This window comes from Podarcis bocagei (assembly GCF_964188305.1).
Source record: "Podarcis bocagei genome assembly, chromosome: 1".
NCBI classification, from domain to species: domain Eukaryota; kingdom Metazoa; phylum Chordata; class Lepidosauria; order Squamata; family Lacertidae; genus Podarcis; species Podarcis bocagei.
In genome coordinates, this window is record NC_138125.1 from 6,885,277 (window position 1) to 6,956,457 (window position 71,181).

Below are 71,181 nucleotides of genomic sequence, written 5' to 3' on the forward strand. Positions count from 1 at the left end.
AAAACCTTATGTATTTTGCTAGCCGTTTCAAAGCAGACATTCAGAGATTTTTTTTGGGGGGGGGGGAATTAATGACCTAATAATTTGCATTTTTGCAAAACTACTGCTCCTTGGGTTAAGGAACCGAAGGAAGTTATGCTAAACTGGAATAAGAGACTATACATTCCTAAACTGGTAAAAATGTGAATTCCGATTGGCGGCTTTCACTGTTGGGTTGATGACAAGCCTTCACCGTTGGTGTCCGACTTCAAGAATGTCCCACTTCCTTCATCTTTTGGCTGTCTGGAACCATGCTAGGCTATGTGGCAGATGTCTGATTCCCTAATCGTAATTTTTGACACTAAACGGAATTTGCCCATTGCTGTCTCTAGAAGATGGCTCAGGCTCCCAAGACTCCCTTATGCTAGCAGTTCATATTTGCCACCAACGCAGTGTGTGCGTGTATCTCTGCAAAGAATGGCTATCAAAGAAAATGAATAAAATCCATATTGAGATAATTTTTTAGAAAATGATTGAAGTTTTAACCCAAGAAAGGACTCTTACGAGTTTCTTATAGCTTAGAATAAGAACGTGTCAATCACGATTTAGCTTCTGGAATTGGAATCTCTTTGAAATGCAGCTGTTTCTTCTTTAATTGTGGCAGCAGACTCGGAAGAAAAGAGAGGTTCAGCCTTCAAGATGAGTCAGGAATACAAAATAGCTCCGGATTAGTTGGGGAGTTCAAAGGTCCCTAATTACACCAAGGAGTTCCCAGACACAGAGAAAACATTAAACAGGTCACCTACCAAATGGGAAACAGACTTTTGTCTTCCACCCCAACCCCCCCCCTTACTTTTTTTGTTTTGTGAAAGAAATTATCTTGAAAAGATAGGTTTCTAGACTGAATCAAAAGCAGCGCTGGGATGTCCAGCTGATCTCCTTGGAATGCACACAGGGGTGCTGCCTTTGTCCTGCGGCGGGAGGAGAGTTTACCGCAGAGAGCAATGGACTTTCCCCTCCCAGCAGGCGTCTCAGTCTGCTTGGCGCCAACCCACGGGGAGTCTCCTCCTTCCTTCTGCGCACCCCTGATTTCTCCTCCCGGGGAATCAGCTGCTCATTCCCAGACTTCTTTTGCCTCTGCGTTACTTCGGTCAATTGCCTTCGAAGCCAGTGCGGCAAAGCCGAGGAAGGGCGTCGGAGCCAAGAGACAGGGAAGATTTGTCGCTTGGTGGCCTGTCACCTGCTTGGCTTGCAGAAGGTCCAAGTTCAGTCTCTGGGCAGGGATGGGAGAGAAGCATGCCTTGCCTCCGGGATAGCCACTGCCAGCCAGCGCAGGCAATATTGCGCTAGGTGGACTAAGGGTCTGACTCAGTAGAAGGCAGCTTCTGGTGTTCCTATGGCAGCACCTGGAACAGAATGATACATCGGCCACCTGCAGTGGCCCAGTCCAGGAGCCATTTTGCAACTGATCTGCACCTTGTACGGTGGAACCTTGGTTTTCGAGCGTCTTGGAAGCCGAACAATTCGGAACCCGAATGCTGGAAAACCGGAAGTAATTACTTCCGTTTTCAAATGTGCCTCGGAATTCTAACAGCTTTTGAGGTGTGTTTTTCTTCCCCCCTGACTTTGCAGCCACCTCATTGATCCTTAGTTTTTGAACATTGAACGGTCTTCCGGAATGGAATACGTTCGAAAACTTGGTTCCACTGTATGTGGAGAAAGTGGGTCAGGTTTTTCTCCCTCTCTCGTAACACTAGGGACATCTGATGGAGTTGAATGATGGATGATTCGGGACAGATAACAGAAAGTTCTTCTTCACAGAACTCTCTTCCCCGGAAGGCAGTGAGGCCAGGCTCTTCTGTCCTGTACATAGTCTTATACACACATATTCTAACTACCAAGAAGCAAACTAATGTCTGCATACAGGTGGTATCTCCTAGATGGTATCTTTGAGAAACAGGGGGTTTTAATTTCAGCACACCCTGGCTGTCCTTTCAGAAGTTTTGCCAGGCAGTCTTTTTTTGGCTGAGCATCATGGCTTGCGCTAATCAATCTCCTCTTTATGATGCTGAACCAGCCGTCAGATTGGTATCTCAACCTGAGCAGTTTTTCAAATTATAGTTTTTGAAACTTCTCCCCATACACAATCACTGATCTTATTTATCACACAGCAACACAGTTAAACAAAAGTCAGGCCATTGTGCCTGGTGATGAAAGGTGCTGTTTGTCTCTCCTTTTGTGCTACTCTCCAGGGTCCCAAAGTTTCCCCCCACCTTTCGCAATTTTGCCCATTTATCCCAACAGCCTGCTGAAACCGTTTCCTGTATTCCTGAAGATACCAGTGAATAATTTTTTTTAAATGCAGAATTAGCATGCAGCTTTTGTGACTTCTCTGTTCCACTAAATTTGGAATAGTTTGTTCTTCTGCTTTCTGGGTTTATATAGAAGAGGAGCTTGGAAGCTGTTAAAGCTGGTCAGAATGTTTTGCGGCAGAATCTGACAATCTATGGCCTTTTAAATGGGGGGCGGGGGGCGGCAAATGTTTCTCATTACAGTGGTGCCCCGCAAGACGAATGCCTCGCAAGATGGAAAACTCGCTAGACGAAAGAGTTTTCCGTTTTGGAGGTGCTTCGCAAAACGAATTTCCTATGGGCTTGCTTCGCAAGACGACAATGTCTTGCAAGTTCCTGCTGGTTTTTCCCCCTCCCCCCTTTTTCTAAGCCGCTTATCAGCTGATCCAATCAGCAGATAAGCCGCTAAAAGCAGCTAAAAGCCACTAAAAGCCGCTAATAGCGCTAATCCGCTAATACGTCAATGGCCTTGCTTCGCAAGACGAAAAAACCGCTAGACGAAGAGAATCACAGAACGGATTCTTTTCGCCTTGCGAGGCACTACTGTATGCTATGCATTTTGTGTTTTTATGCTGTAAGCCACACTGTGACCTTTGGAAAAGGATTTCACCCCTTGTCAACTTGCACTGGCTAACGTAATAGGCTTGTAGTGTTACCTTTAGGTTTGCAGATTTAAAGATCCATTTCCAGAAGCACGAATTGAGTCGTGAATCAAATACTTTGCTCTGTCTTTCCTAATGGATGAACAGCCCTGGAAGGAAGTCCATCTCTAGAATTCCAGTGGTACAGTTGCTCAGTGGTGAGTGAAAGGCACTCTGCACATGCACGGAGTTACTTTAAAAACAGTATTACTTCATACAGGTTTCTTTACAAATGGGCTTGGCCAAAGAGGAGAGATGGTTGTGCTCAACAGGAGGTTAAAAAGGCTATTACACTAAGATCCACAGCACCTGCAAGAGCCTGCCCCCCCCCATAAAGATCCCACTCCACAACATTCCTATATCTAGATTTCTAGAAAGGCAGGAGGACCAGTTGCAGACCATTGATGATGAAAGAAAGCCTACAATATCATTGGCTACAGCTAGCTACGAAAGGGGTGTGTGGGCTCACAAAACAATAAACAACAGTTAAGCGAAATAAGGATGTTTGTTGTCGTCCCCCCCAAAATACGGTCTTAAATAATGAACAGATCAGTTAAAACATTTCAGTACTTTTTTCCCATTTCAAGTACAAAATTGAGGGGAAATTAGAAAAGTAAAGTTCTATACACTACAGGTGCTGGGGCTTTGGAATTCCAGATGTAGTAATCTGAAGAAAGCAACTCTCGAGCTGAAATTGAAATAAACACAGAGAGAGAGAGAGAGAGAGAGAAAGAGAGAGAGAAATAAGCTACTATACAATATATCAAAACACACAAAGGCACAAATGATTAAAATACATTTGAGATTGTAATTTCATAATTTTAAAAAACATGTTTATACTAGACATAATAAATATATCATATAGTTGAAAGCTACATTTTGGAGCATGTTGGCAGCAATATGCTGATGGCACACAGCTCTGTTTCTCCTTCACATCTGCAGGTGAGGCAGTGGAAGCGCTGGACCAATGTCTTCGCTCGGTAATGGACTGGATGAGAGCCAACAAACTGAAGCTCAATCCAGGTAAGGCTGCGGCTCTGTTAGTGGGCAGTTCCCTAGACCAGATGGATGAGAGGTGCCCAATTCAAAGTGCTGGCTTTGTCCTATAAAGCCTTAAATGGCCCAGGACCGCAATACCTAAGGACTGCCTTTCCCCATATGAACTGACCCAGACCCAGACCCTTCTTTGTGTGGCCCCTCCCCGAGAGGTCTGGAGGGTGGAAACACAAGAACGGGGCCTTCTCTGCAGTGGCTCCCTGCTTGTGGAATGCTCTCCCCAGGGAGGTTTGCCTGGTGCCTTCGTTATATATCTTTAAGCGATGGGCAAAAACCTCCCTTTTCTCCCAGGCTTTTGGCTAATTAAATCTATGGCCTTTTAATCTCTCTCTGTGTTATTGTTTCTGTTGCATTTTTGTGTTTTTATATGGCAAACTGCACCATGATCATCGCATGATGGGTGGTGTAGAAATTTAATTAATAACAATAATGATAAATTCTGCAGAAGGTAATTTTGAAATGGAGGCCCCACTGCAAGTTCACCTAGTTACACCTTGCTAAAGGTGTCCTTCTGTTTTAATGTAAAACCAGCGGCAGATGTTACCCTGCTCACCTGTACTGATCTTTGGTTTTCCTGAGGAAAAGACCTGGATGGAATGCTGGTCTGTGTAACATCCGGTCAGTGTGAAATCCAGGATTCTAAAATAAAGCTAAGCGCAGCCAAGCAGAAAACAGTAAGATGTACAGATCCTCATTTCTGTTCAAACACCTCCCTGTCCCCATAGACTAGGTAGCATATACCATATTTTTCTGTCTATATGACGCCCCCATGTATAAGTCCTCTCTATTTTTGGGGACTCAATTTTAAGAAAATGAGGGGAGGTGGTCCAAAGTTGTTGAGCTTCTCCCCCCACGCAGCTGCGGGCAGGAAACACTCCCTAGATCGTTTCTCGCGCGCAGCGACATCGGAGGAAGTTGCGCTCCCAATCGGCTGGCTGGCGCGCTGCTTCTCCCCCCTCCCATGCCACTATCTGTGTATTGGACGACCCTAGTTTTTTTGACATGATTTTTGAGTCAAAAAACCTCATCTAATACACGGGAAAATATGGTGGATCTAATCTTTGTACGGGGACGCAGGTGGCGCTGTGGGTTAAACCACAGAGCCTAGGATTTGCCGATCAGAAGGTCGGCGGTTCAAATCCCCACGACGGGGTGAGCTCCCGTTGCTGAGTCCTGCTCCTGCCAACCTAGAAGTTCGAAAGCACGTCAAAGTGTAAGTAGATAAATAGGGACCGCTCCGGCGGGAAGGTAAACAGCGTTTCTGTGCGCTGCTCTGGTTTGCCATGCTGGCCACATGACCTGGAAGCTGTCTGCAGACAAACTCCGGCTCCCTCGGCCTATAGAGCGAGATGAGCGCGCAACTGCAGAGTCGGTCATGACTGGACCTAATGGTCAGGGGCCCCTTTACCTTTACTTAATCTTTGCACAAGGAGGTAACTTCCTACAGCTAGTGAAGGCTCTCACACCCCTTTAACTGTTTTGGTATTCCTGCACATAAGTGAGTAGAATTGGATGACAGGAACGGACAATGCCCATGTCCCTTATGTTTCCTAACATCCACCCATATCCAGGTTGAAGGCCCTTACAAAGTTTCTTGATGAAAAGTGCACAAGTCCGTCCATTTTTTTGGGGGGGGGGGAGGGTGACGACACACAACTGCACAATTAAGACCCAGCTTCTCTTGAAGCTGACGACTTACTTTGATGTAAGTGGTGTTTCCAGTACACACAGGGTCAATCTGCTGCTCCTGATTCAAGGCGCCAAAAGCGACAGTCCCAGAAAGGGAAATTTCCAATGACTTGGGGAATTTTTGTCCTTTAAAAGAAAAAGAAAGGTTTCAGAGTTGTAACAATAGCAATAGCATTTATGTAAGACTTCTAAGAAGGGACGCGGGTGGCGCTGTGGGTTAAACCACAGAGCCTAAGACTTGCTGATCAGAAGGTCGGCGGTTTGAATCCCCGCGATGGGGTGAGCTCCCGTTGCTCGGTCCCAGCTCCTGCCAACCTAGCAGTTCGAAAGCACATCAAGTGCAAGTAGATAAATAGGTACTGCTCTGGTGGGAAGGTAAACGGCGTTTCCGTGCGCTGCTCTGGTTCGCCAGAAGCAGCTTAGTCATGCTGGCCACATGACCTGGAAGTTGTATGCCGGCTCCCTCGGCTAATAAAGTGAGATGAGTGCTGCAACCCCAGAGTCGGTCATGACTGGACTTAATGGTCAGGGGTCCCTTTACCTTTACGACTTCTAAGAAGGGGGGGGGGGTGAAGCCCAGCATTTGGAGCCCATGAGAACCAGCTCCTAAAGGGACCACTCGTAACTCGAAAGAACTGTTGGGGCAGCCCCACCTGCGGTACTTTAAGTCCTGAACGAAGGCTGAAAGAAGCCCAGCCCATCGATCTTTAAATCAGTCACCCTCCCAACTTCCTGTCTGGTTTAAACACATGGATCTGGCCACACCTGCACCTCTGCTTTGGACCTAAATCCAGTTTACAGGCAAATACTGCCCCAATGCTGTGAAGAAGAAGAAGAGGAAGAAGAAGAAATTTTAGGAGTAACTGTTAGTGGTTCCCCCTGGCTTGAATGCACAGCTCATAACCAGCAGGAGCTCTGTGGAACTCCCTTCCAGTTGAGGTCAGACGGAACCCACTCCCTGTTTATTTATTTTATTTCGTAAAATTTATACACTGCTTGATTGTAAAAAAGAACCACACACACACACACACACAACCTCAAAGTGGTTTCAAAAAGAGAAAACAATAAAACCAAGAAAAAGGTGCAGCCATACTTTAAAACGTACAAAAATTAAAATACTGAAACAGATTAAAATTTCCTCAACTTTCCAAGCTTGTTTCTAATAATGTTTTTAGCAGGTGCTGAAAAGAGCATGGGGAAGGTCTCACCAGGCAGGGAGGTCCAAAGTTTAGGCACCGCAGCACTAAATGACCGAGTTCTTACAAATGCGGCACCTTCAAAACTTACTTTTTTTAAAAAAATTGCAGGCATTTTAACTGAATTCTGATTTTAACACATTTTTGTCATATTGTATTGGCTCACCAGTACGCTACTCCGAGACAACTGTGAGTAAGTGGTATACAAATTGTTGAAATAAATACATTGCATCATTTAGAAGTGACACCTCACATTGGAATATTCCAGGCGCTTCACATTGTTAAGGTTCATTTCAGTCCCCCTTTCAGCAAGCTTCATAATGTAGGTCAGTATTTTTTATCCCCATACTGCAGATGGAGGCAAGAAGGACTGAGGCGGATAGAATTGTTTGTGGTTTGCCTGAAGGCAACATAGGAAGGGGCTGCAGGGCATAGAAGGAATTCGACAACCAAGAGGAAAATATCCTCAGGTGCCATTTAAGATTTTCCGAGGCTGAGCCAAGGTTTTAAATTTTGGCTAACCCAATTATCAGAATAAGCAGTTCCAAGAATTAAGTGTCCCGTATCTGACAAATGCAGCTTGGGAACTTGTTCACAAAGTGAGGCACCAGTGATGCTAATAAAGGACAATCCAGCTCTTTTCGTGGGAATCAGAGTAAATGGGAACTACAATAGGCCTGTGAAATAAATCAGACTGAGTGCTGAGAATTATTTGCTCAAGTCTATTCAAGGAGTCGCTGGCTGCACATGACATCATGGGCTGTCCTCGGAGTTCGCTAGATGACATCGCGGGAGACCGCTGCCTCAGGAGAGCGAGGAAAATTCTTAGGGACGACTCACACCCTGGCCAGCACTTCTTTAATCTCCTACCTTCGGGCAGGAGATACAGAAGTATAGTCAGCCGCACCAACAGGTTAAAGAACAGTTTTTATCTCTGGGCTGTTAGGCTGCTGAATGGAAAAAAATAGTGGCGTAATTGGCTTCTGACAAGCACACAGAGCGCGAACAAGACTGCGTGTATGTGGGGGGGGGAAGGGTTCGTTTAATTTCACTGCACACAGGTGGTGTAGTGACAATAAAGGTATTATTATTATTATTATTATTATTATTATTATTATTATTATTATTATCATCATACCTCGGGTTACAGACGATTCAGGTTGCGTTTTTTTGGGTTACGGACTGCCGAAACCCGTAAGTACCGGAACGGGTTACTTCCGGGTTTTGGCGGTCGTGCATGCACAGAAGTGCTAAATGGCGCTTTGTGAATGCACAGAAGCGCCGAATTGCAGACGTGCAACGGTGCGGGTTGCAAATGTGCATCCCGCACGGATAACGTTCGCAACCCGAGCACCCACTGTATTATGATGATGATGTCTCCATGGGGGCCTCTCACCCCAAATCCAGCTTTCTGGCTGGTTTTTCTTTAGATGTGGTGATAGAAGCTCTTGCCACCCCCACCCCCCGAAACTGTGTTGCCTCCTGTCTACCTGCAAGACGCGTGTGCTTTAGGCTCAGTGGCAGAGCATATCTAGGGTCGCTGGTTGAACCTTTGGCATCACGGATAACAGGGACCCAACTGAACTCCCTAGACAGCCGCCGCTACTCTGCAGGATAGGGCTTTTTACAGGCACAATCTCACTAGAGGGTCCATTCCGCAGGATGTCCATTCCACATCTTGGCTGTGAGTCCTGGAACACCCTGCTCCCTGCCTTGCAGGCCTTTTCCCACCTGGCCTGGGAGGGCCCGGCCCGGACTGACTCCAGCTACAAAAGCCGAGGCTGCTGAAATGACTCTTGGGCTGATTGCTTAGGGAGTTTTGATATTGATTTTTTTTGTACCTTCATTAGGATTTATGTGGAAATTTGGTTGTGTACTTTATTGGTGTTTTCTTTATTGCTTGTGACTCCTTCTCTTGTGTTTTGAATTCTGCAACATTTCCTCCCCGCACCCACCCACCTTGAGCATGGTTTTAACTACGGAAAGGCAGCATAAAAAGAAAATGTTGCATGTATGTAGAAACTGGACCTTTACAGTAGTCACACTTATACTTTAAAACTCCTTCCACTTACAGGCACCTATTGTCTACTGCCCTTTTGGTGCCTAATGAAGACCATCAAGGGGATATTCTTATCCCAGTCTGAATCTGTATTGGCTCTGGTATTGCTTCTATATGTGAAATTATTTTTACACATGATGTTACTGTTGATGTTTTTCTCGCTGAACTGCTTTGAGATGCTTCATAGGAAGCAACTCTTAAATGAAAGGTAATAAACAAAATCCGTGGCCGGGGCAACCCAGCCGGGTGGGCAGGATATAAATAATAAAATTATTATTATTATAAATTTAAAATGTCCCAAGGCTATTCCTTAGGAACATAGGAACCAAATAGAGGAGGAGAAAGGCTAGTTAAGGAGAAAGCAGGAAGGCAGAGCAGAGAATATGGAGGAGAGGGGCTGTGATGGCCGAGAGGAGGGATAGTGACAGTAATTTATGAGGGCGCCCTTCAAATACACTAGCTAAATAACCCTAATGATATCTCTGTGGGGAAGGTCAGAATTATCATTGCCCCCCACATTACAGCAGGGGAAACTGAGGGCCAGTTGGCTGCCTAAAATGGGATGTACGGAGTTTTTGCCTGAGATGAGAGCATGCCTGGCCTGAGTTCAGAGCTCACACTCTTGGTCACCAACTCTGTGCTAGAGAAGTAAAAGAAGTCCTGGTTGGCAAAGCCCACCGGGAGGGAAAAGGCTTTAATGAGGACTTGGGTGATCTTCCCATGGCCCAAGAGTGGATGGAGCAGCCAGCAAGGTGGCTGTGATGCCTTTTCAAACAAGTTCAGTACGCAGCCATCCTTCAGTAGGAAAGGGGGAGGGGGTAGGTTTTATCTTACCTATGACCCAAACCAGCAAGCTTTTCTCTTTTGCCACCTCCAGCTGGCCGTAGCTGACTTTGTATTCCAGGTGTGTAATGGGTCCCCTGTCGCCAACAGAAGAACAAACCCCGTTACAACAACCTGGGGCTTACCTGGAACCCCTTCATTAAATACCGTATTTTTTGCTCTATAAGACTCACTTTTTCCCTCCTAAAAAGTAAGGGGAAATGTGTGTGCGTCTTATGGAGCGAGTGCAGGCTGCGCAGCTATCACAGAAGCCAGAACAGCAAGAGGGATTGCTGCTTTCACTGTGCAGCGATCCCTCTTGCTGTACTGGCTTCCGAGATTCATAATATTTTTTTCCTTGTTTTCCTCCTCCAAAAACTATGTGCGTCTTGTGGTCTGGTGCGTCTTATAGAGCGAAAAATACGGTAACCAGTAACAGTGCACTCTTTCTGTACGAGGTGAATTTGGTGCAAATTAAACATTTGCACTAGCAGACAAGTAAGCAGTAGCCTTTGTCACTCCTCTGTTATAAATGGTTTCAGCTGTAGGGCGAGTGGAGATACCTCTCCCATTTCCATCATACTGGTAAAAGGTGAAGTGCTGGTCCAGTCCTTACTCATTACCCATTGTGATGAGCAGCACTGAGCAACATCTGGAAGGTCAGTGGTTTCCCAACATTGGGCTAGATATGATCTGTCCTAAGCTTTATTTTGGGACGTGGGTGGCGCTGTGGGTTAAACCACAGAGCCTAGGACTTGCCGATCGGAAGGTCGGCGATTCAAATCCCCGCGACGGGGTGAGCTCCCATTGCTCGGTCCCAGCTCCTGCCAACCTAGCAGTTCAAAAGCATGTCAAAGTGCAAGTAGATAAATAGGTACCTCTGCGGCGGGAAGGTAAACGGCGTTTCTGTGTGCTGCTCTGGTTCGCCAGAAGCGGCTTAGTCATGCTGGCCACATGACTCAGAAGCTGTACGCCGGCTCCCTCGGCCAATAAAGTGAGATGAGCGCCGCAACCCCAGAGTCGGTCATGACTGGACCTAATGGTCAGGGGTCCCTTTACCTTTACCTTTATTTCAAATCTGGTTCCAACGACAACTTTTACCTGCGCCCAAGGAGGGAAACATGTTGGTTCTTGAAAATCCCACTCCCAGAAAAGAGGGGACAATTGCATGATTCTCACCTGTTGAGAAAGGGAATACGGGCCTCACAGTACTCAAAGGTGTTTTTCACACTTTCATGAAGCTTCAGGTGAACGGTGAACTTCCACTGTGATTCTTCCTCTTTTAGCTGATAAAACCCCAAAATTGGTGGAACAGGCACCTGAGCGGGAGGAGAGAGAGTTGAATTCCTTATATTCATATTTTAAAACCATTCTTATGCGTTTTATCAATTGATGGTTGTAGGCTTTTTTATGGTTGCGGGTTTTCAAGTTGCCCAGAGGCCTCTTTGGAGGCATGATAGAGTGCAAATTCTAGAATAAAGTAAAATAAATAAAATTAAAATGGGTTGACAGCTTCCAGATGTCAGATATAAACTCTCTGATTGCTAAACAGTAAGATAATTAGGCAGAAAGTGCTTAATTCTGATGGAAAACAGGAATTAACAACTCATTTGCAAGCTAGATTCTCTAAACCACCGATCAGCAGGGTGCTGGAAATATTTCTAGGATGGAGGCCAAAAACTTGCCCAATGCCACACTCAAAGCATGTAATGAGATGGAGGGCCATTGCTAACTTGCAGATTCCTTTCAGAGAGACAGAGATGAGAAGAGACCAGGCTTTGTTATGAGAGGCCATGTTATTATACAGGAAGGTGTGATTGTAACTTTGCCTTCCATAGATGTAAATCTCTGTACGTGCGGCTGCATTTAAAAACAGTCCGGAAACCACAGTCGGTCCGGGAAAGGGGCGCAAGATTATTAACCGGGACTGATAATTTGATGATATTGCACCTGTGCTGTGTCAGTCTGACAGCGCCCAGCTTAAAAGTGTTGCTTTTAACCCTTAAACTTCATATTACATGGTGCCATGCTGTAAATAAATGAACCAGAACAAGACGGGCACATTTGATAAGTATTTTTAAATGGATAACTGATCAGGCAGGCAGGCAGGCAGGCAGGCAGGCAGGTCTCTTGCTTCTGCAGCCTTCATAAATCTGGTAAGTGTGCCAGCCCAGATTCTTTCCTGCTCATAGAATCTTAGACTTGCAAAGGATCCCAAGGGTCACCCAGTTCACCCCTTGCAATGTAGGAATTACAGCTAAAGCATCCATGACAGATGGCCACCATCCTCCCTCTCCTCCCCCCACGTCTTCCTTCTCCGGATCAGGCCCCGATCACCAGTGGTGCCAGCTGCTCCTTATTCTCACTGCTGTTGCTGCTCACTTGGTCATCCTCACCAGGCCAGAGGGTGGGAGAACAGCGAGGAGGAGGAGGGCCAGGGGATCTTGGCGCTTCTTGCTGGGGTACCGACTCTGGCAAGTGCCTGACCCCGCTGCCGGATTAACATTGCAAATCGTGCAGCCTTACCTGGGAAGTATAAAAGCACAGGTCGAAGGGGTCTGCAGGAGGTATTAAAGGGAATTTGTAAGGCCCGCTGAAGGCAGAGTCGTCCATTACGTCAACGCTGCTGGAAGTCAGAACGGCGGAGTCGAGGGACGTGACGCAAGGGTGGGCCAAAATATCCTGGAGAGGAGAGCCGTTGGCAGGGAGGTTCAAGCTGATGGTCACGTTGGGAGCCATGCCTTCGATGTCGCACTTCAAAGACAAAAAAGAAGAAGTCTTCAAAGCATCCCTAGTTATCCATGAGAACGGAACAGACCTCCTTAGAGAATGGCCCACTTCACAACCTCCTAGAAAGGCTTCCTTTAAATAGTTAATAGCTATAATAGCAGGGGTGCGGGTGGTGCTGTGGGTTAAACCACAGAGCCTAGGACTTGCCGATCAGAAGGTCGGCGGTTCGAATCCCCACGATGGGGTGAGCTCCCGTTGCTCGGTCCCTGCTCCTGCCAACCTAGCAGTTCGAAAGCACGTCAAAGTGCAAGCAGATAAATAGGTACCACTCTGGCAGGAAGGTAAACAGCGTTTCCGTGCGCTGCTCTGGCTCGCCAGAAGCGGCTTAGTCATGCTGGCCACATGACCTGGAAGCTGTACGCCGGCTCCCTCGGCCAGTAAAGCGAGATGAGCGCCGCAACCCCAGAGTCAGTCACAACTGGACCTAATGGTCAGGGGTCCCTTTACCCTTTAAGAGGAACCTCCGACCTTCCAGATGTTGCTGACTGTAACTAGAATTGTATTGTTTTCATTACTATTCTTACTATTATAATTTATTACAAGTACAACCTACAATGTCTGAACTGAGTGTCTCTCAGCTCGCAGGGCTATTATGAGGATGAATAATGCAAGCGCCGCAGGATGAAATCTAAACACTGAAAAATGATATCAAAATTAGCAGTGGCATCTTTTAACTCTTTATTCAGCTAGCAAAACTAGGAGGGAGATACGCAAGAGCATATCTGTAAAGCGAGATTTTCTGTTTGGTATAGTTCACAAATCTAAAAAAAGAAGCATTTCCTCTGCGGCATGCTGAAGCATTAAAAATATTAGGTTCAGCTTCCCCATATGCCAAGATAAAAATGAGCTGAATTTTTGCTTTTCCAGGGGCATTCATGTGTCAAATAGGTTAGAGAGATTTGCGCCAGAAAGTGTCTCACCTTGCAAGTTACAGTTCCATAAACCTGCCACATGTCTGACACATCCCTTTTGTCATACTGCACAGACTTGACTTTTTCAGTAATGCAGACATTAACTTGAGGCTTTCCCTTGTACATGCTGGTTCTCCAAGCTGGTGGTTTCTGAGGATGGCTACTTGGAGTAACGTGATTGTTTTCCAGTGACGAGCCGTTCAAGTTCATATCCAGCGGGGTGCCAAGAGGACAGCTCTGCATAAGCAAGCCTGGGAGCTGGCCAATTTTGGAAGTCCTCTCTGCTTTGCTCTTCTGGCTGGAGTTCATGAAAGCCAGCAGCCCCGACAAGACCGCAAAAGCCTGAGAGACCCCGCTGATGCTGATGAGAGGTGGGCGTGGTGCCAAGGGCTGCTCTACCAATGGGAGGCCAACGTAAACCAACCCGCTCTTCTGGAAGGCCACCACAGGCCAAAGTTCTCCGCTTTCGGTCTGAAGGGCATAGACCGAAGTCTTGTTGATTCGGGAGCAGCCATCCCTACGCTCTATGAAGCTCTGGTCTTCATCGGCCAGTCTCAGTTCAAAAAGCAGCGCTTTAAGGAAAGGGCCGTCTTCAGGCATGGCCACATAACTTGCTCCGTTGAGGCATTTTGCTCGCTTTTCAACCGTGGGGTAACGCCTGCAATGTGGAAGCACACAGGTTGCAGGAAAGTTAACATTACGTTGCTTGAGACATTCAGCCCAAACACTGAGGCCCAGCTCTGAGGGCCTTCTGGCAGTTCCCTCACTGTGAAAAGTGAAGTTATAGGGAACCAGGCAGAGGGCCTTCTCGGTGGTGGTGCTCGCCCTCCCAGCAGTTGTCAAAGAGATAAATAACTATGTGACTTTTAGAAGACACTTGAAGTCAGCCCTGTATATGGAAGTTTTTAATGTTTGATGATTTATTGTGTTTCTTTATCTGCTAGAAGCCAGCCAGAGTGGCTGAGGCAACCCAGTCAGATGGGTGGGTTACAAATAATAATATTGTTGTTGCTGTTGTTGCATGCTCCAAATTGGTCTGAGCTGCATGGCACCAAACTGACCCAACTCCTAAGGGGTTGGTTCACCAAGCTGCTTTTGCAATTTACGTGTGAGGTGGAGGCTCCATGAAGACACCTATCTGCACAATGGCTGTTTTGGCACAATCCTTTTCTAGGGAGAAATCACAGCAGGAATCAGGCCATTGTACACACAGGCCTTCATCTGAAGTTCCACTTCACACAAGATGTTATCTATGCCCAGGGGAATGGGGCTTTGCAAGCACTCCAAGGCTTGAGTTGTGATCAATACTTTGGCAAACCTGGAGCCCTGCCTGTTTACGGTTCTATTACCAATAAAACAGACAATTCACTTGTTTCTGTGCTCATGTCCTTTTCCAGCCCCCTAAATTTGAGAAACCTTTACTGCTGTTTGTAGGCTCTGATTCATCAACTGATTGTCAACTGCTTCTGTATCTTCCTTTATTAACTACAGCTCCATGGTTAATTCTACCCTTATTCAGAGGAGTAAAAGAAATATCAAACCCTTGTAATATCCACGGGAGAACAGAAAAACCTTTTTGTTATATTAAACAATTGGATTTAACTACTACGTTGTACAGCAATTATTTTTAAAAGACGCCACCGTCAGAAGCTCAATTTCCCCCCATCAAAATTAATTTAATTCCAAATATCAAGTTGACAGTGTCACTTTAAAGTACAGTAGGAATGAACAAAAGGGGATAATTGGCATTATGTGGAATCGGTGTTTGAACCTGGCATGGTGGAAGGTTTTTATTTGTTGTCTCTAATTCCCATTTTGGCTGAAGGATGGCTGAAGTATTCCTGAGTCTACAATGCAGACTACAATTACTGCTGAACCTCAACAATCACAAGCACAGTTTGTGTAGAGATTTTACAGAACTGGCACATGCTCTTTATGTTTCTCTTTTTAACTCTCCCAATGCTCATGCGAAAGTAACAGAGAAATGCGAGTGGAAGTGCGTGCAATGTTCACATGCTCATCACGACTTTGTATACCGGGATAGACCCTTCTTCTCCCCACATCCATAACATGGGCACTCCAGGCAACCTCTTCCCCTCCTTTCTGAGGAAGCAAAATTAGGTACCTGCATGACGGCACATCCATGCGCCACATACAAATTTTATGCAATGTCACATGCACGACGATTGGAGAGGCGCTCGCCACTCCTCCACCATGCAAAAGCATGCCTGAAACCCTAGACAGCTGCTGCCAAACAGTGTAGACAATATTGAGCTATGTGAACTAATGGTCTGACTCAGAATAAGGCATTTGTTCCTATGTAAATGCAGGACAGAAGGGACGTGGGTGGCGCTGTGGGTTAAACCACAGAGCCTAGGACTTGCCAATCAGAAGGTTGGTGGTTCGAATCCCCGCGACGGGGTGAGCTCCCATTGCTCAGTCCCTGCTCCTGCCAACCTAGCAGTTCGAAGGCACGTCAAAGTGCAAGTAGATAAATAGGTACCACTCCGGCGGGAAGGTAAACGGCGTTTCCATGTGCTGCTCTGGTTCGCCAGAAGCGGCTTAGTCATGCTGGCCACATGACCCGGAAGCTGTACGCCGGCTCCCTCAGCCAATAAAGCGAGATGAGCGCCGCAACCCCAGAGTCATCCGTGACTGGACCTAATGGTCAGGGGTCCCTTTACCCTTTACCTTTAAAAGCAGGACCCAGGGCAAGTAGCCCATCCAAGGTTGCCAAGAATTTGGTCCCCGTGGGAAACAGGAGGAAAATGGTATAATATTGGAGGCAGAGTACACATTATGTTTAGGACACAATGTGGTTTCTGAGGTTTTTCTCTGCAATATGGAGGAACATGTCATGAACCTGTTTTATGCATTGTTCGGAGTGTTGCTATTCCAAATAGCCACTCCAGAAAAACGGGGAAGGGGTCCATGATTCTGCTTGCAACTGAGTGTGTTCCACTGTTTTCTGCTAAGCTCCATGAGCGCCAATCTTTTTTTTCCAGCCATGAAGCTGGAGAGGAGGCAGAGCTCATAGTCAATTACACTGGCCTTTGGAGCAGCTGAGACACAAACGCACAGAGCAAGTTGCCACTAGGGTTTTGTGACTGCAGCCTTGAACTGGTGACAACCACATTCTTGGTCCTGTTCAGGAAGACAATGCTGTACTAGAGAAATAATGCTAAATAATTGCCTCCTGTGGGCCCCACCAATGTACCTCACCACCCAAAATACAATGTTACTGTACTGTGCATCCGTCACACAGAGGAGCCACTATCAATACAGTGTGCCCGCAACGTATGCACATTTAACTTATGCACATTCACCTTTATGTGCAAATAATAAAAAGTGGATGTCCAGGGAAAAAAGTCTCTTGCAATCCTACCCACCATTGCACCCAATGTCTTTTGACTATATGCGATTTTGGCTTTAGGCGCAGTCCCCAGGATGCAACCTGTGCGCGGGTTGCAGGCTTACTGTATAGGAAGAATATAGGAAGCTGCCTTATTGCCCAGTATTGTCTTTCCCCCCAACACATTGACACTATAGAATTTTAACTGATATGACTTTCGAAAAGGATCTTGGTAATTGTAGCTCGGGTTTGTTAAGAACGCTATCCCATGCAGACGCTCCAAACTACAATTGCCTGGGATCTTTGGGGGAGAGGGAATGTAGTGTAAATACGCCCTTTGTTTTCAGATGCCTTGGCTCGCATGCTAGGAAACCAAAATCACAGTACGTCACAATGTCATTGGTGGGCTGGTTCCTCTAAGGGAGATCGCCCTCAAGCTGGCAATCCCAGGGGAAACTGGGCAGGAGAAAGGCTACGCAGGAACAGCAACCACAGAAGTTGTTTTGCATCAGTTCAGACTATTCGCCCATCCAGCCCAATACTGTCTACTCTGACTAGCAGCAGCTTTTCAAAATTTCAGGCGAAGGAGGAGGGTCTTTCTCATCGAATCTGCCCAATCTCTTTTGACTGCAGATGCCCAGGGTTGAACTTGGAAACTTCTGAATGCAAAGCATGGCGTTCCGTCATTGAGATATGACCCATTGCTTACAGAGATGCTCCTTACGCGATGGCTCAACTCACAAGAGGCCGTTCTGCTTCACAATGGCAGAGAGAGGGCAGGGAAACAGCCACTGGGTGGTGAAAGGAACATACAGTGGTGCCCCGCAAGACGAATGCCTCGCAAGACGGAAAACCCGCTAGACCAAAGGGTTTTCCGTTTTGGAGGTGCTTCGCAAAACGAATTTCCTATGGGCTTGCTTCGCAAGACGAAAATGTCTTGCGAGTTCCTGCAGGGTTTTTTTCCTCCCCCCCCTTTTCCCAAGCCGCTAAGCCGCTTAACAGCTGATCCGCTAAGCCCGCTAAGCCGCTAATAGCGCTAATCCGCTAATGGGCTTGCTTCGCAAGACGGAAAAAACCGCAAGACGAAGAGACTCGCGGAACGGATTCTTTTTGTCTTGCGAGGCACCACTGTACTGACCAGCTCTTACGTAGGTTCACTACAGCATATTACCTGGAAAACAGCACGGTGCCACAGGACCCTTGTTCGTGGCCGACGAGCCAGAGTCCCCTCAAGGCCATTGCGGGTGGCTTAATGGATCGCAAAAGATTGCAAAGGATCACCACGTCTAGGAACTTCTCCTTGCAGGCATCATTCGGGTGCCAAGGGAAATTTCGGATCCGGAAGCGCCCAGCTCCTCAACCCCAGAGCCACTGCTAGCTTCTCCCCTGGATGAGCACCGGCTCCCCTGTTCCTCAACCAGAATTTGGCCCACAGGTTAGGGCACCCCTCTCACCGGCCGTGCCCCAACCCCAAACCTACTTAAAAAACAACAACAACCCTCGCTTCCCCGGGGTAGCAGGCCTTCAAAAAGTCGCAGGCGCCCCAAACAACGCCCTAGCTTTGCAGATCAGCAAAGGCAACGCTCCAAAAGCGGAGACCCCCTACCAGTTCCAGGCTGAGGACCCCCAACCCCACTATCCCCTTGCAATGGGGAGCATGCACCCCAGTTGCACCCTTGCAATCAGGGGGAAAAAGCTGACATAAGGATCCAGATCTCTCTCTCCTTTTTCTGTCCCAGAAGCTCTTGCACAAACCAGTGCAGAGAGTAGGGGGTCGGGACACCCCTTCCCCTAGTCAGAGCTCCCCTATTTAGAGGGTCTTCCGACCCCTGGAGCAGATGCCTCCCCCCCCCCCCAAAAAGCCCTGCCTTAAACTCCCCAACAGTCTTTCCATATATATATTTATATGGAATATAAATATATGTATATTCTCACCTTCCTACCCGTTACCTGAAGGAGACCCCCCTCCCCACTTCGCTCCGTGGGACACCCCCGCGCCCCACTTTTCAAAAGCCCCCCCACTGACAGGCCTGCGCCCCTCCCCTCCGGAGCGGCCTCCGCCTCCTCAGCCCCCTCAGGCCGCCTTCCTCCGCCGGGCCTTCCCGCTTCCTCCGAGGCGCGGCTTTGGGGCCTAGCCGGCGGCGGCGGCGACAGCAGCAGCAGCAGCAGCTGACTGGGGCGCCTCTGCCTGGGCGGAGCCGCCTGGCAGGCCCCGAGGAGCCGGGGAAGCGCCCAGCCGCGGCCTGGTGAGGGGCGGTTTCCGGCGGAGGAGGAGCAGCGGCAGCAGCAGCGGGAGGAGGAGAGCTCGGGACTCGGCCGCCTCCGCCGAGAGAGGCCATGGAGGAGGCCTGGTCCGGGCGGCGGGTGGCGGGCCTGCGGGGGCGGCTGAGGGACGGCGACGGAGCAGGGACCGGCGCCATGGCGGCCGTCACGCCCGAGCTCTTCGAGGTGAGGGGTTTGGGGGGGGGCGGGAGTGAGGTGGGAGAGAGGGAGCTGTCACTGGGGCAAGATGGGGGGGGGCGAGAGAGAATGGGGTGTGTGGGGTGATGCCCGCTCCTCTCTCCTCCTCATGGGGTGGGGAGAGATGTCTCCCTCTCATGTGCGGGGATATTCCTCTTCTCATGTGGGGTGGCACCCCCTATCATGTGGGGGGATACCTCTTCTCATCATGGGGGTATCCCTCTCATGTGGGGGGCACAACCTTTCCTCATGTGGGGTGGCACTCCCTCTCCTCATGTGGGGGGGGTATCTATCTTCTCAGTGGGGTGGCACCCCCTATCATGGGGGGGATACCTCCTCTCGTCATGTGGGGGATATCCCTCTTATGTGGGGTGGCACCCCCTCTCCTCATGTGGGGGGGGGATATCCATCTCATGTGGGGTGGCACCCCCTATCATGGGGTATTCCTCATGTGGGGGGCACACCCTTTCTTCATGTGGGGTGACACCCCCTCTCATGTGGGGGGATACCCCTCTTCTCATGTGGGGTGGCACCCCTTGTCATGGGGGGATACCTCCTCTCGCCATGTGGGGGGATATCCCTCTTATGTGGGGTGGCACTCCCTCTCCTCATGTGAGGGGGATATCCATCTTCTCATGTGGGGTGGCACCCCCTATCATGTGGGGGGTATTCCTCTTCTCATGTGGGGGGCACACCCTTTCTTCATGTGGGGTGACACCCCCTCTCATGTGGGGGGATATCCCGCTTCACATGTGGGGTGGCACCCCCCTCCTTATTTGGGATGATACCATGTGGGGTGATACCCCCTTTCCTGCAGTGGGGCACCTCCTAGGGAGTGTTTTCTTTGAGGTGAGGAAATAGGCAGATTGTTTCTTTGGGGGGTGGGGTGGTCTTGTCCCTCCGGGAGTGAAGTATTGATTTAGTTACTGCATTTTCTATACTGCTTTTCGTTCACATGAATCCTGGAGTGGCTTAGGGACAATGAGCGATAGCAGCGTAGAATGTCACAAACGCAGCATAAATCATATAGAATAGTTAACAAATCACCGGAGAAGCAGTCGCAACCTGCAAAAAACGCTGTTGACAAAGCAACAGCTAAGAAATAAACAAAACACCAGAATTAAAGCAAATGTCATATGATTAACAAATCATATGATCTGTCTATAATCTATTAACAAGCATTTATAATCTATACAATATTAACAACATAGCAAGAATAGCAAGCAAATACTGTAATAATAATAATAGTAGCAAGCAAAACCCTATTAAGTTCATACATGGAGATGAGGGGAGAGGAAGATGGGTGGGCAAAGTCCCAGCCTCAGGCGGCAAAGGGGTGCAAATGGCATGCTCCTTTGTCTATAAACTTGCCTTTTTCTATGTCTGCTAAGGGAGGAAGAGGGTTTAGGTTGAGCTGATTTTGGGGAGGGGGGAAGTGTCACTGAAGGCGAGAGGGAAGGAAAAGCGGTGGTGGAAGGGAGCTGTCAGTGGGGCAGCGAGGGTTTCCAGGGAGAGCAAAATGGGTGTGTGTTTTGCAGGGAAAGGTGGGGAGGGGTAGCTGTTAGCAATGTAGTGGGGTAACATCTTGTGTCTGTTAGATCAGAAATAGGGAGGCATAAGGTTGGTCTTAGAGGGGAAAGGATTTTTTTGGGGGGGGGTAAAAGTGTCCAGTACCTGGACTTTCCCCTCACCCTTTACTTTGACAGCCACGTGAAATGGAGAAATGACCCCCCCCCCTTCCTGAGATGGAGATGCAGCGACAGGCAAAAGATTCTCCTGCTGGGTTATTTGCTTGTCATGCAGCTGTTGGTGTTGATGCTCTACTAGGATTAAATAATTATAACAAATTGGGAAGCCTTATGTGTGGCACAGGGTGAATGAGATGGGGAGTGAGAGATTGTGAACGGTGGGTGGAAATTGGGGAGCCACTGTTTTGGAGGTGTAGTAGGGTGGGTGAGATGCTTCATTGGGTTGTGTCTGCAATGATGATGAAGTTTAGCCAGAGAGACAAATTCAGAACAATAGTAGTAGTAGTCGCAGTAGTAATAATAATAATAATAATAATAATAATAATAATAATAATAATAATAATAATACAGTAATAGGCAATCCCCCCCCCCAGAACTGGTGGCATTGCTGCTGTTCCCCCCAAAATACTGTAGTAGAACTTCTAAGGTTATTTTTATTGGAGGGGAAAGGTCTTAAGAGTTTGTTTGATAAATGATGTCTTAGCCCACGTTCCTCCAATATTGAGGTAATCAGGGCATTGAACTATCCCTGGTCCAGTGCTGACGGGACTGAAAGGGCAGAAAGCAAGGAGGCCAGGGTCAGAAAGAACCAACAAATTCCAGTTTCATCTCTATCCTCTTTCCTGATGAGTTCTCCCAAGGCAGCAGACTAAGGAGGAGGAGGCTGACAGCCAGTGCTTGTAAGTAAGAAGGCAGGCAGGTGGGGGCTGGTGGGGCAGCTCCCCATCTGCCCTGTTGGAACAGCCTCCACTGCTCTGGCCTTGAGTATTCTTTGCAGCCCTAAGCTGCCGAAGAAGTCATATACTGATTTGTATTAAGAGAAGGTCTATGGTTGCCACTCCTTTTCTTGGCATGTCTTCGCCTTGGGCCCATAACACCTGCATTTCAGGCAGAAGTGCAGCTGGCATGGAGATGGGATTTCATTTGCTGCATTTCCTCCACTTCTGTAGCTGTTCAAGGACAGGAGCCCTGCTAGGAAAGAGACTGGCTAAACAAAGTGACCAGTCGCGCCTTAGGCCAGACACGTTTCTTTGAAATACCCTGCAAACGGATGCATGTGTTTATGTTTACAGGCTCCAAGAAGCAGCTGCCATATTTTATTAATTTATGTAAACACTTCTCCACCTTTCAGCCCATGAAGTGGCCCCAATCATCTTCCAACTTAAAGATAATATATACAATAAAAGCAAGGCACGTTAAATAGCCTCAGTTGGTCTGTTAAATTTATATCCCTTTGTTTCAGTTTGTACCAGAATCTGCGAGGTGGTTTTCGTTGTGAACAAGCGTGAAGATGCACAGGGGTATTTTGCCTTTGGAACAACTCCCAATTCCAGAGCCTGACTGTAACTGTGCCTGTAACTTGGCCTAAGCACATGCAACCAAAAGAACCTTGAACTCATTCCTTGTTTTACCCTGCCTCCATTTCCTTCCACTTCCTCTGTAGTTTCCTCTGAATTGATTCCTGCATAGCAGAGGGTTGGAATAGATGACCCTTGGGATCCCTTCCAACTCTACAGTTCTTTGATTCTGTGAACGCTGCAATATTTATCTGTAAATGGAAGGCGTGCTAAGGAAGCATAATCACCAGAAGAAGCAGCAGTGAAAGGAAGATTACATTCATTGTGTGATGGTTCAAATGGCAGTTCAAATGCCTAGGGACTGGCCTGCCAGGCAGTTTGAGTAACCCAGACATAATGTAACACTGGCATGCACTCATGACCGCTGTGATTAGTGGAAGAGAGGGGAAAACAGATGATTTCATCTGTGCAGATCTATCAGCCATCCTTAAAGACAAAGAGGTTTCCAGAGAATGTTAACCTTGGATCTCTAGGTCTGTGGCGCTCTGCGTACTTAGCTGGAGAGTGTGTCTCCTAAATTCAGTTGGGCTTAATTTCTGGGTAGTAGTTAGGGTTACACTGTAAATGTACCACTGTGGTAGACAATATGCCACTTGCCAAAAGTTTTAAAGAACTTTTGGCATGATTACTGGCTTTACAATTAAGTGTAGGCCATACAGAGTCTTCCAGTTTTGCAGGCAGCCCCATTAGCTAGCAATGCAATATGTATTGTTATTAGATTACAGAAAAAGTGGGCAGTGTAGAATGTTCTCACAGTTGGCAGGTATACAGAAGAAATTGACCTTCCATTGGAATAAACATTCCCCCTCTGCATTATATCATAAATGTTCCAGGTAGTGTTCAGTTTGGGCAACATAGGCCCTAATGATTCATTTTCACGACCACAATGGACCTTGCCCAGCACATTGACTCATTTGGTGGCCTGCTTCCCACTTCATTGTGCTTTGTTGTACTTACCTGGGAATAAGTCCTGGGCACTCAGTAATGTTTGGGTGCTTCTGTAGAGGTAAAGGGACCCCTGACCATTAGGTCCAGTTGTGACCGACTCTGGGGTTGTGGCGCTCATCTCGCTTTATTGGCCGAGGGAGCCGGCGTACAGCTTCCGGGTCATGTGGCCAGCATGACTAAGCCGCTTCTGGCGAACCAGAGCAGCGCACGGAAACGCCGTTTACCTTCCCGCCAGAGCGGTACCTATTTATCTACTTGCACTTTGGCATGCTTTCGAACTGCTAGGTTGGCAGGAGCAGGGACCGAGCAACGGGAGCTCACCCCGTCGCGGGGATTCGAACTGCTGACCTTCTGATCAGCAAGTCCTAGGCTCTGTGGTTTAATCCACAGTGCCACCTGCGTCCCTGGGTGTTTCTGAATGGGGACTTAATATTGTAAATGGGTATTTGGATATTGCAGATGGGTTGCTGGCAACAGGATTTTTTTTAGCATGTTGGGTTTTCTTCAGAAAGGGTAAATCTGGCTTAATTTTGGGGTGGAGGGAAGTTCAGGCTGGCGTTTGATGCTAATAATGTTGTTTGGACACTGTGAGCTTGCACACTTGAGGAGCACCAATCTCACAATAAACCCAGGTGTGGAAGCAACCTTTTTGCTTTGTTGACTCACATGTGATTGTAGTGCATGTCTCTCAGAGTGGCATGCTATGCAAACAATAAAACACTATGTTAAATCTGTTCAGATCTTAGAAGCAATAGCCAGGGGCCAGTGAAATCAGTAAATCCATAAAACTAAAACTGACTGATATAAAACATGCCGGTTGCCCCTAGGAAAACAAAAAGCATTTGCCTGCTGCTGAAAATACATCAAGGTTGGCACCAGGCAGGTGTCTCTGGGGCGGGCATGCTATCGACAGAGCTTCACAGCCAAGAGCACCCTCTCCCCAGTCATCACCTGCCTAACGTCACATAGCACAAGGACCAAGAGGAGGGTCTCAGAAGATGAACAAAGGCTCATGCTGAAATGGACTGACAGCTAGTGTTGTCTGTTTAAGAGACCTGCTGAGCTACCTTCCCTAAAGCTGTTCCCAGTTAGCAGCGTGGCAGCTGCACTTTGTGTTAACCAAAGTTTCCAAGAAGTCTTCAGAGGCAGTTCCATATAACAACACATTGCAGGAGTCCAGTCCATAGATTAGTAGAGTATTAATAATAGTGATCAGGCAATCTCTGTTGAGGAGGGAATTGCACATCATACTTGCATGTTGAAAGACTCTACGGGGTGCAGATGCCACTTAGGGAATACACATTGTTCAAGAGGCACGTTGCAACACTTTGCTTGTGAGCGTCTGGTTGGGAAACAGGATACAGGACTAGGTAGGCCTGTTGTCTGATCTTGCAGGTTATTTAAAACGGGTCCAGCAGGTACCTGAACTATAAACAGAAAATTTTGTAAATGTGATCAAAGAGCCTTGTGGCTCCTTAGAGACTAACAAATTTATTATGACGTACAGTCATACCTCGAGTTGAATGTGCTTCAGGTTGAGCGTGTTTGAGTTGCACTCCGCGGCAACCTGGAAGTAACGGAGCGCATTACTTCCGGGTTTCACCGCTTGCGCATGTGCAGACGCGCAAAATGACGTGAAAGTGGTGAAACGCGACACGTGCAGACGCGCCGTTGCATCTTGCGTTCCATTCAGGATGTGAATGGGGCTCCGGATCGGATCCCGTTCGCATCCCAAGGTACCACTGTAGTTTTTACGGTGCTACAAGACACTGATTGTTTTTGCTGCAAGAGCCTAACATGGTTACTCCTCTGGAAATGTTTGCAGACGTCCATACCAAATTTCACAGTGGTCTCATTCTTATGATCTGTATTGTCCCTTTGAATCAGATACGAAATTCGTAATGGGTTTCTGAACTTGTGATTTAAAACTGTGTGGTAACCACATCTACCATTTTTTTTAAAAAAAGTCTGTGCCACATGGAACAATTGCATTACAAACAAATGTAGCAATGGAATGCTAAAAAGACAAGTTAAACCAAGGGAGAAGCTTGGCTTTGCCACTAAACAGAACAAACTTGTGGTTTAACTTCAGTGCACTGTAGGTGTGGAATAACTTGTCTATCTAGTCAGGTATTGTTTTTCAAGGTGCTAACGCAGGAGAATTACCTCTACACTGAGCAACACACAATAGCTATATATCAGAAACAGTGAGGTTTGACTACAGGAAGCTCGCAAAGTACGTGAGGCTTACGTTCCAGGGATTGTGAGTAAAGCCAAAATCATGTATGGTCAAAACACACTGGGTGCAATGGCTGGTGGGCTTGGCAGAGTCTTCACTTGTCTATCTAGTCAGGTATTGTTTTTCAAGGTGCTAACGCTTGGCACTGATATTAAAAATGTCTGGAATAAAAAACTGCTTGTGGCCTCTGAGCACTTTGAATTTGGGAAAAAATGGCTTATTGCTATTGCCCTCAATATCATGTTTTTTAAACCTCATATCACTTTCCAGCAATCTAGGTTTTTAAATTAGCTCAAAGACATAAGATTACATTTTCTTTGCTTTTTTCATTTTATTCCTTTTTTGAAAAAAATATATTGCAATTATTTTTTTTAAAAACCCATAAGATCTATTCTTGATGAGCTTCTACAACTCTATGTAGGACTGATCTGTAATTTATTTTAAGCTGCTGTTTTTAATTCAGACTTTTGAATTGCTGCAACCTGCCCTTGGACCTTGTGGTGAAGGGTGGATTAGAAACCTGTTATTATTATTAATAATAATAATAATAATGATGATGATGATGATGTTGTAAATGTAAAAACCCTCTAAAAGTAAACAGAGTGTGTTCCTGGTGCCATACAGAAGGGATACAGTCTTCCTATGAAGTCTACAATCCACATGAAGATAGGAGTGTGCTCAGGGTTTGGGACAGATAAATGAATACAGTGGTGCCTCGCAAGACGAAAATAATCCGTTCCGCGAGTCTCTTCGTCTAGCGGTTTTTCGTCTTGCGAAGCAACCCTATTAGCGGATTAGCGGTTTAGCGGCTATTAAAGGCTTAGCGGCTTAGCGGCTAAAAGGCTATTAGCGGCTTAGAAAAAGGGGAAAAGCGAAAAAAATCGCAAGACTCGCAAGACTTTTTCGTTTTGCGAAGCAAGCCCATAGGGATATTCGTCTTGCAAAGCTCATCAAAAAACGGAAAACCCTTTCGTCTAGCGGGTTTTTAGTCTTGCGAGGCATTCGTCTTGCGGGGCACCACTGTAATGTGGGGTGGCAGATGAGATTCACAGCAGTGAAGGAACAGGCAAGGAAAGAGGCTTCCTGCTACCTGAGATCTTTGTAAATGGAAATGGTGGCACTGAGCCTGGCCCGTTGCGCATTCAGAGCATGTTCCCCTACAACTGAGATACGGCCTCTCCATCCATAAGGAGCTGCATAGCAGAAAGGCACATGATTAGAGTGTGGGAACTTGATAGCGGAGGCTGACGAACTTAAGGGAACAGCTTGCGACTCTCCTTGTCTAATCCAGCCTCTCTCTGAGCTGATGGATTGGAAGGTCCCTGTGTACAAATCGCTAGCGTCACCACTGAGTGAGCACACTCTTGAATGCATTGGGCGGGCCTAGATCCTGATTGGGCTTTGAAGTGAATGACAGGTCCTGGAGTGTAAAAGGCTGGGAGCTGCTCCTTATAGTGGGCCAGTTCTGCAAGCGCTGAACGAGATGTTCACTATATTCAAAATGCCTAATTTTTAGATTACGTGCACAAATGTGTAAAGTGCCACTGGCCCTATTATCTATGGTTTGTAAAGCATTCACTGCAGAAAAAGCTTTTAGCCGCTTTCACTCAGCGAGGTGTAAACAATATGTATCTTGTACTTCCTGCTGTGGCTTGCTGTAAAAAAGTGATTCTTTTCTTGTGTGGTTAGGAGCCCTTTGTGGCAGATGAGTACATTGAACGCCTGGCGTGGAGGACTCCTGGCGGAGGTTCCCGAAGTAGCGTGGAAGCTTTTGATCCCAAAAGGTAAAATCCAGCCGCATAATCCAGCCGCACAATGAACAGCACTGTGCGAATCATATAAGTACCCAATAAACACCAGCTGCGAAAGCCGCTGGATCACTATGACACCCCCTCCTCCATGCCCCCCCCCATGCAAACTCCTTAGGTGGTTTTCAGAATAGCGTGTTGAGGGTAGAAAGGGGGTTGAGAAAGTATAACGTAGAAAGAAAGAAGTAAACAAGGGAGAAAGGGAGAAGTTTTCTTCTGAAAGCCCATATTGGAGAAGGAATGGGTCTTACGTGGCTTATTGACATGGCCATTTTGGCTTCTACAAGTAACATTAAGAGCATGGTTAAGGAACTTGGAGGATTAATCCCTAAACTGCTATACTTGACCAATTCTTGCAAGTTGCTAGTTTAGTATAGAATTCAATATGACATAATTGCTAGGTGTTGGTGCAATGGAGTGAATAGGGGTATTTTGATAAGGTTAAGTGCCATTTCACAACATTCTTTTAATCCATTTTAATAAGCAGATCGATTTTCTCATGGCTGTCTTATTTTCCCAATTCCTCTAGAGTTTGTTTTTGCTGTTTTTAAGGTTGGCAGGGTAGCTTATTCAGGTGCATAGCTGGACATAAAGGCTGCCAGGCTTTAATGGCTTTGGACCTTGAACCTAGTTCTTCACTAGGTCCAGAGGCCTTTCTAAATCCTTTTGAAATCCTTTAACTGGGACGTGGGACTCTGTGTGTCTTTTGACCAGTTTGGGATTCCTGTTTTATACAACTGTGCACCCACATGTTTGCATGAAAGGTCTTTGGGTGTCCCAAGGTTGTTCCTGGTGTGGGGATGACCCGCTATGTGAAGCCTAGTTTTGTTTTTTTAATGGGGTAAACTTGTATGGTTGTCCTTATCTAAACTCATTCACGGCCAGAAGTGTGCTGTGAAAGTATCACTTTGGACAAATTAGGATCCTGCAAGAAGACTTCAATTAGACTAGGGACTGAAGTTTTTGGGATACAGGGGAAGAGTAGGACAGAAATGCATATAATAAAATGAAGATATGCTATAGAAGTTAGGTTGTGTGGTGTGTTTTTTTTAAGCATTTCAGTCTTAGTACTGATGTACCTTCACCAGTGCCTTCAGAACTATTTGGTACCACTAATCACACAATGTCATCACGATACTGCAATCTGCTTTCTCAAACCCTTTATACAACACCCTTCAGATTACAAGAAGAATTTGTGAATCATATCAACGAACTCAAGTTGCTAGATGAAAGAATCCAGAGACGAGTGGAGAAGTTAGAGCAGCAAGTCCAGAGAGAAGCCAAGGAATTTGCTAAGAAGGTTCAAGAGCTGCAGAAAAGCAACCAGGTAAGAAGTCAGGGCTCAGTTCACATCCTTGCAGGACTTGCTCATCGTTTCAGTTTATTTTGCATGGGAGAACTTGTGCTAGATTGTGTCTTAAGCTTATACACCAGGTTTTGATGTACCGTATTTTTCACCCTATAGGGCACACCAGCCCATAGGGTGCACTTATTATTATTTTTTGGGGGGGGGGGAAATAAAGGAAAAAAAATATCCCCCCCCCCGAGCCCCAAAGAGCAAAGAAGCCATAACAGTGAGCGGGATGGATCCCGCTAGCTGTCCTGGCTTCGTTTTTATCCTCGGGACTGGGGGTCCAGGAGCGAAGGCGAGGTTGCGCTCAACCTCGCCATCGCTCCCGGAGCTTGCTTGTGGGGCTGGGGAAGCCCGAGAGCGATGGCGAGGTTGTGCGCCCCATGCTTCGGGCTGCAGGCTGCTGCCCGCAAGCCTTGGGAGCCCGGCAGGCACTCCCGCCGGGCTCCCAAGGCTTGCGGATAGCTTCCTGAAGCCTGGAGAGCGAGAGGGGTCAGTGCTCACCGACGCCTCTCGTTCTCCAGGCTTCAGCGAAAGCCTGCATTCACCCCATAGGACGCACACAAATTTCCCCTTCATTTTTGGAGGGGAAAAAGTGCGTCCTATAGGACGAAAAATACGGTAATTTTTGTTCTTTGAATGTCCAGCCTAGGAGTGGTAGAGGCACACACTAACAGTCTCTCTGCTGCCTTCCCACACACCTAACTGCAAACAAAATTTGAAGGGGTGGTATCTGTTATTTATTGTAAGGGAAGGTGTGTGTTCAAGACATATCGTTTTATTTATTTGGACAATTTATATAGCATTTATATTTAATAAAATCTCTTAAGCGGTTTACAATGCAGTTGGAGACATCTTAAAATTAAAAAAGCAAATGCAAAAAATTCTAGAAAATATCCATATTCTACGAAACACTATTAACCTCTTTAGCATCAGAATAAACACTGAGCATAAAAATCAGTTATAGATATACAAGGATATTTCACGTTATAAAACATTAGTAAACACATAGATATAATATGCTTTAAAGATCAGTGTTACAAATGGAAATTAACTAAAACAGTTATTTTTTACATTCTTCAATAAAAATTGGCAACTAGGCAAAAGAGGGCATCTTCACTGTTCTGGATAGGTAGTTACAATGAAAGTGGCATCAACTTCTTGCCTCTCGTCAGCCACCATTGGGGAGGAATGGAAGGTGAGAGAATGGCAACTCAGCTTACCTTAATATCTATCTAAGTGTACAAGCGACTTTTGTATAAGCGACCTATACAAGCGACTTTTCTCCAGTTGCTTTGAGTGCATTAGCCTCTATATCTGCAACCATTACCTATTCCTGCTGGTTATGCAGCAATCTGCAAATGGCAAACTCCAAATTCTAGCGCTCAGTAGTGTGTGTGATTTAGCCAGATATAGCTGCTTCTATATAACACAAATTTAATCTTAAGTGGAATAATATGAATTATTCCGGATACTTCACCAAATGGTTGGAACCAGTCTGTGTGAGCAACTAGGCAGTCAGTCAGTCACTAACCATACTGAATCTTAAGATCCGCACTGGATACCAATGGAATTAGCTCAGTTAATGCAACTTGATGCACTTTCATCCACATGATTTATGTGGATGCTTCTCTGTTTTACTGGAGAGGGGACAAATACCGAACCTTTCCCTTTGTTGGCTTCTGTGCTTTTGCTCTTTAGAATGTTATTGAATAGCTTGACTTTCCTTAATTACAGTAAACACAACTGCTATTACTTTGTCTGCCCTCTTCTCCCAGGTTGCCTTCCAACACTTCCAAGAGCTAGATGAGCATGTCAGCTACGTGGCAACTAAAGTCTGTCACCTTGGCGACCTGCTGGAGGGGGTAAACACACCCCGGCAACGGCTAGTGGAGGCTCACAAACTGATGAAATACTTTAATGAGTTTCTAGATGGAGAGCTGAAGTCTGACGTTTTCACCAACCCTGAAAAGGTAAGGCCCGTCAGCAGAATTGAAAGAAGTTGCACGCCATAAGCTGAGTTGCCCTAATTACAACCCCTTGCTGCAACTTTTCCACGCTCTGACTCCCTAGTGAGCGACTTGTCCAAGCGCCATTGTTCTGGAGTACAGATTAACTTCATTTGCCTGCAGATTCAGCCGTTCTCAATGTGGCAAGGCTGTCACTTTTTCATTTTGCAAAAATCATAAGCGACTTGGAAGAATGCTGAGAGAGTAACTTTTTAGAATACCTTGGAAATCTCTTGTGTTTTCTTCTTCCTCCTCTCCTTCTTCTGAAACTCTTGCCCTAATTCTTCTCACTTGTGAATGAACATTTCCCCGTTATATGTCTCTTGGGTAATCCCTCTTTGTAGCTAGAAGTATTATCAGGATGCGTCTTTTGGCTCTGCAGAATGGTTAATGTACTTCTCCTCTTCCTGGGGACATACAGAGAAAACTGAGGTGTGTTAAAATAAATTTTGCAGATAAGTATGTGTGTGTCTTTTTCTGCAAATCTGACTTCCCTGTTTTGCACTTCCCTGTTGCTTTGAAAGCTTTACTGTGGCCTGGTTTAAGTGTTGCCATCTTGTTTGATAAACTATTTTTTGCTGGATCAAGAGTGAGCTTTGTGCCTCAGCACTTACTCTTCCCCTCGCATCCCTGGCTTAGGGACAGATAACTGAGGTTTTGTCAAACCACAGTTTCCCATGACGTTCAATCAGATCCTAGTTTGATACCCTGGTTTGCAAACCACTCTTATGCCAGTTTCTCGGTACAGACATCAAATACCATTGAGCTAACCTTTTGTAGCAATTTTCTTTAAGGGCCAAACATACAGAGTTACTCTCTTCCATGTATATTTCCCAAGTCTTTTCCTCCAGCTTTATCACCAACTTTCCCTCTCATTTTAATACATAGATTACTTTTTATTGTCCTTTTGTATTAACAGTTTATATATCTGTAACAGTACTTGAGTGTCTTTTTTATATCCTTCTTTTATGTTATGCAAGGTCTTTCAGCATCTTATATTTTCAATTAAGAAGTTTCTGATATGAAATAATTCAAACAAAGGTGGCTTATTTTCTCCTACTGCTTCCTTAATCTGATTGTATGTTCTCATGCAGTTCATACATTTCCATTTGGGTTCATGTACTTATTTATTCCAAAACATTCTCACTTTTTAAAGCATCCACTACTCCCAAATTCATTGAAATGTAGATTGAGTGTCAGTGAACAGATTTGGAGATAGCTGTTACCTAAACTTATCCCAAATGCTCTATATGGAAACTAGAAATGTATTTTTCCCAAGTTCTAAGGGGCTTTTAATTAGTTTTTAATCATAACAAGGTTGGGAATAGCATCCTCCTAAAAGTATACTCTGATATTTTGAACACAGTGTTTTCTCCTTTTCTGCATCATTCCAAAAATTAATGTTCATCATAGTTCTTGTTATCCTCCCATCAAAAACAAGTTTCAGCAGAGTTGAGTTATCTAAATCTGATTTTATTTTTCTTTTCAAGCTACCCTAGTTGTTCCTATAAAAAACACCAGGTTTTTGCTCTTTCTAAAGCCTGAAATGAGTTATTTCCAGTATGTTACCATCTTCTTCTTTTAGTTAAATGTAAGCATGATACCTCGGACCTTCTGTTGTTCATTTTTAAACTTGATTGGTGTTATCTTTTAATGACTGTTCTGGTTGAGTAGGAAATAACAGCAACGCTGTCAGCATATGTGCACACTTTAAATTCTTTCCTGCTGATTTCTAAACCTTTGATCTTTAGAATGGTTTCTTATCATAACAGCAAGGAGCTCTGAATTTCAACAGAAGTGAGGACAAGGGGCCGCCTTGTCTAGTCCCAGAAGTAAATTAAGTTGTCACTGTTAAATTAGCATTTATGACTGTACGTATGTGGAAGAGGGCAGTTGATAAGCCAGTTGATAAATGTTCCAGTGCTAGCAGCTTTTAATCCATGAAAGTCATGCTCCCATTCCATGCAGTCAAAAGCCTTTTCCCCATTAGTAAATGCAGTAACCTGTCCCATTAAACTTTAATTAGTTTAATGCTAATCAAATGTCCAGTGCGCTTCCGATGCCACAATGTCCCATTACAGCAGAGCATTTCGCACAGCGGCTCAGGAAGGGCTGGAGAGTCAGCATCTTTTCAATAAAGGAATCTTGGAGCAAGCGGTTTGGAACTCAAATAAAAGGTTTATTTACACAAAACAAAAACTGGTGAAGAATCACACATTTCAGCAAACACGCCCCAAAAGAAAAGAAAGGGGAAAGGGGGAGAGGGGCGAGGCACACAAGTGAGCTGACTATTTATACAAACTCACATTCCTGGAAGCCTAACTACCTCCAGCTGCTCAGTGATTAGAGCGTCTTGATTAGAGCTTCTTAACCCTTTAATACCAACACCCCCTCTCGCTCGTAACACTGAGCTGTACCAACCTTAATTCAAATTTAAACCTGAACAGAAACATTTATGAGATTGCGGACTCAAAGCTTTTGTAAAACCGTCTGCGAGATTTTCTTGGCTTGGACAATACTTTAGTTCAATTAAACCTTGTTTTACACTTTGGCATACATTTTGATAACGGATATCCAAGTGTTTTGTGTGTGCCTTGAATTGACCTGATTTAGCTAGTTTAATACAAGGTTGATTGTCTTCCCACACTCTGATAGGTAGGGAACATTCTCCAAACAATTCTTGTACCAGTTGCTTATAAAATTCCAGTTCTCTACATACATCTGATAATGCATTGAACTCAGATTCAGTTGAACTTAAAGCTATAAGTGATTGTTTTCTTGATCTCCAACCAATTAGTGCATTTCCAAATTTTATCGCCATTCCTGACACTGATTTTCTATCTGGTCCAGCATCAGCCCAACTGCTGTCGGCCCAACATTCAAGTTGTGTGCTGCCCTCTGCTGATAGTTTTAAACGAAACCTTTTGGTAGTTTGGAGATACCTTAAAACTCTTTTTACTCCTTGCCAAGCATGCATTGATGGTTTTTCAGCTTGTCTACACAGCATGTTGACAGCATATGTTATATCGGGCCGAGTCCACTGTGCAATGTGGAGTAGACTGCCTATCGCTGACTGATAAACCCCGGGATTACAGAACTCTGCCTGTTGCTCAGTTTGAGCATCCTTTGTGTAACTTAACTCCATTGGGGTTTTAACACCAGCACAGTTGTCCATTTTAAACCTTTCCAGCAACTGCTGGATCTTAGCTTCTTGGCTGAGCCAATAGTTCCCATCTTCATCTTGCTGAATTTTAACTCCTAGATAAACAGATACATTGCCTAGTGATTTTATCTGAAACCTTTCTCCAAGCTTTGTGGCAAATTGTTGTGCAAGTTTATCATCCTTTCCACTGTATAATAAATCGTCAACAAATATCAAGACTGCTTCTTGTTCACATCCCGAGCCTTTTAGATAAAGACACGCATCTGCTGCGCTCTTTCTGAACCCCATGCTCTCTAGAGCATCGTTTAAGCAGGAATTCCAATTACGGGCGGACTGTTTCAACCCATAAATGGATTTGTGTAAGCGCCAGACCTGGTTTGGCTTGTCTCCTTCAAAACCTGGTGGTGGCGTCATATAGACTTCCTCCTGTAAGTCTGCATTTAAATAAGCCACATTGACATCAAAATGAAACAGCTTATTTCCCTTCTTAGCTGAAGAGGCTAAAAGCATTCTTAACGACTCCGATCTTGAAGTAGGGGCATAAATTTGAGAATAGTGAACTCCTTTGTACTGTGAAAACCCTTTTGCAACTAGTCGGGCTTTATATTGCAACTCCTCAGTAGTTGTGGGCTTTAAACGATATACCCATCGACAACCTACAGCTTGTTGCCCTTCTGGAAGCTCTGTACTTGTAAACACACCGAGAGACTTCATTGAAGCTATCTCTTTTTCCATTGCTTCCTGCCACTTTGCGGCTTCTGAGCTTGGAAGCTGTTGTACCTCTACATAGCTATCTGGCTCACACTGTGCCATATTTACGTATACACTTGTCACCTTAAACCGCTCTGGCGGCTTGCCCTTTGTGGCACGTTTTGACCTGCGCAATTGCTCCTCTTCTGCCCCCTCTGACCGTTGGCTGTCAGAATCTGTCTCAGACTTTATGTCTGGACGTGCCTCTAGGGATAAAGACCTCCGTTTAGATACCTCCCTTGGGCTTGGTGTTGCAGGCGACCTGCTTCGCTTTTGCTGTCTGCTAGGCCTAATGACTGGCGATGTTGGAACACTTTTAGATTCTGGCTTTTCTACCTTAGGAGAAGAACCTTGTGCCTGGTCAGAATCTGCATCTGAACCATGTGCACCGTCCCCTTCTGGCTCATCACCCTCTGGACTTTCTTTCTCAGCATAAATGCCTAAATCATCTCTCAAAATGTCAGGGTTAGCATGTAAGTGAGTCCATCCGGATTGCTCACAAAATTCAGCGCTCCTACTGAGGACCACTCTTGTAGTATCCCCATCTGGGTTCACGAACCTCCAAGATTTGGCATGTGGTTCGTACCCACAAAAGATGAGTTTCCTAGCCCTTGGACTTCCCTTTTTCCTTAACGCTTTTGGGATAAGTACATAGGCTTGAGATCCAAACACCCGAAAGTAATTAACTTTGGGCTTCTTCCCATATAAAGCAAAATATGGCGTAGTATCAATTACCGAATTATATACTCGGTTCAGAACATGAGTAGCCGTCTGCCAGGCTTCCGCCCAGTAACTTTGAGGAAGTTTAGCATCAAACAACATAGAGTTTGCCAACTCTTGCAGAACCCTGTTTTTACGTTCGGCCACGCCTCCCTCTTGGGGGGAATAAGGTGTAGACAGACGATGCTTAATTCCCTTTTTCTTAAAGAAATTCTGCAACACAGACGCGGTAAATTCTGACCCTCTGCCTGTCTGAAAAGCAAGAACTCTAGTACCGAATTCAAGTTCTACTGCATGAACCCAATTTTTAACTGTTTCTGCAGTATCTGCTTTGGTTTTGAGAGGAAAAAACCATGTGACTTTTGTTTTGTCATCTGAGAGACACAGTGCATACCTCGAACCTCCCATGCTAGCAACAGGCATTGGGCCACATAGGTCCATATGCACAAGTTGGAATACTTTGTCAGATTTCCTATTTGAACTGGGATAGCTGCATCTATGAACCTTCGCCCTTTTGCATGCAGTACAATCCAAATACTTAGTACATTTGTTCAATTTGCACCCTTCTGATAATTCAGGTTGTCTTTTAACATACTGAAAATTAATATGTCCCAAACGGCGATGCCATAAATGAACACAAGAATTATGGGTAGGCGAGTTCACACAACCAGCATGAACCTGTTCAACTTCATCTGGACTTGTCTCAAAATAATATAACCCATCTCTGCATTCCACCTGCAAAAGAGATACGTTATTCTTTGAAATAGTGCAAACCCCATTTTCAAACACAGTTTTAAACCCATTTCTATCAAGTTCTGACACAGACAAAATACACCCCTTCATTCCCTTTAGCACGTAGGCATCAATTTCTGTTTGCAAACACTTCAAAAACACTGTGCCTACAGTCTCTAAGGAACGTTTAGTTGAATCTGCCATTGTCACAACTTTAAGGGTTTGCAAATGTCTGCAATTCTGCAAACGGACACTAGATGGCGCCACCAGGTGATGAGATGCACCACTGTCAATCAACCAGCGTAGATTGCTGCCTTGGCCACGCCCTTGCATCAACGCCATTGCTGAAGCCATGTGCTGTGTGCTGTGGGAGTAGCCACGACCTCCTCCTCTTCTTCGACGTCCCCTGGAACTCCTTGTCTGGTAACTAGGGGCAACGGCCTTGGTGCTGTCTTGACCAGGTTCACGTGTACAATTCCTGATTAAATGGGAAGAGGAACCACAGCGAAAACAGTGTCTAGCTGCGAAAGCATTTACTGTGTTCTCAAACTCAGCATCCCCACTCTTAGGCACAGCATAACTCCCCTTTGAAGACAAACCTCTTTCTCTTTGCCTTTTATCCTGTTCATCAGCAAGTCGAGAAGAAATGTATTCAAGGGTTAATTCAGTTGAAGGCATAGCTTCCAAAGTTAAAGCTAGAGTCTCATAGCTTTTATCAAGAGAAGACAACAAAATGTATGACTGCTGCTCCATAGAGAAAGGAATGCCCAGCTGTCTTAGTTGATTAAAGGCAGACACCATTTTGGCAATATGTTCTTTCACACATGCTCCCGGTTGGAGACGTAAATCAAACAAACATCTTGTAGCATGGATCTTGGCCCCCGCAGTGTTTCTGGAATTTAACCGCTGCAGAACCGTCCAGACCTCATGCGTGTTCTTTAACTCAGAAACATAAGGCATTTGCTCTGGTCCCACTGCCAAAACTAGTAGACCTTGGGCTTTCCTGTCGCGTTTCTGAGAAACTGCCGCTGCTGCTTTGTCTTCTGCAGACGCGTCTGCAGTTGCCTGTAAAGGCGGTGCTTCAGTACAACTCCACAACTCTTTTGCTTGCAACCAAACCCTTACTCTAGCCTTCCAATCTTGCCAATTTTTCCCATTGAGTCGTGTAAAGGGGACAGTAAAACTTTCCTGGGACTCTGCCATCCTCCCTGGGGCTTAGGAACGATACTCACAGACCTGTAGACCGTCTCCCAGCTGCTGAGGTGGCTCCTCGAGGAATAAGGCGTCTTCCAGCGAGTACAAACTGCGCAGTGCCTCTTTAAAACTTTTCCTAGGCACGTTGCAGGACTCAAGCTGCTTTGAAGGCTTTCGTTGTCGGCAACCGCTTCTGCCTTCGCTCCAGTCCTTGCATAAATCACTCTTAACTGCACTCCTTATCTCCTTCTTGACGTACAAACTCCATAACCTGTCCCATTAAACTTTAATTAGTTTAATGCTAATCAAATGTCCAGTGCGCTTCCGATGCCACAATGTCCCATTACAGCAGAGCATTTCGCACAGCGGCTCAGGAAGGGCTGGAGAGTCAGCATCTTTTCAATAAAGGAATCTTGGAGCAAGCGGTTTGGAACTCAAATAAAAGGTTTATTTACACAAAACAAAAACTGGTGAAGAATCACACATTTCAGCAAACACGCCCCAAAAGAAAAGAAAGGGGAAAGGGGGAGAGGGGCGAGGCACACAAGTGAGCTGACTATTTATACAAACTCACATTCCTGGAAGCCTAACTACCTCCAGCTGCTCAGTGATTAGAGCGTCTTGATTAGAGCTTCTTAACCCTTTAATACCAACATAACCCCCCTGCCTTTACATTATGTATATATACGTGTGTGTGTGTGTGTGTGTGTATAAAAATAAAACAAACTCGCTTCTCTGTTTGCTGGTCCTTTAGCAGCTAGAACAGCCTGATGCATCCACAAGAGGGAGGTCAGTGGTGGACCTTGGGGTCTCAAATTTCAGCAGTGCCCTGTGTGATGCCAAATTTGGCGCTTCTTGCCTTCCATTCTACGTTATAGTTGTGGTGCCCCCTGCAGCATCCCAAAGGCTCCATGCCCAGTGTGATCAAACTGGTTACACTCCCCTAAATCTGCCTGTGAGGAGGTATGAATAAGTGTAGGTTTGCAGAAGTGGAAAAACAGCTAGTAAACAACTCCGGCGGTTACAAGTTCTACATGTAATCTATAAGACACTGATAGAAGACTGGTAGGGTCCTTGAAAGAGAGTATTCCATAGTGGAGGGCCTTCCTCCTGGTGGATCAGGGTTGAGGAACCTGGTGCCTTCTAGATGTTGCTGGACTACATTTGCTCCAATGGTCAGGGATGATTGAAGTTGTAGTCCAGCAACATCTGGAGAGTCGCAGGTTTCCACTCTTGTAATAGATTATGATACTGCCTTCAAGTCCCATCAGCCAGTGCATCTGGAGTGCACCAGGCTGGGGAAGACTGCCTTAGGAGGTGGCCTATTCTTGCAGGTGCTCTTTGATTGTATAATCCAGAAATCCCTTTCCATCCGTAGCTATATAATTTACTAATTTCTTTTGCTTGCAATGCACCTACAATGTGATCTGTTTGTACTGCTCCCACAGCATCCTCAGAGCTCGATAGAACGGCATTGATCTCTTCCCCTCTACTCACATGTTTGAATGGGTGTGTGTGAGAGTTTTGTGTGCTTCACCCGATTATCTTAATGCACCTCTGCCTGATTCAAGATGCTCTTGCTCCGAGACCTGGCAAAGTACAGCTGGATTGGGGGCAAAATTCCAAAGCACAGACAAGGGAGAATGGCTCTCCCGCCTCATCCTCCCAGCTTGTTTCCCAGCCTTGCGAGATCAAGCCCTTCTGAGATCCTGGCAATACGTTTTCATCACTTCCGACAAGATGCCCTTTGGGTTTTTGTCCACAACCAAACCTCCAAGCGTCTCTGTGTTCGCAGGGCCACTTTATACTTCAAAGGGTTTTGATTGCCTACTAAGCAGTTTTCAGTACCGTAATTTTTGCCTATTTTTAGCGCAGCTTTAGAAATCTCACTGAAGTTTACTAGCCTGAGTGATAAAACCTGCTCAGCTACCCTTGCCTGTCATGACAAGCAATCATGAAGAGATGAATCACGGGCTTCACCGTGTCAGGCAAGGCCATCTTGCTCTGCGCCACACAGACTAGAATTTTGCATAAACTGTTTTATATACATAGTATGTTTTTAGCGCTGGAGTTCTTGGTTCAGCCTTAGTGAATGTTTCCTTCATACAAGCCCAGGGTTAGCTCTTTGCTTTTAAAAATTGGAGCTCTGGGGTTACTCTTATTTTGTCAACTTCTCCTTATCAAAGATTAAACATTTGGACATTTTAATCACGTTCTTCTTCCATGGAGCCCAGGGTGGCTTACAGTGTTCTTCCTCCTCCCATATTTTATCTTCATGACAAACCTGTGTGGTAAGTTAGACAGGGGGAGGTGACTGGCCCATGGTCAGCCAGTTAGGAACATAGGAAGTCACCTTCTACCGAGTGAGACCATTGTCCACATCGCTCAGTTTTGTATAGCAATAATAATAATAATTTATTATTTAGACCCTCCCCATGTGGCTGAGTTTCCCCAGCCACTCTGGGTGGCTCCCAATCGAGTGTTAAAAACAATGCAGCATTAAATATTAAAAACTTTCCTAAACAGGGCTGCCTTCAGATGTCTTTTAAAAATAGAATAGCTGCTTATTTCCCTGACATCTGATGGGAGGGCGTTCCACAGGGCAGGCACCACTACCAAGAAGGCCCTCTGCCTGGTTCCCTGTAACTTGGCTTCTCGCAGGGAGGGAACCGCCAGAAGGCCCTTGGTGCTGGATCTCAGTGTCCGGGCAGAACGATGGGGGTGGAGACGCTCCTTCAGGTATACTGGTCCGAGGCCGTTTTGGACTTTAAAGGTCAGCACCAACACTTTGAATTTTGCTCGGAAACGTAATGGGAGCCAATGCAGATCTCTCAGGACCAGTGTTATGTGGTCCAGGCGGCCACTTCCACTCACCAGTCTAGCTGCCGCATTCTGGATTAATTGCAGTTTCTGGGTCACCTTCAAAGGTAGCCCCACGTAGAGCGCATTGTGGTAGTCCAAGCGGGAGATAACTAGAACATGCACCACTCTCACTTTAGATTGGGAGAAGGCATACAGAGGAAAGGATAGCATGACCCAAGGTCTGTCTGCAATGCGTACAGAATAATTTACCTCCTGACTTATCAGAGAACCATTATACTCCACTTTAGCCTGTCCTGGCAGCAGCTGTGCCAAAAGGAGCAACAGATATAAGAACTAGGGAAATGTCCCAAAAATTATTAGTTTGGTCCATTTCCATAAAGGAGATGATTGCAAGTTTCATGAATAAAGGCAAGAAACTAAAGCTTGAAATAAACTCTTAGCAAGTCATTTTAGGAAGAGGATTCAGAATATTGGAGTGGGGGAGTGAAGGGGGGGGTTCCAGGCTACTCATTGGATCGATTGTGGGAATTTTCAGAAATAAGTGATGGCTATCACTTCCGTGCATTAAGAAGGGCAGTAGGAAATGATTTCGGTTTGAGGGAGCAAGTGATCTGCTTGCATGGTTTATCTCTTGTGGTAAATTGTACGTCTTCTCCCAATAGATCGAAGAGGCAGCTGATATTATCCAGAAACTGCACCTGATAGCACAGGAGTTACCTTTTGACAGGTGAAGTATGACTGACAGCTGTAAAATGGTCTTTGTGATTTCTGATGGATTTCAACTGACTCTTGCTAGCATTTTAAAGGGGGGAAAAGTGGGATAGGGGAGTAGTCATGAGCTGAAATCAAAACAGTACATTTCAAGTGAAAAAAAATAATCATTAAAATACAACTAACTAGTTCTGCTAGCAGAAGCCCACATAAGGACTTCTGCCCACATGGGGGGAGGAGAGGGGGATAATTCTTTCTGGCCAGCTGAAAAGCTTGTGCTGACAGGACAATTGCCATAGTGCTATATTGATTTCCTGCCAAAATATTTTGAGGGCTGCACCTAAAAATAATTCCAACTGTAACTCTTCCCTAATTTTTCCATTGCATTTTCTTCTTGTATGTTGATGTTTCGATATGCATTTTAATATATTGTATATGAGATTCTATGATAATATTTTAAGATACTGCTGTGTACCACCTTGAAACTTGGGGAGGTGGTGTAGAAATCATAAATAAATGTAAAAATGTGATGTGTGAAGCTAGCTCTTTGCTAGAAGGTTGAAGTGCAAGCCTTTAATTTTAATGTTATTTTGTCAATAGGTTTTCAGAAGTAAAATCCAAAATAGCAAGTAAGTTCCCTTCTCTGCTGCCCTGAATTTCTTAAATTGACATGAAAATGTCCTTATTGCTCCCTTTTCACTAACTTGTGGAATGTTATTTTATACCCCCACCTCCTTTCCCCTTGCATTCAGGTAAGTATCACGATTTGGAGTGCCAACTGATCCAGGAGTTTACCAGTGCACAAAGAAGGGGGCAAATCTACAGGATGAGAGAAGTAGCTGCAGTCCTGCTTCACTTTAAGGTAAGAGGCGAGAGTCTGTTTCCGAGGTTTGAATCCTGTGCACACTTACCTGGGAGTAAGCCCCATTGAACTCAGGAAGACTTACTTCTAACTAGCATGCGTAGTGCTGCAGCCTCAGCCAGTCAGCCAGGGTTTTGAAGAATAAGTATCCGAATGATTTGGCTCAAAACAGGGCCTTCCAGAATGCAGCCATTACTTAATCCATCCAGATGATGTGGCAACAGCAAAGCGATTCCCAGCACATAGAACATTGTGCCATTGGAAAAAGCAGTTTGTTATGCCCCCTGTATGTTGGACTTTTGTACCGTTTACCTGCATGGATGGCAGTTGCACTCAAGTTTATGGGTAGCAGGGAATGTCCATTGCAAGGCACGTCACAAGGCTCTCCCTTCCAACTCTCCCTTTGAAAGCACGGGCCATTTTATTTTCTTAGCTTCTCTTCCAGCAGCCTCTCCATGAAAACTACACTCCTTCCTTGTTTCTTTACATACACATGCAAATGTGCAACGGCCGTTTCTAAGAGCCTCTGCCGCTTTGTTGTGATTTCTACATTTGGCAGAGAACTCCGTTATTTGAGTCAAACTTATGTGTGCAAGTTCAGACCACTGGGACCTATAGAAAGGAATTGTCAATCACTACCCCACAACTGCAGGCTTCTTTTCCTCTATAAAAGGGCTCAAAACTGTATGTTTTGGAAGTGCTTTGTATGATCACCTGCATGAGCTCCAGTGGGTGGCCAAGACTACACCTGGTTGGAAGCAGAATGGGCACATATATCTCAAGGCATGTGCGAATTCCTCTCTTGCCTGTCTCAAGGCAAGTTTGGAGCCTCAAATGTTTTGTATTAAAGGCCCCACTCTGAATGGGTAGTTCCAGGTCTGTTGCTTCCAATTTTGTTAAGCAAATAATGTGCCTGAGAGGCTGTTGAGTTCGACAGATTAAATAGCCATTAGCATGTGCAGTGAAGTGCCACTTTTTGGGGAGAAACCAATGGTCCATCCAGCAGACCCATCTGTTCTCCTGGTTATTTTGTACTCCTGGTAGTATGTTGCTGGCAAAGTGGAGCTCCCCAGGGGCCAAGCAAAGAAAGAGAGCTGGGAGGCAGAGAGTTCCTCCCCCAGTGCCCTTGTCAAAACAGGATGTGAAACAGTCATTAACGGTAGTCGCAATGTGCCTAAATTTCAATTCCTTTTTTTGTTTTCAATAGGGCTATTCCCACTGTGTTGATGTGTATATAAAACAGTGCCAAGAGGTAAGGTTTTGCTTACGAAGGATCTATCTAAATAACATTGTTTTACAACTGTGGATATTTTAATGGTGGCAGCTCTCTCCTAACTTACTCAGGGTGCCTACTTGAGGAACGATATATTTGAAGATACTACTGTCCTCTGCCAGAACGTGAACAAGCAGGTTGGCGATATATTTAGCAGCCCTGAGACTGTGATGGCCAAACTTATCCAGAACATCTTCGAAATCAGGCTTCAGGTGACTTGAACTTTTAAAAGCACATTATAAATATTCTTCAAATACAAACAAGCTACTGTTGTTTCATTGTGTTCTTTGTGTAGTATATTCCTTTTCAGAATGGTTATCTGTAGCAACCTTAATTACTACAAACCTTGAAGTGTTTTGGTGCAAGAATGCATTGTTTGATATATGCTGTGCAGTTATGGTTCTGTGCTGTGCTTGCTCCCCCAATGCTATAGAAGTTGTGTGGGAGAATCTTTTTGTGGTACAAGGCTTTGAACTCCACAGCTTGGTTCTAATCATTATAATAATATATAGTAATAATTTATTATTTATACCCCGCCCATCTGACTGAGTTTCCTCAGCCACTCTGGGCGGCTCCCAATTGGATATTAAAAACACATTAAAAAAACACATTAAACATTAAAAACTTCCCTAAACAGGGCTGCCTTCAGAAGTCTTCTAAAAGTCAGATAGTTGCTTATTTCCCTGACATCCGATGGGAGGGCATTCCACAGGGCAGGCGCCACAGCTGAGAAGGCCCTCTGCCTGGTTCCCTGTAACTTGGCTTCTCACAGTAAGGGAATTGCCAGAAGGCCCTCGGAGCTGGACCTCAGGGTCCGGGCTGAATGATGGGGGTGGAGACGCTCCTTCAGGTATACTGGACCGAGGCCGTTTAGGGCTTTTTAGGTCAGCACCAACACTATGAATTGTGCTCGGAAACGTACTGGGAGCCAATGCAGGTCTCTCAGGGTCGGTGTTATATGGTCGGTGTTATGGGCCTTAATGGGCAAGTCACAAAAACATACCTTCAGATTCCCCTATGTACACTGAAAATAGTAATAGCCAACTGCACAGAATCTTTGTGGGCACAAGCAAGGAAAGGATTGTGGGACGTTTTGCTGCTGAGAATGGGATGGCACCTCAAGCAACCGCCAAGTGAGCATCATATTCCACAAAGCGGCTCCTTCTGTCCCTTGCCTGTCGCTCGTCCTCCGCTCTTTATGAACTGTGTTGTTTCCCCTCTGGGACCAGGGATTTTCCACCTGACTGCATCCCTGAGTGTGGTGAAGGGATGGAGGAACAATCTGTGAGTAGGCTGGGGCCCCGGTGCCTGTGCTGGCAGTGTGTATACCTATGCTGAATACCTCATCCAAGTACTTTGGCACCCCTTCTGTAATGGGGAGGTGGGTGGTTCAAGGGGCAGTTCATACAGCACATGAGTGGAAATGATAGAAAGGGGATCGGGATAGCCACATCTCCACTCCCACTCTCTCCAACATGTAGAAAAAGAGGCAGAATAGTGGTAGTTAGGTTACGGTGAAAAGGCAAGATCTGAACAATGCAGAAATTACAGTGTGTGTTGTTTTGAAATGACAGAGGGGTATATGGAGGCAGTGTGATGTTGCCATTGATTATGCTGGAAACTTTGCTTTTCTGAGAACTTCCATTGTATTTTAATATTTTGCTGGAAGCTGCCCAAAGTGGCTGGAGAAACCCAGTCAGATGGGTGGGGTATAAATAAATTATTATTATTATTATTATTATTATTATTATTATTATTAACCATTGACTTGGATGGGAAGTTTCTCAAAACTGGATTATTATATATGAATGTGTTTGAGAACTAGCAGTGCTGGTCTTCATTTCACAGAGTTATATAAAAGATCAATTGGAAGAGCACAAGAAGTCTGACGCAGAGCAGTATCTTCAGAGCCTCTATGAACTGTATACAAGGTTGGTGCTGTACATTACAAATTTTAAAAGTGGGCACGGGCAACGTCTGCTGGTGTCCCCCTCCCGCCACTCCCCATTTTTTGTCCTTCTCCAGCACTTTGTGGATATTCTGTCCATAGATGCTATTTCCTCCCAGAACTGTGGGCTGTTTCTTCTTTTTAAAAAATAATGTGTGCTCATAATGTGTGCCTCCTGACCTCTGTGCCTCCCTACCTGTGCACCTAAATTTGCTGTAATACGAAAGGAGAAATTCAGGGCCGGGGGGCAGGCTAGACACCTCTGCTTCTGTGGTGTTCAGAAAGTGCCAATAGCCAGGGCTTTCTGCCATCACAAGAAATGCGTCAAAGAACAGTGACTGTTACTGGTGGCCCCAGGTGAATATTTGATCCAAGTACATTCAGTACTCTTTGTACTCAGGGCAGCAGGAGCTTTGATTGGTGGTGAAAGAGGAGTGGCAGGAGGGTGACTGGGATGAGAGGATTGCACTGTGTGAAGGTGGATGCCTTCACGCTAAAGAAACAGGGAGAGTAGCACTAGTTGGGCTAGATGACCCTCGAGTTTCTTCCAGCTCTACATTTCTATGATTCTATGATAACAGGGTACGGGGAGCCAAGTTAGTAGACTAAGTAAGCTATCCCTCTTCCGGTAAAGTGAAAATCACCCGGGAAGGGGTGGGGTTGACATTCTCAAACTGAACTGTAATAAAATGAATTTAAAAAGTACAAAAAAATGTCCAGTAGCACCTTAGAGACCAACTAAGTTTATACTGGGTATAAGCTTTCGTGTGCATGCACACTTCTTCAGATACACTGGAACAGAAGTCACCAGACCCTTAAACAGTGGTACCTAAGGTTAAGAACTTAATTCATTCCGGAGGTCCATTCTTAACCCGAAACGGTTCTTTACCTGAGGTGCACTTTTGCTAATGGGTCTTCCTGCTGCTGCCGTGCCGCTGGCGCACGATTTCCGTTCTCGTCCTGGGGCAAAGTTTGTAACCCGAGGTACTACTTCTGGGTTAGCGGAGTTTGTAACTCGAAGTGTTTGTAACCCAAGGTACCACTGTATATAGTAGGAGGGTGGGGTAGGGTTTTTCTCAGAAGGGTAGTAGGAGATGGGTGATTGACTCAATGGGTATGGTAAACCTGTTGATGACTGTTAACGACTGCAATTAGTCCTACAGGAAAAAGCAAGGGATTGTATGCAGATGACCAAAAATAGCTTTAGCATATGTAATGAGACAAGTTGTTAACAGTCGTCAACAGGTTTACCATACCCATTGAGTCAATCACCCATCTCCTACTACCCTCCTGAGAAAAACCCCACCCCACCCTCCCACTATATATATGGGTCTGGTGGCTTCTGCTTCAGTGTATCTGAAGAAGTGTGCATGCACACGAAAACTTATACCCAGAACAAACCTAGTTGGTCTTTAAGGTGCTACTGGAATTTTTTAAAATTTATTTTGACTGTGTCAGACCAACACGGCTACCTACCTGAATCTGTAGACCAGGTCCACACTTGCTAAGCCTTGGCAGTGCTGTAGTGTTTGCTGTGCCCAGACCCCTCACTCCAATCCCTTAGTGAACACTGCAAATACTTTATACCTTAATGTTACCTCCTGCTAATGCATTCCTTCTTTCCTTCTTGCTCCCTCTCCTCTCTCCCTTCCTTAACATAAAGGACTACTAATCTTTCGAGCAAATTGATGGAGTTTAACTTGGGCACTGATAAGCAGACTTTCTTGTCTAAGCTTATCAAATCCATCTTCATTTCCTACTTGGAGAATTACATCGAGGTGGAAATTGGTTATTTGAGAAGCAGGAGCTCCATGATTTTGCAGCGCTATTATGAGTCGAAAAACCACCAAAAGAGAGCCATTGGAAGTGGAGGGTAAGGTTTGGCTTCCAGTCTTGTTTACTGTGCTTCTTTCTTTCTTTCTTTCTTTCTTTCTTTCTTTCTTTCTTTCTTTCTTTCTTGATTTTAAGTTTGCAGTATTCTCAAATCCGCATTAAGGACAAGTCTTTTGTTTAAGATACTGGGTATGCACACATTAGGGATGCGGGTGGTGCTGCGGGTGGTGCCTAGGGCTTGCCGATCAGAAGGTCGGCGGTTCGAATCCCCGCGACGGGGTGAGCTCCCGTTGCTCGGTCCCTGCTCCTGCCAACCTAGCAGTTTGAAAGCACGTCAAAGTGCAGGTAGATAAATAGGTACCGCTCTGGCGGGAAGGTAAACAGCATTTCCGTGCGCTGCTCTGGTTTGCCAGAAGCGGCTTAGTCATGCTGGCCACATGACCCGGAAGCTGTACGCCGGCTCCGTCAGCCAATAAAGCGAGATGAGCGCCACAACCCCAGAGTCCGCCACGACTGGACCTAATGGTCAGGAATCCCTTTACCTTTACCTTTTATGCACACATTTATAATTTTGTTTGCTATCTGCTGTAATAGTTGCTTGCATGTCTTAATAATGCAGTCACAAAACCAAGCTAAAAACTTTGCAGGGATGTTTGTTGTGTGAAATAAACGGAGACAGAAACCAGAGCACATGGCAACACAGTTTACCTTCCTGCCGCAGTGGTACCTATATATCTACTCACACTGGTGTGCTTTCAAACTGCTAGGTTGGCAGGAGAAATTGCCAGCTGTATACCATGTATACCCCATAGGTTTACAATATACGCGTTGCCTGTGGATGCCTGAAGGATTTTGTCCAGCCCATAGTGATACTCCAGCAGAAGGTTGTTTCCTTGCTGTAGCTAATAGCCACCAAGACCACCTCTCTGTTTCCTGGCTGTGCTAACTTGGCATAAGCAGTAGCTTTTAAGAGAGTGTTGGAGGCAGCACGAGGGAGAAGGCATTCCCTGTGGTGGACACATGCATACCTTTTGCCCTATTATTATTCCTGGTCCAACGGGCTTTGCTATTTTGAAACACTGCAAAACAGGACAAAATGGCAGGACAAAATAAATGCTTCTGCATCCCACAGGCAGGCTTGCCTCTGATGTACCAGCTTTAACTTTCTTCATATGAGTTGCCTGTCTCCGATTCTTTCATATTGATGGTGTGACATTTGTTGTTTTTTCTTCAAAAATCTGAGGAATTTGCATTCTTTATTTAAAATGTCTAGCATTGTTCTTCATGTGGCTGAAAGGTTAACCCCGGTTTGCATAACCAGACTTCACTGGGATTAATGGTTTCTGCTTGGTGCATCTCTTTCTAGCATTCAAGAATTCAAAGAGCGGATACGGCAGCGGACAAACCTGCCCTTGGGACCCAGTATTGACACCCACGGCGAAACTTTCCTGTCCCAGGATGTGGTGGTTAATCTTTTGCAAGAAACTAAGCAAGCCTTTGAAAGGTGCCACAGGGTGTGTACACTTATGAATAGAATTATTTTAGGCTATCTCTAATGATTTATCAGAATTACACTGTGAGTGTTGCTCTGTGGACACAAACATTTTCTGAGTGATTGTTCCCATTTTACTGTTTTTATATCTTCTAATAGTTTTTTTAAAAAAAATATCCTAGTTCTTATGCTATTTTTGAAAACTTTTTTTTAGTGGAAAAGTGGCATATAGATGCATGAAATAAGTGTTTCTTCCTGAGCCCCTATATCCCAGCTCAGTCCCTGAGATAATCTGGAGGAGCTTCAACTAGTAGCTGGGCATTTACCTGTGGGTATAGGGTGGTATTTAAATGTAATAAATTTATTATTATTATTATTATTATTTATTTAATGCTGCTGGTGACATGCTTCAGAATGCTGTTCCAGCAGAGATTCAACAACACCCTCTCTCTTGACTTTCAGGCATATCTGAGTATATTCATTAATAAAGTTTTGCTGTTGGGACTAGAGTGAAATTGGCGGGAGCTGCAAGACCATAGTTCCCCCTTCTGGATTCCCTTTTGCAGTACGATAGTGTTTTTCCCGCCCCAACTGCCCTTGGTATAATAGATGTGCCTTCAGTCCGGATTGCCAGGCTCACTTCCGTGTTTGGTTGCTCTCTTCCATTTCACCCAGCTTCCAACAGCATTTTCAGAAGTTGTTGGGGGGAAAGGACGATAGCACTGGAGTCTGGAGAGAGGGCAAGAAGGGCAAGAGGAGCAGCAGGAAGGGTTGTTTCGTGAAAGATGCAAGGAGCCGCGAGGGGCCCAGAAGGCGGATGCGCAGGAGTGGGGAACCCTGGGCCCAGGGCAGAATGCAGCCTCCCAGGCCTCTATATCCAGCCCAGGGAGCTCTCCCCTCACCCAGACTTCCTTCACACCTTCCTTCAGCGTTTTTACCTGTCTGGAATGTGTCCTTGAACTCTGATCACGCCCCCTGCTTGTCTGAAAGGGGAATAGAGAGAGACCTGTGCAAAAAACCTATTGCACTATACAAAGGCAACGTTTTCCATTCATTGCTCTGCCGGCTACTGGCCCCACCCACAATTGGCATGTTGCTTAGAAGGGAGTGGCCCTCAGTACCCCACCCCTTCATTTTCAGAACTTCCTTTTCAGGAAATAAAGGTAGGGGTCCTTAGTAAGGTTGGGCGATATATCGATATTGAAGTCCATATCGTGATACCATAATTTTTGACCTGGCAGTATATGGCAAATCATGATATGTGTGTACGCTCTGCAAAAATCACAGTGTGGGAAAAGACACGGAGCCGGCCAATGCTTCTCTCGATTCCCGCAGCCGCTGTTTACTCTGCTGGCTCAGCTCTCCCTGCCTCCTGCAGGGGGCAGCAGATCACAAGAACAGGCGCCAGCAAAAATCACGATGTGGGAAAAACCGTGAAGTCAGCCTGTGCCTCTGCATAGCTCCATCCTTATTTCACACATAGTGATGCTTAGCTGGTGATATATCAGGATGTTGAAAACCAGATATCGCCCAGCCCTAGTCCTTAGGATGGCCAACAAAAACTTGTCACTTGCAAGTTGCTCTTCATAATTACGTGGTTTTGGTTGGTCTTTGCATGAATCTGTGCAAAGTGGTCTGTGTTTAAAATAGTTTGCATATAATTTTTCACATCTCAGTGCCAGAAAGGTCCTAACAAGCTCTTTCCACTTTTAAAGCTTTCTGACCCTTCAGATCTGCCGAAAAACGCCTTCAGAATTTTCTCTTTGCTCGTGGAGTTCTTATGCATCGAGCACATTGATTACGCTCTGGAAATTGGGTTGGCTGGTAAGTGCAATACTGCCTTTATTCCCACTAAATATTGCACTGTAACGTAGCTAAAATATGTGACCCTTCTTTGAAACAATACATTTTTGGAAACTACTTAAAAGTTCATTTAGTTCGAGGCTGCAGTATTTTGATGTAACTTGCCCTAGCGGTTTAGGCTCCAAACAAAACAGCATCGTAAACAAAGAAACAAAATGTAATGTAAACACCATTCTTAAAATGGCTGATGTGTATATAATTTAGAAGCAACTCTGATGAAATAGATTGGAGTGGTCCCATTTTCAGCTTTTAAAGAAATGAAAATATCAAACACTTAACCTTCATACAGCTTAAAGTCAGTGTCCTTGTTATTGCTGGCGATTCTGCTAACTGGTTCTCAGGATTCCTGATGCTTGTTGGATGGATTGTTTCCTTAGACTCATTCAAAAGTTTTTACTGGTTTCATTATTTGCTTGCTTCTAGGAATTCATTCTCCAGATGCCAAGACTGCAAATCTTTACTTCCTGGATGTCGTGAACCAGGCTAATACCATTTTTCACCTCTTTGACAAGCAGTTCAATGATCATCTGATGCCATTGGTTAGGTAGGTTACCTGTTGTGTCTTCAGGCCAAGAAGCCATGTAGAGTTTGCATTCTGACTCATAAATGTTCCTTCGTAGGGGCAAAAAGTGTTATGCTAGAATCATCTCCTGTCTGGGGCCACATAAAAGCTCCAGAATAAGCAGTCCACAAGCTCCAGCAGGGCAAAGATGCAGTAGGAGACAGTAGTTTGGTTGCTCTTTCTGCAGCCTAGATTCTCCATTAATAATCTCCAGGCTGTTGCCATGTGATTATTATGCAAGGCCTGATTTATCGCAGAGGCTGAAGTAGGAAACATTGGAACTGGATTTGAAGGAAAGAAATAGAGGGTTCTGGGACTTCTGAAGGAGGACATGGAGGCAGACACTGTGGGATTTCTTGCACCCTGACCTACTGGAAGCCGCCATACTGACTTCTGAGAGATCACATATTTCCATGTAATCCTCTGGAGGTTTAAAAACCTTCTTTTGCATTTTTTCCAAATTAAATTAGTTAACTTAGTTTGCAAGATTTTCAGTATTCTGTTGGCTACCGAAGCCCAAGAATGGCATTACATGAGTGATAAAAGGCACCAGTGGCTATTGGACATGATGGCTGTGGGCTAACTCTGAATGACAGTCACTGGGGAACAGCAATAGGAGAGGCCTGTGGCCCTCAGGTCTTCTGCTGGGCTTCCCATAGACACCTGGTTGGTCACTGCAAGAAAGAGGTGGGCTCCCTTTTATCTGATCCAGCTGGGCTCTTTGGATATTCTTCTGCATATGTAATACTTTTCCATACTTGCCTCCACACTGCACCCCCAACAGTTGCACGGCCAGGTTCTCCCTCCCATGTAGCTTGTTCCACACATAACTGCGACTAGGAGGCCTCTTTCACGAGAGGCGAAAATGACAGGATGGACGAACTGGGAAACCCTTGCACATTCAAGTGCCCTGGGACCGAGGGTGCTTGTGTAGCCTTATTGGAGTTCACCGATTGGGTCTGCGTTGCTCCCGGAAAGGAGGAAGGAAGTCAAATGACACTGAGGGTTGGTTCAGAGAAAGAGTTCTTTATTTCTGCTCTCCGGAACAGCAGAAAGGCACTTGCGTGGTCAGTCCACAGCAAGTAAAAAGAAATGAGAGATTACATGCAGTATATATATTCTCCAGGCACCCTCTCCCCCCTTCCCCAGGAATCCAGCCACAGCAGCTTGTACATGCAGGTGGACATCACAGATGTTCCTGCTCCAGCACTCTTCACCATAAAAAGGGTATTCCTTCCTATACTTCTGACCATAAAAGGATCTTCCTGTTCCTACTCTTATCTTGGAGCAAGAGGTCACCATCTCCAAGAACACCCTCTGGCGCTATTCCCAGACTAGGTCTGTGTGTCTTTTGTGGTCAGGATATAAGATAAGGCACAGACGTGTCTTCCCTGTTCTACTGGTACAGTCAAGGCCATACTTGCCATCACAAACTGATAAAGGAGAAGGCTCTGAGCACTTGTTTATACAGCTGGGTTTCAGCTCAAGAGCTCAAGTTAAAGCATGTTAGCTAAGGAAAAATAGGGATTTTGGTGCAGTTTCAAACTGCCTGCACAGTCAGTTTTGGGTTTGGGAAACCCATTCCTTCACTTGGAGTCGATGTGTGTGTGGCAGAGAATGGTAGCTAACAACTTCCCCTCCCTCCTTTTATTACAGCTCTTCCCCCAAGCTCTCCGAATGTCTTCAGAAGAAAAAGGACGTCACAGAACAAATGGAGGTGAAGCTGGACATGGGCATTGACAGGCAAGTGAAGGCTCCATCACCTTTCTGGACCATCACTCAGTTTCCCCTTTTGCATCAACTGTTCATGGTTTGGGACACTTCATTATTCCGGCAAATAATGAAAATTTTGGGGTGGGGAGAATTGTGGACCTGTGTCTAGCCATCCCTCCATCCCAGTGCCTAGTTCTGATTGCAAGTCCCTTGGAGGAAGGGACAGCCATGCTGCTGCTTTGTGAAGTGCAGAGTATCGAGGTGGTGTTATATAAATAACGTGCGTGTTAATCTCCAATTTTAAGAGTGAAGTTTTAAATCGCCTCTGCTGCTCTTTAGCGGCCCACCATTTCTGGAAGCCCAGGGGAATAGGCCTGCGACGGCACACTTCACCGCAAGTTAGCAGTCGCTTTGAGAAGAGGATCGTGTTGGCTTGGGTTTTGCGGGGCTCAAAACGCTAACTTTAAAACAGCCACCTGGTATTTTAACTTTGAAGGACGCTGAATTGCATGATTGGGCAGATGAAGCACATCTTGGCGGCGGAACAAAGGAAGACTGATTTCAAACCAGAAGATGAGAACAATGTTCTGATTCAGTACACTAATGTGAGTAACTATATATAGATTAGTCAATGACAAGTGACACGGCAAGTAATTGGACTGCCGCTGGCGTTCTTCCCTGCTGACTCTGCTCAGCATATGCATTTTATCACACATGCGCCTCCCTTAATAGTCAAGTTTTCTTCACTCTTCTAGGAATTCTGATGCATTTCCATTGTGCGATTTCAGCCTGGGCGAGAACAATAGCGCTTCCTAAATGCTCAGCGTTTTTAGTCATTGGTGTCCTGTTGTGCTGTATAGAAATCATAAGAATGTGGAAGCATAGAGTGGGGTGAGGCTGGCAGATAGTTTAGCCCAGCCCCCTGCAATAAGGCTGTATCCTCTTATGTACTAAGCTACGCTGTATTGATGACTGCAATTTAGCATTTATACCGCACCAGCAGCCAAACCCACCCTCCCACCCTGCGGAGTAGCTCCCAGCACCCCAGATGAAGTGTGCCACATTAAAAAAGCACAGAGTAAAAATGAATACATTCCTTACTGTGCACTTCAGGCTCCCAGATCTCCGTGGTTGCCACCAACAGAGCCACAGTGTATGAAGAAATCCAAATGTTGCACATGGAGCAAAATGCTCAAAATGAATGATGCCTAAATTACCAGGGAACTTATTTTAATAGCGCTGCACCTTTTGCAACCACATTTGAAGGCCTTACATAATACAGTGGTACCTCGTGTTACATACGCTTCAGGTTACATACGTTTCAGGTTACAGACTCCGCTAACTCAGAAATATTACCTCGGGTTAAGAACTTTGCTTCAGGATGAGAACAGAAATCGCGCAGCGGCGGCACAGCAGCAGCGGGAGGCCCCATTAGCTAAGTGGTGCTTCAGGTTAAGAACAGTTTCAGGTTAAGAATGGACCTCTGGAACGAATTAAGTACTTAACCCGAGGTACCACTGTATAAGGACAGTATAACTCCAGAACCTTCACTGGCTTTAGTAGCAGCCAAAGTATTGGGATAATTGTAGCACATGGATTCAAGTTACGAGAGATTCTGACTAGACATCAGGACGAACTTTCTGATAGTAAGAGCTGTTTGACAGTGGAACAGTCTCCCTCGGGAGGTTGTGGACTCTCCTTCCTTGGAGGTTTCTAAGTAGAGGTTGGATGGCCATCTGTCAGGGATGCTTCGGTTGATATTCCAGCATTGCAGGGGGTTGGACTAGATGACCCTTGGAGTCCCTTCCAGCACTACGATTCTGTTATTCTATTTATTTATCTGAAGTGTGAGTGCCTGAGAGAGAGAGAGAGAGAGAGAGAGAGAGATGGGTGCACATCAAGACCACTACTGTGGCTTACTTAATATTACCGTTTGAGTAACATCAGTGGAATTTACTTTCAGGTACTTCCACTGGGATATTTGAATGCTTTTTAAAATAAGAGGCATGAAATAGATGTAGTGAACCTTTTTGTTGCATCAGCATCTCTCTCTGCATGCAAACTTCTGGGTTACTCAGAACTACTTGTCAGACAAACTGGAAAAAATGATTAAATCACAAGTATGATTCTTGTACATTAGTCACTTCAAATAACGGCCACATCACCAATATTTTTTTCACTTTAAACAAGTGTAATATAGTGATAAGCAGGGATTACAAGCCAATTCTAGAAAATTTTCCTTATGAGTGAATCCCATTGAGTTAAATGGGGTTTACTCTCAGATAAGTGGGCACAAGAATGCAACCTGTATTTTGCTGCAGTTCCTGGGAGTTTCACATCCCAGGAATGCCATCTAAAAGTATTGAACTTATTTTCTTCCAAGAGGGCAGCTGAGAAGTTTGCGAAAGAGTGAAGTGTCCGTTCTTTATTCAGTTGAAAAATGTTGTATGAACACAATATGTGAGGTGTCACCTTTCCCCAGTCGTCAGTTCAGAAACCCAACACACACACACACACACACACACACACACACACACAATTTCCACCCTGAGTGGCTGTCAAGCCTGACAGAGCCCTTTTCTTTTTCTCCTCCTAACTTTCCTGCTTACTTTCCAGGCCTGTGCCAAAGTCTGCATCTATGTCAGAAAGCAAGTGGAAAAGATCAGGAATTCTATGGATGGCAAGAACGTGGACGGTGTTCTGACGGAGTTTGGAGTTCGCTTCCACCGACTCATCTATGAGCACCTGCAACAATATTCCTACAGCTGCATGGGTGGCATGTTGGCAATCTGCGATGTGGCTGAATACCGGAAATGTGCCAAAGAGTTCAAGGTATGTGGCCAGTAGGCATGCCCAATGCAATTTGAGATGCAGCACCTTTTCCTTGTATTTGACTGGGTGGCCTAATGTTAAAACGGGATTTACCGTAAAATGGGAATAGTCAAACTGTCAGCCTCAAAAGGTTTGTTGCGTTCATGAACAAAGGTGAGAAAAATATCTGTGCACTGGGTGCATTATGCAAATAATGTTTTGTTAATACAGTGGTACCTCAGTTTTCGAATGTAATCCGTTCCGGAAGTCCGTTTGAGTTCTGAAACGTTCAAAAACTGAAAGCGGAAGCCTCAAAATGGAAGCCTCAATACCAGGCGTAGGCAAACTCGGCCCTCCAGATGTTTTGAGGCTACAACTCCCACCATCCCTGACCACTGATCCTGTTAGATAGGGATGATGGGAGTTGTCGTCCCAAAACATCTGGAGGGCTTAGTTTGCCTATGCCTGCTCAATACGGAAAACTCAAATCGGAAGCTGTGTTTCCTGTTTGACTTCTGAGATGCGTTCAAAAACCAAGGCATTTACTTCCGGGTTTTCGATGTCCGAGTTCCAAGACGTTCGATTACGGAGGCGTTTGAAAACTGAGGTACCGCTATAATCTCTAGGCCTGTGGTATATTTAAATTGATCGTGCTTTGCTTTCCCCCCATTGCTACAGATTGCACTGGTACTGCAGCTTTTTGACACGCTCCACTCCCTTTGCAACCTCCTTGTTGTCGCTCCGGATAACTTGAAGCAGGTCTGCTCAGGAGAGCAGCTTGCTATTCTGGACAAGAACATCCTCCATTCCTTTGTACAGCTCCGCCTTGACTACAGATCCGCTCGCCTCGGCCGCCACTTCAGCTGAGAGCGCGGAAGAAGCAAAACCCAAGTGTTTGCTGGGACTTGGCCTCCTAGAGAGCATAGTGGCGGCTTTTTCTGAGGGTGGGGTGGGGGCCGGATTGGGGAGGGGGCTAGAGAGAGAGAGAGAGAGAGCTCTTGGTAGAAAAATGTCCAGGTGTAACTTAAACTGGTCCTTTCCATTTGTCCTCTTTTCTTCTTCCGTGTAAAATAAACAGCCTCCAGAAATTTAGATTCTGCAAAAGCACTTCCTATTGCCTGTTCATCAGAATGCCGCGTGGCCAGTCTTTCTGACTTGCTGTCTTCTGAATGAATTAAATAAATAAAAGCAAATAAATACATTTTCAGCACTGGTTCAAAAAGAATGACTTGTATTTCAGAACATCCAAAGTGGATTCCTTTGCCCGTGCTGCAACCTGACACCTTACGGTTACCCAGTGGAGAGAAGGGAACAGAGGCTTTTTGTAGATGGGTGTTCCTTAAAACCGCTTTGTGCTCTCTCAAAATGACAACCGCCACAGATGTAAAGTTTTGCTTGAGGAAACTTGGGAAAGCATCAGGAATCGTCTGCCCCTGATGTTCCTGAGGCAGAGCTCTCAATCTATGGCTGGCATCTCTGTTCAGCTGAGCAAGTCTCCTTGCTCTTCCTTTCTCTTTTCCCTTTCCTTTCTCGCCATGCCTTTCCTTGCTCCCAGTTGCCACCAGCGGCCCCCGTCTCGCTGCCTCCTTTTCCTTCCGCTGATAGGCTTGTGCACATCTCTGCAGCATGATCCTGATGAAACATAGTGATGAGGCTTAGTGTACCTGTGGGACAGGTGACAGCTTGCAGGGTTGCCCCACTCCCTTTCCCCCCTGGAAGAGTGTGGGAATGTTAAAGACAGTAGGAAAGGATATACTGGATAAGTATTATCCGTCCTTCACTCACACTAGCAAGTGATGTAGCAGAGCAGATTCCCTGCAATATAGCTGGAAGCTGGTTTGCAGATTCGTTTGAATCTCTTAGTTAAGATTATTTCCTGGTGTCCCCTTTAATCCCCCTCAAAAGAATAAAGACACAAGAGTCCTTCTGAGTAAAGTAACAAAAAGTTTACTCACATTTCAGTGCACGGTTTGATCCCTGAAATGCAGGCTTTGCTTAATAATTACATAACGAAGTCTGGGTTTGTCTCATATGGAGGCTGAACTCATGTGTTGCTGGCTGAGAGCCAGCAGACAGCAAGACTACATTAAGATAACAAAATGGCTGCAGGAGAGCAGCATGGCAGCAAAATATCAGCAACCCACTCTAGGGAAATCAGGAGTGTTGCATTTGACTGTATCAATGAATTACATCCCAAAAGAGTTCCTGAAGCTTTGACAGCGGCTTGCTGCACTGAAGTTCAGCAGCGGAACCTTTCCCCTTCTTTGCAGATGCCATGATGGGGAAAGCTTTGCACAGACGACTTGTGCATGTTACGTGGGTGTTAAAAGGATCGTGACACACACATGTTAGCAGCGTGTATAGATGGAGAGCGGAGCTGAACCCTCCAGTAACTGACTTAAATCTGTGTAGTAACCTCACAGTTTTCACAATGCTCCTAAGGGAATACAACTGACTACACTTTGACTTAGTTCTTTCTGGTGAGATCTAAAAGCCCCATGAAACTGCTAGCAGGGCCTCTTTTCCCCATTCATAAGACCATGTTCAGAACGTAGCAAGACAACATGCAGTCTTCATTTTATTAACTCTAGAATCATGTATACACAAACTGTGAGCCAAATCCAATGTGCTTAATACAACCCATACATTCTCAGGCAATGTTTTAACTCCTTCCCTTTCTCAGAAGTGGCATGGAACTTTTCTGTTTCTGCTTTAAACAGAAAATACCTGTCGGAAATACTTTAGGGAAGTTTCCTAATTTTTTTTGGTACATGTGCATCTTTATAAAGAGTTGCCAGCAAGGCAGATTTAGTATGCCATGGAGCATCTCTCAATCACCTCTCGCTCCCTCTGGTTTAGAACTGAATCCCTTCTCCTTTCTGTAGGGCAAACAAGATGATGGGGGGGGGGAGCAGCTGGGGCTGGGCATACCTGTGATTTTCATGCCTTGAGGCTGGTAAAATACAAATAAAACATTTTGAGTCACAGCGTATGCACGTGAGGGCAGTTTGTCGTGGCAAAGACGCACACCGGTCGTACTATTGGGACCAAACCATCCCTCTTGGCTCGCCCCCAAGGAGATGACTGGCCTGTGTTTTTTAGTGCATCTTACAAAAGGTCTTTTCTCTCAGGCCTGCACTTAACACTTCAAGCCGCAAGGATCTTCCTGCAAACCTTTTTGAAGGTCTCCAGGCCCAATAAGTACTGCCTGATTTATAGCGCTGTAGTTTTTAATGGGTTTTTTTTTGGGGGGGGGGGTGAATACATACAAGCTCAGTATTATTGTGATAAAGGAGTGAGGGAGAGCCATGCCAAGCTTTCCCAAAGCATTCTGGGAAAACGCCTGCTTTGTTCCCTTGCATCGCTCTCTTCGCTGGCCATGGCAGAGGCACAAAGCGTTCGGTGGACACCGGAGAAGGAAGGCGCTGGCTGTACAGCTGCCATTTTTGCGAGCTGTGATGTGGATTCCAAACTTACCTCTCTGATACCTCTGAATCTTAAGTGCCAGCATTGCTGGTGTGTTTTTTTTAAATAAAAAACCAGTGGTTCTGCTCACCAGTATTACAAATCATTCTGCAAAAAAAGGGGGATTTAGTCCATTTGTGAAAGATTTCAGAATGGCAAGCAAGAAGCGTTTGGCATCATCGTATGTCTACAAATCGCATCAGAAGAGTACTTCAAAACTTCCTATGGTTGTACACACACACACACACACACACTTTTAAAATAAAGTTCTAATGCTGTTACAGATGTCCCTTTACTCGGCTTGGCCACAAACATCAATACTAACGGAGGAAGTTGTGGATGGTTCCTTTAAACTCAGTCACACAACCATCGCTGCACCAGCCTTCTCCATTGTGGGGTTCTGTTCTGTTCACATGTTTTTGTTCAATATCCCCACCTGCAATCATTCCTGCCTGCAGAAAGCCGATGATTTCCAGGTTGAAAATTGAGAGAAGCCAGAACTTGCTGCCACCAGAACTTACTCTTCAAAGCCGTTTGCTGCGGTACCATTTTGGGGTGTTCTTGTGAGCAGCGCTGAAACTTGGAGGTGCATCACGTCAGGTCCTGCAAAGATGTTGTGGGGTCCTTTCCCCTCTGCACTGCCTCCTTTTGAACCAGTTTACTCCAATCTGACCCCCTCCAGGTATCTTGGGCTTCAGCTCCCCTCTGCTGGAGCCAACACAGCTGCGCCAGCTTGGACTGATGGGAACTGTAGTCCATCAATGTCTGGAGGGCATCAGATGAGGAAAGGCTAAAGGTAAAGGGACCCCTGACCATTAGGTCCAGTCGTGACTGACTCTGGGGTTGCCGTGCTCATCTCGCTTTACTGGCCAAGGGAGCCGGCGTATAGCTTCCGGGTCATGTGACCAGCATGACTAAGCCACTTCTGGTGAACCAGAGCAGCGCACGGAAATGCTGTTTATCTTCCCGCTGGAGCGGTACCTATTTATCTACTTGCACATTGACGTGCTTTCGAACTGCGAGGTTGGCAGGAGCAGGGACCGAGCAACAGGAGCTCACCCCATCGCGGGGATTTAAACCGCCAACCTTCTGATCCACAAGCCCTAGGCTCTGTGGTTTAACCCACAGCGCCACCTGCGTCCCTTCCACCAAATCGGACCAATAAGCTGTTGAACTCAATTGCCTACTCTGACTGGCAACAGCTCATCAGGGTTTCAGACTGGGAGTCTTTCCTGGTCCTACCGGCAAATGCTGAGGACTGAGCCAGCGGCTTTCTGTATGTAAAGCCGATGCTCTGTCCCTGAGCAATGAGGGAAAGTGCTTCTTGCCTGCAGAATGCCCAAGTCCAAACTCTAGCTTGCAAATCCAGCAACTTTGGCAGGGCTAAAGAGACTTCCCATTTAAATTTTGGAGAACCACTATGAATCAGTGCATCCAGCACTGGGTTAGATGGAGCAATTATTACTATTACAGCCGTACCTCTACTTACGGAGGTGATCCGTTCCAGGGTGCCGTTCGCAGCCCGGAAAGTCCGTAAGTAGAGTGCCGCTTCTGCGCGTGACGTGATAGAGCACTCCTGCGCATGCGTGAAGCCCACAGATCGCTCCTGCGCATGCAAAGCGGCAAACCCGAAAGTAAACACTTTCGTTTGCCTCGTTCATAACCTGAAAAAAACGCAATGTGAAGCAAACGCAACTCGAGGTATGACTGTACTGTTACTATTACTATTACCATCTCAGGGCAGTTCACAGAATAAAATCAAGTTATAAAACCACAAAATACCTAATACAAATAAAAACGACAACCCAATTACCCCCCCCAAACAAAACCCCACATTTTAAAAGGGCATAGAATGTAAATAGGATCAGCCAAAGGCCTGGTTTGAAAAAAACACATTTTTTCCTGGTGCCTAAAGGTGTATGCTGCAAGGACTGCAAGAAGATCCAACCTCTCCATTCTGAAGGAAATCAGCCCTGAGTGCTCACTGGAAGGACAGATCCTGAAGCTGAGGCTCCAAGACTTTGGCCACCTCATGAGAAGAGAAGAGAAGTGTCGGACAAGACTGAACAACTAAACAAAGGTGTATAGTGAAGGCGCCAGATGAACTTCACTGGGGAGAGCATTCCACAGACAGGGAGCCACTGCAGAGAAGGCCCCGTTCTCGTGTTGCTACCCTCCTGACCTCTTGAGGAGGAGGCACATGAAGAAGGGCCTCAGAAGATGATCTAAATGCTCCAGGTAGGTTCATATGGAAAGAAGTTGTCCTTGAGGTGTTGCGGTCCTGAGCCATTTAATGCTTTATAGGTCAAAACTAGCACTTTGAATTGGGCCGGAAACTAACTGGTAGTCAGTGCCGTTGGACCAGGTTGGGTGTAATGTGCTCAAACCATCTTGCTCCAGTGAGCAACCCGGCCACTGAATTCTGCACCAGCTGAAGTTTCCGAACCATCTTCAGAGGCAACTGTCTGATTTGGTGTGATACGTTGAACTCTGGAAAGAACAAATGGTTGGCATCCGTTTGTCTCAGGAAACAATGGAGAAGTATGCGTTTGGGGGTGAAGTCAAACGGCTGGAAGGTTGCAGCGCCTGCTGTGGCTGTAGAGACTGATATGGGAGAGACATGTTTTGTTGCAGCTGGGGCAGATGGAGGCGTCTGGTTGTGGTGTGCAGATACACCATGGCATTTCTTCTCTCTGCGCACCTCCCAGCAGTCATTCCTCCTCTGCTCACTGCTATGGATGCACGACTCAGCGGTCTGTCTCCAGGCACTGTGGTCGTCTGCAAGGGATTCCTCCACAGCAGGGTTCATGTCGCCAGCCTTCATGTCCCATTTGCAGACATCTTTGTAGCTCAGCATTGCTCTGTGGAGAGGCCTGGTGCCTCCGTAGAGCACATTCTTGGAGATCCTTCCATCTTCCACTCTGCGGCCATGACCAAGCCAGTGTAGATGTCATTGAAGGGACACGGATGGCGCTGTGGTCTAAACCACTGAGCCTCTTGGGCTTGCCAATTAGAAGGTCGGCAGTTCGAATCCCCGCGACGGAGTGAGCTCCCGTTGCTCTGTCCCAGCTCCTGCCAACCTAGCACTTCGAAAGCACGCTGGCACAAGTAGATAAATAGGTATCACTGCAGTGGGAAAGTAAATGGCATTTCCGTGCGCTCTGGCTTCTGTCGCGGTCTCCTGTTGTGCCAGAAGCAGTTTAGTCCTGCTGGCCACATGACCCAGAAATCTGTCTGCGGACAAACACCGGCTCCCTTGGCCTGAAAGTGAGATGAGCGCCGCAACCCCATATTCGCCTTTGACTGGACTTAACTGTCCAGGGGTCCTTTACCTTTTTACCTTTTACCTAGATGTCACTGAGGAGTGAGAACATGCTGGGAAGGTGCGCTTGGAAGAGCACATCTTTGCTTGAAACTCTGGAAAGAACAAGCTGGCCAATAATCCTACAAAGCAAACTTCAGCTAATATCAAGGTGGAAGTGCCAGAGTTGAGATTCTCAGAACCAAGATGACCAAACTGGGCACCTTTGGCTATTCCTTGTTGTTGTTTAGTCGTTTAGTCGTGTCCGACTCATTGTGACCCCATGGACCAGAGCACGCCAGGCACTCCTGTCTTCCACTGCCTCCCGCAGTTTGGTCAAACTCATGCTGGTAGCTTTGAGAACACTGTCCCACCATCTTGTCCTCTGTCGTCCCCTTCTCCTTGTGCCCTCCATCTTTCCCAACATCAAGGTCTTTTCCAGGGAGTCTTCTCTTCTCATGAGGTGGCCAAAGTCTTGGAGTCTCAGCTTCAGGATCTGTCCTTCCAGTGAGCACTCAGGGCTGATTTCCTTCAGAATGGAGAGGTTTGATCTTCTCGCAGTCCATGGGACTCTCAAGAGTCTCCTCCAGTACCATAATTCATAGCCTTCCTTAACCTGCTGCCTCCGCAGTCAGAGGTGGTCATGCTTTTGAATCCCAGTTGCTGGAGGCCACAGGAGGGAAGATGGCACTCTCATGCTCAAGTCCTGCTTGTCGGTTTCCCACAGGCATGTAGGCAGCAACTGCAAGAACACGCTGCCGGACGAAAGGCCCTTCTTATGCGCTTATGCGTTTTCATGTACAGTCTATATTTTCCCACCAGTGGGGCCCAAGAGAGCTCGCTGGTGGAATATCCCCTCCCCACTCAAGCAAAACACAAAAGTAATTTGAAGAACAAAATTTGCACTGGGGAGGGGGGGAATTTAAACTCGCTGTGCGTTTCAAAGTATTATAGCTATTACGGCGTGCAATTTGGGAAAATATTTTCCAGTCGCACCTCAATATAATTTTAAGTACTATCCACAACTAAATTTCAAAAGTGCCTTTTTTATTTCCAGGTAATGAGTTAAAAGTGCTGCCTTTCCATGGCTCCCTCTTCTAACGTTGGCATTTAATGAGCGGCAATCAAGCGAGGTCTTGAGAGGGGGGTGGGTGTAATTATACGCCCTCCAATTGGTTAAAATAGGAAATTGCCAATAGGGCAGAAAATAACAGATGTGTTTTTCCCCCTCCCCACCCAATTTACAAGTCCTATAATTTTTTAACACAACTTGGCGTTTTGTATTCCGTTTTGCTTTCCAGCCGAAGGGGTGACGATAATGAAAGGGGGGAAGGCAGAGTAGTTACAACTCCATCCGCGCAACTTGGGAGGGGGGAAAGAAGAAGAAGTAGTATGCATATTGTGAAAAGGGAACCTGAAGGAGGATTGTAGAAAAGAAAGATATTTAAATGCTTAGAAACAAGCTGATGGGGAGTCATAAATGGTGAAGGCAGCCGTAACATTTTAAGAGCAGCGGAAACACTTGGGAAGCTCTTTTGAAGCCCTGAAAACACAAACATACAAATTTCCACAGTCCTGGGGTGAGCTCAGAATCTGGAGGGGGGCGGGGAGCACATAAATTGCTTTGCGAGTTTCAGCATTGCTCAAGCTCGAACCAAACATAAGAAGCCGCCTCATCCCATAATGTAAGAATATAAAAAGAGCATACCGTCCTATTCTATTTCCTGTTCTACTACTACTACTACTACTACTACTACTACTACTACTACTATTATTATTATTATTATTATTATTATTATTATTATTATTATTATATTTGTACCCCACCCATCTGCCTGGGTTCCTCCACTCCATACCCTCCAACATTTCTCCAATGAAAATAGGGACATCCTATTCTATTATTAGGGACGCAGGTGGCGCTGTGGGTTAGAATCATAGAATAGAATCATAGAATCATAGAATCATAGAATCATAGAATCATAGAATCATAGAATCATAGAATCATAGAGTTGGAAGAGACCACAAGGGCCATTGAGTCCAACCCCCTGCCAAGCAGGAAACACCATCAGAGCACTCCTGACATATGGTTGTCAAGCCTCTGCTTAAAGACCTCCAAAGTAGGAGACTCCACCACACTCCTTGGCAGCAAATTCCACTGTCGAACAGCTCTTACTGTCAGGAAGTTCTTCCTAATGTTTAGGTGGAATCTGTGGTTAAACCACAGAGCCTAGGACTTGCCGATCAGAAGGTCAGCGGTTCGAATCCCCACAACGGGGTGAGCTCCCGTTGCTCGGTCCCTGCTCCTGCCAACCTAGCAGTTCGAAAGCACAAAGCAAAAGTAAATAAATAGTTACTGCTCCGGTGGGAAGGTAAACGGCGTTTCCGTGCGCTGCTCTGGTTCACCATGCTGGCCACATGACCCAGAAGCTATACGCCGGCTCCCTCGGCCAATAAAGCGAGATGAGCGTCGCAACCCCAGAGTCAGTCACGACTAGACCTAATGGTCAGGGGTAACAAAATAAAAATAATTTTTTTTTTTATTATTATTACATTTGTACCCCACCCATCTGCCTGGGTTCTTCCACCCACTCTGGGTGGCTTCCAACATATGTAAAAACATAATAAAACATTAAACATTTAAAATTTTCATTTCACTTTTAATTTGTATTCCGCCTTCCTATATTACTATACCAAGGCGGTTTAGAAGCCAAAGAAACAACGAAATAGACAGCAAAGATCACACACCTAAATAACAATCTGATCCAGTACAGAAAAAGTCACAATAACTTTAACAATAAAGCAATATTCAACAATCCATTAGAATATAATACTAAACAGTAAACGGCCTCGGCCCAGGATACCTGAAGGAGAGACTCCACCCTCATCGTTCTGCCCGGATGCTGAGGTCCAGCGCCGAGGGCCTTCTGGCGGTTCCCTCATTGCGAGAAGTAAGGTTACAGGGAACCAGGCAGAGGGCCTTCTCGGTGGTGGCGCCCGCCCTGTGGAACGCCCTCCCACCAGATGTCAAGGAAATAAACAACTATCTGACTTTTAGAAGACATCTGAAGACAGCCCTGTTTAGGGAAGTTTTTAATGTTTGACGTTTTCTTATATTTTTAATATTTTGTTGTAAGCTGTTGTTGTAATTATTCTTCTTCTTCTTCTTATTCCCTTAAGTTATGGGTAGGCAAACTAAGGCCTGGGGGCCGGATCCGGCCCAATCGCCTTCTCAATCCAGCCTGCAGATGGTCCAGGAATCAGCATGTTTTTTTACATGAGTAGAATGTGTCCTTTTATTTAAAATGCATCTTTGGGTTATTTGTGGGGCATAGGAATTCGTTCATTTTTTTCCCTTCCCAAAATATAGTCCGGCCCCCCACAAGGTCTGAAGGACAGTGGACCGGCCCCCGGCTGAAAAAGTTTGCTGTCCCCTGCCTTAAGTCATTCATTCACCCTGCACTTCTCAGACCATTCCCCTCTCACTTTCCAAACTGCAAAAGATCTGTTTTTGTTTTTTTAAAAAAAATAATAATAAAGAGAGGCAGAGCACTTTAATCCATTCTAAATGTGCAGACCTAACATTCTGGCACGAGAGCAGACATTTCTGTGCAAGTATTGCTGGACTTTGAACCCTGGTCATCATTCGCAAGGCCCCTGTTGAGTATTTTGAGAGAAGCCATCACATTTGGCTGTCCATATGAAAGGTGACATTTCCCCCCCCCCCCCCCATTTTGTATCTGGTGGTAACATTCATTTGACTGTAAACAATTCATTAAAATAACTAGCTAAGTCTCAGACAAGTGGGTTTTTTGAAGGTTGCTCAATCTCCTTACTTATCTATCCAAAGTCAATTTGAGTGTGAATATGGTGCATTGTCCCGATGATGGCAAACAGCGTCTCCAAAGAGACGTTTATTCCGCCGGCATGGATTCCAACTAGACAGCAATGATGCATTACAAATATATAATTATTTGCACTAATATTTGAGCAGGTGGAATGGATTAGTAGACAGTCAACAGTACAGTGCTGATAACATGTATTTTTCTATATTAATATGTACTGTGCAACATGTATTAAAATTGTCAATAATTCATTTCCACAGCGTTAGCAGTATTTATATTGCTGTGTTCTGCCGAGGGGGGGCCAGGGAGGGGAGGGGGCAGAAACAAAGCAAATTGGGGGGGGGGGCGGAATGCATGACGAAGACAAACTTTTCAAAAACATTTAATGAGTGGAAGTTTTCCTACAGGGAGGGAGGGAGGGCAGGGAGGAAAGAAGCAGATGATGCTCATCTTCCGTTTGGGTTGAAACAACAGTTTCCTAAACCATGGGTAGGCAAACTAAGGCTCGGGGGCCGGATCCGGCCCAATTAACCTTCTCAATCCTGCGCGCGGACGGTCCAGGAATCAGCGTGTTTTGACATGAGTAGAATGTGTCCTTTTATTTTAAATGCATCTCTGGGTTATTTGTGGGGCCTGCCTGGTGTTTTTACACAAGTGCAATGTGTGCTTTTATTTATAATGCATCTCTGGGTTATTTGTGGGGCATAGGAATTTCTTCATTTTTTCTTCAAAATATAGTCTGGCCCCCCACAAGGTCTGAGGGACAGTGGACCAGCCACCTGCTGAAAAAGTTTGCTGACCCCTCAATAAAAGCACTCTTTTAACTACAGTGGTACCTCTGGTTACAAACGCTTCAGGTTACGACAGGCATCCCCAAACTCGGCCCTCCAGCTGTTTTGGGACTACAATTCCCATCATCCCTGACCACTGGTCCTGTCAGCTAGGGATGATGGGAGCTGTAGTCCCCAAACAGCTGGAGGGCCGAGTTTGGGGATGCCTGGGTTATGAGCTCCGCTAACCCGGAGGTAGCTGCTCCTGGTTGCAAACTTTGCCCCAGGATGCGAATGAAAAGTGTGCGCCTCTGGCGGCCCCATTGGCGAAAGGACGCCTCACAATAAGAATGGTTTCAGCTTAAGAACGGACCTCCAGAACGAATTAAGTTCATAACCAGAGGTAGCACTGTAATGCTAGTACAGTGGTACCTCGGGTTAAGAACTTAATTCGTTCTGGAGGTCTGTTCTTAACCTGAAACTGTTCTTAACCAGAGGTACCACTTTAGCTAATGGGGCCTCCTGCTGCCGCCGCTGCACGATTTCTGTTCTCATCCTGAAGCAAAGTTCTTAAGCCGAGCTACTATTTCTGGGTTAGCGGAGTCTGTAACCTGAAGCGTATGTAACCTGAGGTACCACTGTATACCTGAAGGAGCGTCTCCACCCCCATCATTCTGCCCGGACACTGAGGTCCAGCGCCAAGGGCCTTCTGGCGGTTCCCTCACCATGAGAAGTGAAGATACAGGGAACCAGACATTCTCGGTAGTGGCTCCCAAGCTGCTCCCATCAGATGTCAAAGAAATAAACAACTATCTGACGTTTAGAAGACACCTGAAGGCAGCCCTGTTTAGGGACATTTTTAATGACTGATGTTTTAATGCATTTTTAATCTTTTGTTGGAAGCCACCCAGAGTTTCCCCAGCCAGCTGGGTGGGGTAATATAATAATAATAATAATAATAATAATAATAATAATAATAATAATAATAATAATAATAATTTATTCTATTGTCTGAAAGAGAAGAGGAGGACCAGCCCTACCATTTGGCAAGGGGAAGCAACTGCCTCGGGCGGCACATGCTGCGGGAAGTGGCGTCTCCCTAAACCAGGTACAGTGGTACCTCGGGTTAAGAACTTAATTTGTTCCGGAGGTCTGTTCTTAACCTGAAACTGTTCTTAACCTGCGCTGCCACTTTAGCTAATGGGGCCTCTCACTGCCGCCGCGCCGCTGGCTCGCAATTTCTGTTCTCACCCTGAGGTAAAATTCTTAACCCGAGGTACTACTTTCGAGTTAGCAGAGTCTGTAGCCTGAAGTGTTTGTAACCCGAGGCACCACTGTATGGGGAATCTTCAGCCTTCCAGATGTTACTGAACTACAGCAGCCATGAATGAAGGGAGTTATATAGAGGCTCCCCACGTCGGCCATGCACTGATCGTATTTATTAAGTGGAAATTTGGGGTCTCTTTCTCCTATTTTCTCCTTTTCTCCTTCTTGTCTTTTTCTTTTCCCCCTTCCTTTTCCTGGTGAGCCTGTCTTTTCTCCTAGTTAGTTCCTTGGCTGGGAGCTATTATCATCCATAGTGAGAAAGGGACAGCGCGTTTCTTTTAAAAAATATAAATCTGTCAGAAACAATTATACCGCAACACTCCACTGCAAAATGTTGCCTATGAGGCTGTGTGTGTGTGTGTGTGTGTGTGTGTGAGAGAGAGAGAGAGAGAGAGAGAGAGAGAGAGAGAGAGAGAGAGAGAGAGAGAGAGAGAGAGACTATAGCCATACAAACCAGTGGCTTAGCGTGGGTTGTCAGCACCCGGGGCAAGGCAAGTAATTTGCGCCCCCTAACCCTTGGATTTGCGTCCCCTAACCCTAACCCCCAGATGTTGCGCCCGGTGCGGCCGGCCCCCCCTGCACCCCCCACGCTACGCCACTGATACAAACACAAATCACCAGAGTCTCCTTCAGCCTGTTCTTGAAGACTTCGTTGGGCAAAAGATAGTGCAATGTGTCTGCAACAATCCTGTGCAAAAAAAGGGGGGCAGGAAGCAACCCAGAGAGGAATGGCAGCCTGATATTGCTACCACCTGCTACATCCAGTGTGAAATAAGAACCCCATTGAGACAAAAATTAAAGACTTAGCTTAGCTGAGGCGAATTATCTTCCTGAACCTGCTTGCTTTCTTCTATTATGGAAAAGAAAGAATAAATAATATCCCGAAGATGGGCCCCTCCGCCTGAATTTAAGGAAACATGCAGTAGATTTAGCTTCTGAGTTTGCCTGAAGTTCAGGCAGGGTGGAAGTTGTGGTGGCTGTGTGGCCTATTTTTATAGAGGGCAGTCCTCTAGTTGAAGGTATCCAGTTTAAAGATGGGGAGCAGAGAGGATGATGAAGAAGAAGATTTTATTACTTGCACGCTCCCCATTTCACTGGGTTGTCCCTGTGCTTTGCACTTCTATTTAAACTGTAGCGTTTGTTCCCAAATTTGCCCCCTACATATGAATTAACACCTGAAAGTTTTATGCAAATCAGAATACCCAATCTTTGTGACACATTTCCTCTCTCTTGGTAAGTAGCTGCCCTCGTGGAAATCTGTTGAGATTTGGGGTCTGTAGCAATACTATTTAGCCTGCAATCAGTGGATCTCCGACCCTACCAGTTGTTTTGGTGCTAGCCACCAAGGCCCAGAAAGCCATGCCACCCTGGACCCCAGGGCATGCCAACCTTTTTGGACCAGTGAGCACATACCAAAATTTGGGAGAGTGTTGTGGGCGCCAGTCACAAAATGGCGGCATTGGGGAGGTGGCGTGACATTGCGCAAAATGGCTGCCATGGAAGGGCATTTCTGTTCTGGCAACCTCATGCTTCTCAGGGGATTTCAACTATGTCCTGCTGGTCCTGATTGTGGAGATACAGCTGTTAACTCTGTCTGAGGGCCTTCTGGCGGTTCCCTCGCTGCAAGAAGCCAAGTTACATGGAACCAGGCAGAGGGCCTTCTCGGTGGTGGCACCCGCCCTGTGGAACACCCTCCCACCAGATGTCAAAAAGGAAAACAACTACCAGACTTTTAGAAGACATCTGAAGGCAGCCCTGTTTAGGGAAGCTTTTAATGTTTAATAGGCTATTGTATTTTAATATTCTGTTGGAAGCTGCCCAGAGTGGCTGGGGAAACCCAGCCAGATGGGTGGGGTATAAATTATTATTATTATTATTATTATTATTATTATTATTATTATTATTATTATTATTATTATTTTCACCAAATGGTAACCCTAGGCTGCCATTCTTTAGCCACTTACCTGGGAGTGTTGTTGTTTAGTCGTTTAGTCGTGTGGGACCCCATGGACCAGAGCACGCCAGGCAATCCTGTCTTCCACTGTCTCCAGTAGTTTGGCCAAAGTACTGGAGCCTCAGCTTCAGGATCTGTCCTTCCAGTGAGCACTCAGGGCTGATTTCCTTCAGAATGGAGAGGTTTGATCTTCTTGCAGTCCATGGGACTCTCAAGAGTCTCCTCCAGCACCATAATTCAAAAGCATCAATTCTTCGGCGATCAGCCTTCTTTGTGGTCCAGCTCTCACTTCCATACATCACTACTGGGAAAACCAGAGCTTTAGCTATACGGACCTTTGTTTGCAAGGTGATGTCTCTGCTTTCTAAGATGCTGTCTAGGTTTATCATTGCTTTTCTCCCAAGAAGCAGGCGTCTTTTAATTTCATGATTACCTGGGAGTAAGACCCCTTAAACACAAAATACATGTGTGAGGAGTATTGTACTGTACGTTAACTGCACAGTTCTTAATGAGTGGCCACCTTCTGGCCCCATGGTCTCAGCAGGACACACGGCTGATGCCTGCCCCCCTTTAGCTCTGAGTGGTTCAAGCAAGCTGCCATTTTGATTTTCCACAATGCACCGTGGGAAGGCGCTGGCCAGAAGGCACTTTCTTGCTGGTGGCTTCAAACATGCACCTGCAAATCCTCTTCTGCATTCAGAAGTTTCTTTGCAGGAAAGCGGAGAGTCCCTTGAATCGGAAAGCTTGCAGAGACCCTGGCTGCAGCAAAGAAGCAAGTCAATTGTTATGCACTGAGTTGAATAGGATCCAAAAGGCAGCAGTCTGATTGGTCCTAGAACAATAGGATTCAAAATGCAGCAGTCTGATTGGTCCTAGAACAATAGGGTCCAGAATGCAGCAGTCTGATTGGTCCACAGTAGCCACCCAATCCAGCTCCAGGTGGAAGTGAATCCGCAACCTGATTGGCCTACAGGAGAATCCTGGAATTAGCCAATCACGTGGGGCCCATTGTGTAAATAATGTATATAAAGCAGACATTCTGGGGGAACTTCCATTCCTCCTCACCACTATGAGCTGAATAAAGAGCATGAAATCCACTCTTGACGTCGAGTATATTTCATCAATGATTCTTTCTGGAGAGGAATAACGGAAGCCATCTTGCTGTTTGCATCTCTAGCCTGCCATACGAGGCAGACAACCGTGGGAAAGTGGGGAGCTTTGGGTGCTGTTTCTGCCGAATGGTATAATTTAGATAACATGATGGGTGCTTGGTTAAAAGTTGGAAGGGGGTAGTGCATTTTTTCTG

The 71,181-nt window shown here is 45.7% G+C and overlaps 2 protein-coding genes across 2 annotated transcripts; one reads left to right on the forward strand and one right to left on the reverse strand.

Moving 5' to 3' along the window:
• Positions 1-3,524: 3,524 nt before the first annotated feature.
• AP5M1 (adaptor related protein complex 5 subunit mu 1) lies at positions 3,525-18,715 on the reverse strand. The gene is made up of 8 exons (XM_081193143.1): positions 18,018-18,715; positions 13,504-14,152; positions 12,320-12,547; positions 10,973-11,112; positions 9,806-9,891; positions 5,727-5,842; positions 4,581-4,677; positions 3,525-3,659 (listed from the first exon to the last, which is right to left on the reverse strand). The coding sequence occupies exons 1-8, from the start codon at positions 18,083-18,085 to the stop codon at positions 3,577-3,579; spliced, it is 1,467 nt and encodes a 488-aa protein (XP_081049269.1). The 5' UTR covers positions 18,086-18,715; the 3' UTR covers positions 3,525-3,576.
• A 177-nt stretch (positions 18,716-18,892) lies between these two features.
• On the forward strand, positions 18,893-56,427 carry EXOC5 (exocyst complex component 5). Its single transcript, XM_081192324.1, has 18 exons — positions 18,893-19,294; positions 27,289-27,383; positions 28,587-28,734; positions 30,537-30,731; positions 40,812-40,876; positions 41,461-41,489; positions 41,613-41,722; positions 42,930-42,974; positions 43,067-43,207; positions 44,844-44,926; positions 46,607-46,816; positions 48,143-48,290; positions 49,984-50,092; positions 50,555-50,675; positions 52,350-52,436; positions 52,903-53,011; positions 55,023-55,238; positions 55,896-56,427. The coding sequence occupies exons 1-18, from the start codon at positions 19,184-19,186 to the stop codon at positions 56,082-56,084; spliced, it is 2,211 nt and encodes a 736-aa protein (XP_081048450.1). The 5' UTR covers positions 18,893-19,183; the 3' UTR covers positions 56,085-56,427.
• Positions 56,428-71,181: the final 14,754 nt, after the last annotated feature.

Bases quoted from the DNA above. Each gene is read 5' to 3' on its own strand.
- AP5M1 (XM_081193143.1), bottom strand. From the start codon at position 18,085: ATGGCCTTGAGGGGACTCTGGCTCGTCGGCCACGAACAAGGGTCCTGT. The intron at 14,153-18,017 runs GTAATATGCTGT...TCCACATTGCAG, and splicing joins GGCACCGTGCTGTTTTCCAG to GCGTTACCCCACGGTTGAAA. The intron at 9,892-10,972 runs GTGAGAATCATG...TGTTGGCGACAG, and splicing joins CGTATTCCCTTTCTCAACAG to GGGACCCATTACACACCTGG.
- EXOC5 (XM_081192324.1), top strand. From the start codon at position 19,184: ATGGAGGAGGCCTGGTCCGGGCGGCGGGTGGCGGGCCTGCGGGGGCGG. The intron at 41,490-41,612 runs GTAAGTTCCCTT...CCTTGCATTCAG, and splicing joins AGTAAAATCCAAAATAGCAA to GTAAGTATCACGATTTGGAG. The intron at 41,723-42,929 runs GTAAGAGGCGAG...TGTTTTCAATAG, and splicing joins CAGTCCTGCTTCACTTTAAG to GGCTATTCCCACTGTGTTGA.